The sequence below is a fragment of the Echeneis naucrates genome, chromosome 19 (genome assembly GCF_900963305.1).
Source record: "Echeneis naucrates chromosome 19, fEcheNa1.1, whole genome shotgun sequence".
Taxonomy (NCBI): domain Eukaryota; kingdom Metazoa; phylum Chordata; class Actinopteri; order Carangiformes; family Echeneidae; genus Echeneis; species Echeneis naucrates.
Genome location: NC_042529.1, coordinates 9,654,818 through 9,709,122, shown reverse-complemented (window position 1 = coordinate 9,709,122; position 54,305 = coordinate 9,654,818). Strand labels below are relative to the sequence as shown.

At 40.0% G+C, this 54,305-nt stretch overlaps 7 protein-coding genes across 12 annotated transcripts; 2 read left to right on the top strand and 5 right to left on the bottom strand.

The window, feature by feature from the left end:
- Window positions 1-1,343: 1,343 nt before the first annotated feature.
- Window positions 1,344-15,739, bottom strand: LOC115059722 (actin-binding LIM protein 1-like). Its single transcript, XM_029527377.1, has 21 exons — window positions 15,473-15,739; window positions 11,840-11,969; window positions 10,654-10,837; window positions 10,443-10,552; window positions 9,258-9,384; window positions 8,964-9,057; window positions 8,666-8,753; window positions 8,454-8,512; window positions 8,197-8,253; window positions 7,578-7,655; window positions 6,570-6,740; window positions 5,937-5,966; window positions 5,665-5,794; window positions 5,437-5,520; window positions 4,587-4,634; window positions 3,934-3,998; window positions 3,690-3,735; window positions 3,570-3,577; window positions 3,263-3,337; window positions 2,701-2,781; window positions 1,344-2,541 (listed from the first exon to the last, which is right to left on the bottom strand). Exons 1-21 carry the CDS (start codon window positions 15,737-15,739, stop codon window positions 2,428-2,430), a joined length of 2,046 nt encoding a protein of 681 aa, XP_029383237.1. The 3' UTR covers window positions 1,344-2,427.
- Window positions 15,740-17,348: 1,609 nt separating this feature from the next.
- Window positions 17,349-21,627, bottom strand: mfsd1l (major facilitator superfamily domain containing 1-like). The gene is made up of 13 exons (XM_029527955.1): window positions 21,461-21,627; window positions 20,847-20,947; window positions 20,627-20,736; window positions 20,481-20,536; window positions 20,232-20,375; window positions 19,987-20,145; window positions 19,768-19,883; window positions 19,462-19,562; window positions 19,106-19,217; window positions 18,846-18,983; window positions 18,493-18,632; window positions 18,294-18,405; window positions 17,349-18,183 (listed from the first exon to the last, which is right to left on the bottom strand). The coding sequence occupies exons 1-13, from the start codon at window positions 21,480-21,482 to the stop codon at window positions 18,043-18,045; spliced, it is 1,452 nt and encodes a 483-aa protein (XP_029383815.1). The 5' UTR covers window positions 21,483-21,627; the 3' UTR covers window positions 17,349-18,042.
- A 986-nt stretch (window positions 21,628-22,613) lies between these two features.
- On the top strand, window positions 22,614-25,262 carry eme2 (essential meiotic structure-specific endonuclease subunit 2). Of its 3 annotated transcripts, none has more exons than XM_029527266.1 (8): window positions 22,614-23,041; window positions 23,187-23,308; window positions 23,529-23,621; window positions 23,717-23,841; window positions 24,009-24,066; window positions 24,193-24,308; window positions 24,444-24,633; window positions 24,724-25,260. In XM_029527266.1, exons 1-8 carry the CDS (start codon window positions 22,663-22,665, stop codon window positions 24,877-24,879), a joined length of 1,239 nt encoding a protein of 412 aa, XP_029383126.1. In that variant the 5' UTR covers window positions 22,614-22,662; the 3' UTR covers window positions 24,880-25,260. The 3 variants fall into 3 exon arrangements, with proteins under 3 accessions (XP_029383126.1, XP_029383125.1, XP_029383127.1); XM_029527265.1 differs by having other exon boundaries at window positions 23,526-23,621; XM_029527267.1 differs by lacking the exons at window positions 24,009-24,066; window positions 24,193-24,308 and having other exon boundaries at window positions 23,526-23,621; window positions 24,724-25,262.
- On the bottom strand, window positions 25,177-30,149 carry spsb3b (splA/ryanodine receptor domain and SOCS box containing 3b). The gene is made up of 7 exons (XM_029527269.1): window positions 30,028-30,149; window positions 28,202-28,334; window positions 27,372-27,552; window positions 26,667-26,854; window positions 26,494-26,596; window positions 26,251-26,376; window positions 25,177-26,146 (listed from the first exon to the last, which is right to left on the bottom strand). The coding sequence occupies exons 2-7, from the start codon at window positions 28,325-28,327 to the stop codon at window positions 25,644-25,646; spliced, it is 1,227 nt and encodes a 408-aa protein (XP_029383129.1). The 5' UTR covers window positions 28,328-28,334; window positions 30,028-30,149; the 3' UTR covers window positions 25,177-25,643.
- nubp2 (nucleotide binding protein 2 (MinD homolog, E. coli)) lies at window positions 26,746-33,928 on the top strand. 2 transcript variants are annotated; one of them, XM_029527270.1, is made up of 7 exons: window positions 30,574-30,645; window positions 31,071-31,186; window positions 31,358-31,556; window positions 31,709-31,863; window positions 32,141-32,251; window positions 32,427-32,496; window positions 33,074-33,928. In XM_029527270.1, the coding sequence occupies exons 1-7, from the start codon at window positions 30,630-30,632 to the stop codon at window positions 33,211-33,213; spliced, it is 807 nt and encodes a 268-aa protein (XP_029383130.1). In that variant the 5' UTR covers window positions 30,574-30,629; the 3' UTR covers window positions 33,214-33,928. The 2 variants fall into 2 exon arrangements, with proteins under 2 accessions (XP_029383131.1, XP_029383130.1); XM_029527271.1 differs by lacking the exons at window positions 30,574-30,645; window positions 31,071-31,186 and adding an exon at window positions 26,746-26,754.
- atp6v0cb (ATPase H+ transporting V0 subunit cb) lies at window positions 33,608-40,895 on the bottom strand. Its single transcript, XM_029527272.1, has 3 exons — window positions 40,618-40,895; window positions 35,893-36,076; window positions 33,608-35,089 (listed from the first exon to the last, which is right to left on the bottom strand). The coding sequence occupies exons 1-3, from the start codon at window positions 40,688-40,690 to the stop codon at window positions 34,885-34,887; spliced, it is 462 nt and encodes a 153-aa protein (XP_029383132.1). The 5' UTR covers window positions 40,691-40,895; the 3' UTR covers window positions 33,608-34,884.
- Window positions 40,896-43,917: 3,022 nt separating this feature from the next.
- Window positions 43,918-52,363, bottom strand: tbc1d24 (TBC1 domain family, member 24). 3 transcript variants are annotated; one of them, XM_029527723.1, is made up of 8 exons: window positions 52,314-52,363; window positions 48,199-49,309; window positions 47,685-47,690; window positions 47,303-47,461; window positions 46,902-46,965; window positions 46,472-46,567; window positions 45,454-45,700; window positions 43,918-45,196 (listed from the first exon to the last, which is right to left on the bottom strand). In XM_029527723.1, exons 2-8 carry the CDS (start codon window positions 49,194-49,196, stop codon window positions 45,042-45,044), a joined length of 1,725 nt encoding a protein of 574 aa, XP_029383583.1. In that variant the 5' UTR covers window positions 49,197-49,309; window positions 52,314-52,363; the 3' UTR covers window positions 43,918-45,041. The 3 variants fall into 3 exon arrangements, with proteins under 3 accessions (XP_029383583.1, XP_029383584.1, XP_029383585.1); XM_029527724.1 differs by lacking the exon at window positions 52,314-52,363 and adding an exon at window positions 52,116-52,275; XM_029527725.1 differs by lacking the exon at window positions 47,685-47,690.
- Window positions 52,364-54,305: the final 1,942 nt, after the last annotated feature.

The following is a 54,305-nucleotide window of genomic DNA, read 5'->3' as shown; positions in this document are numbered from 1 at the left end:
ACTTTGAGCTCAAGGGACAAGCGACGAGTTTATTCATCACATTTATTCAGGCATACCTCCATTTACTGTCGAGGTTATTTCCCTTGAACTGATGCCTTTTTTCTTTCTGTGTGTGCGACTGAGATAATGTCCAAAGTCAATAGCTCGTTAAGTAAAGAAATAACTGGTTTTTAGATCAGGATGATTGAGCACTAAAGCACATTGACCCTCTTAACTCTCATAAAATACACATGCAAAACTAATCCGTATAACGTAACCCACTAGACAAAAACATGAACTAATGAAAGAGTAGAAAACATATAGAGTAGGGCAGCAAAAGGACCACAGAACATTTAATTCTAAAGGTGTCAGATTTCTATAGTGTATATATTTATATGATAACAGAAAATATTGTTTCATAGTTTTACTTTCAGCCCTCTGATGGACTGGTGACCTGTCCAGGATGTAATCTGCACTCCCCCAATAAGCAGTAGTTGAGTAAGAGAGTTTTACTTTAAGAACAACAAATAAGTAAAAAACAGACACAAAGCATGGATGTGATAGAAGCTGTGTTTTTTTCCTTCTAGTACTACTATGTTTATACTTTTATTGCTTCTCTAGAACAAATACCAGTAAAGAAAAATAGGTCTGCTCAAAATGCAAAAGAGCATGGCAAGTGTTCATTTTTAAACTACACCTGTTCTGGTGTTATGATTTCAGGCTCCAGAGCACCATCTGTTGGTGTTAAATTTCTACTGGCAAGGCCCAGAATGGGTCAAACAAGATATCAAATGAGAATGCACAAACGATAGAAAGCAGGTGGGGTTAAGTTCAGAATATTCTGCAATTCTTCAAACATTCTGCCCATTTTACATATGAAAATATGAGTAGTTCTGCAATACTCTGTGATTATAAAATGTTACCGGTTGTCTTAGGATATGTTTTCCACCATAACAGATATTTTATCTTATAGGATGACAGGAAACTGACAATGAGTTCATTCGAGACTCTGATTGAAATTTGCATACTTAAGAATGCAACTACCAAGCTTTTTCTGTCAAGCAGAAATTGTCAGATCACTGACGTCTGTTACCATACACGCGTTCTTTGAAGTCTCCATGAAAGTGAACCACTGTCACATTTCAAGTGGATGATATAGAAACTGAGATACACCAAAAACTTGACATTATGTGCAACAATACAGTCTCAAAACACACTAGCCTACACAACTAGTCTCATCCACCCTATCAATAAAAGACACTTAATTACTCCAGTTTGAACACGTGCAAGATTTTAATGAGGGTGCTTGCGGTGGTGTTCTCAAACAGAAACATAGAGTTCACAACAGTCGAATCAGGGTAAAATATACAACAAAAATATATTAATTATTCTTGATTAATTTAATTGTCTAACAAAGCATATTTCATTGATAATCTATTGACACAGAAGTAAAGTTCTCTATTCATTTTTGTGCTTAAATATTATTTGTGAAAACAGGGGACAGCAAAATATACATACAAAAATATGATATAGCATTATAACAGTGAAAACATCCAAACATGCTTCTTTTATCAGATTTACATGACACATCCATCTCATGTACCCAGTCATTACAGTATGAATCAGGTATCATGGGAAACTGATTCATATTGCACTAATGACTAGAAAGGGGCTTTGATTAGACAAAAAAAAACATGCTAGACATAAACATGACTGACTTTAAACACTATAAGCGCCCTGAGTATTCTCAAGCGCTGTTCAATTTTCTTAGTTTCAGATTACAACTATGAACATGTTTCATCTTGTATGTCTGTGCTGTTAATGTTTTATGGACATAACCATACCTTACACGTCATCTTGTAGTTGCCATTTACAGATTTTTAGCAATAATTAAGCCATCAGTTATGCTCAAAAACATGCCATGGGCCATTTAGAATATTTACACAATATACTCTGTGAGTATTTCAGTAATCTGCTGCCATCATCAGTCCATTGAAAAAGTACAGATCAAACACTTTTTAGGCAACTAAGATCACAGAGTACAGATGAGATTACAAAAAAAGACGCATTGCTTATTGATATACTTTCTGCCAAGTTACATAAATATCACACTATTTCCTCCATTTATGAAGAATGGGCAAAAATATATTCAGTTGAATCGTTCAATATGAACTTAATTCCTGGGGAAACAGGGTTGACATAAGAAAGACAAATAATGACTATTTCAGAAGCCAAGATTACTGAGTTCTCATATTCATTTCTGTTTTGAGGTTTCAGAACTTGAGGCATTGTTCATTATAGGCTTACAAAGACTAACTGTTGTGGCCCTGGAAAAAAATGTGGTTTGTGCTGTTCCTAGAAAGAGTTCTAGTTTTGCGCCAAATGCAAATGATTAAAAATATAAATTGACATGTACTGCATATTAACAATTAACGAAAACATCGACATTTAGAAGAGATTAGCGTTCTTCTTCATGTCATTACGTTTCCACAGTGGAAGCTTGTCAAATTCCTTAATTTCCATGCCAAAGATCTCAAAGAATGAATCTGGGGAAAGGTGGCACTGAAAAGGAGAGAAAAAAGAATAAACATATTATGTTAATTCTCTGTAGGTATACACAGTTTCTAACATGCATGTGAAAGGTCTTAATTATATTGAACTAAAATTTAATATACTACTTAAAAAAGACACACAAGAATACTATTCTTTACTTAAATGTACCTCAAGTCTTGTTCTGTCAACATCCTTTGGAAGCTTCACTTGCCCTCTGTTAGTGACTGCGAGCATTTCATATGGGTACACCTTCCCCAAACGAAGATAGTGCTTTATAAGTTAATAATCCGATACACTGAAACACAACCTTTAAGATACGAGACTCTAAGATGGAGTTAGAACATAACATCATGTACTGTGAAAGTATACTCCTGTTGTAACAATGCAGCATAGTTAAAATGGATATTTGAAGTCTATACAATAAGTGTTTCAGCTCCAACAGATAAAACACTGTGAAGGTTAAGTGATGATGAAGTTTTCCTTAAAGCCTCAGCACACTCAGCACTATTCTGCAGCTATTAATCTAGCAAGCTTGAGCTCAAGATTGCAAACATGAAATCTATTCAACACTCTACTGGACTGGACTGAAGTATTATTTGTATTGATTATCGTTGCTCTTACATTTATACTTTCAAGGTTTATACTGTATGTCCAGAACATTCAAAGAAGTCTTTTCTCATACATTGTTTAGTGGAGTATTAATAAACAAGAATATACAAATAATACTTGCTTTTGGTTCCAATAAATTAGGCATGGACACCCCTCTGTCCATTCTTGTTAATGGGTGTAGACCATCACGGTTGGGCTTTAGAATGAAACACATGCAATGAGAAAATGTCTTGGCATGATTAATCACCTCAAAGCTAAAAGTCAAAAGGCTAGACTACTGTCAGTAAAGGCTATTTAAAAGATGTGCAGTTAAAGAGTCAGTTATGTAATAGGCGCAACTCTAAATTTAAGTTACATATACAGATATGAGACAGACAGGAAACATGAGGAGGGATTCAAGACCACATAAAACTCCAATCAGCACATACCTTGAGATCTGAAAGGCAAGGGAGAAGGACAACAAAACCAACATGTGATTAATCTTCATTCACTGATTTAATAGTGCCAAGATCCATAAAAAATTATGGATGGATACATGGCCTACATACCTCTGAATCTATCACCATTGTAGTTGGACAAATCAGCTGAGCGAAGCTTATTGAGAAGCAGACACATTAAAGCGCTTATTCAATTACCTTAATAGCTAAACTCAGATACAGCAATACAACTATGTATGTAGTTCAGCCTTTAAATCCAATGCTTGCATTAATAATATAAACAACACTGTTAGCAGAGTGGACAGAAGACACCAGATTTTTGCTTTATAAATGTTTAAAAAGAAGTTGCTCTTACTGGATGGAGTCCATTGAGGCCATATGCAGGCAAAGAGGATGTTTGGGATGTGGAGGGATTTGGATCTATGTTACAGCGAATAAGCAGTTAGATTAATTTTTCCTATGAGATGAGTCAAACTCTACTTTGCCCAAGTTAGATGAGACTCATGGAGACTCAATTCCAAACAAGTTCTTTTGTTGCCTTACTGCTATGCAAAACAGACTCCTCTGTACCTTTTTTTAATCTACATATTCTATAAAACAGTAATTCAGAACTGTTGACCTTATAGGTGAGGTCCCTGGAGGGATCTAATCAGGCTTCTTTTCTGCCTGACTGTTAAGTTGAACGATAACTGACAGTAGCCTTTGTTAAATACGCGTTTAAAACATTTGCTGTCATCTGACAAAACAAAAAGAGGAATTTACCATCTGTATACACGCAACAATAACTGAAGCACAACATAAACTCATTCATTTTCCCTCAGAAGAGTCTCTGCAGACCATGTTTTACATTAAGTATTGGGCCATGAGAATAAATCAGTGCTATAAAAAGTAGGAGACTACAAATAAATACAAAACTGACATAGCCAATCTTACTGCTAACAACTTCAAGCTGCCTTCATATGAAGTTTTAAAGGTGAAAACTGAAAACTGACATAGTCAAAACTGTACCTTGCTGTTTGTAGATTGGAGGCCTCCTGTACATGTGAAAACCTACATCTGCAGAAAGAAAAGAATAAAGGGAATTTATCCTAAAATACACACAAGCACACACACATATACATATATATATATATATAAGACAAAGTAAGTAATAATTCCAATGTCTTTTTCCCCTTTAAAACATTTTAAAGAAACATTCTCCAGGAGCATCTTAATATAATAACTTAGAATATCCTGGTTTCTTTACTTTATAGATCCAGACACAATGGACACAATTAACTGGCAGACTAGAACTAAACTGCAATCACTACAAAAACCATTTGAGTGATCTTCAGTTCCCACCAACACAGCCAGCAAATTCCATAACTTTCTACAGCTCAGACAGATAAGATAGGGGGAAAAAAATCACAGCAATTCTATGAATAGGAATGGCTGCAGAGTAACATCTGATTGAGGTTTGGTACAGAAACAGTAAATGTATTAATAATATTCCATCAATATAAGCAGAGAAAATGAAAAAAAAAAAACAGGAAATAATTAAAAAGATAGTCACAGTTTTTTCAGTCAGTAGCACAAACTGCTGTGTCATCTCCTCAAATACAGCGGAGGTATGAAAAGTTCACATTCTGCGAACTTTGACCACTAGATGGCTCAATTCTAGATGCGTAATTCTAAATCACACATTTGCTATCCATCTCTCTATGTGTTAAAAATCTCAGTGCTAATGTCAGTTGTCGGAATCTTGATTCTCCCATTGCGCTCACAATAAAGTGCAAAGTGGTGAGATGCATGTAAGCGTTGGATAGGAAATACAAAGCAGAAGGTTTGCAGGAAAGGATGGGGATGGGTGGGGTCTTACCTTTGGTGTGGGGGAGAAAGTGGTGACATTGAGGGGTGGTGGAGTCATGGTTGCCAGAGAATAAAGAAGGAGAAAGCATCAACCCTGTTTGTTATCCCAAGAGGAAGATGGAGGAAGAGAGGAAGTAAGGAGAGGTGGTGCAACAGAGGGGGAAAGTGAGCAGAGGATTCACCTCTCTACAGGGAGAAGTAAAGATGAAGATCATTGCTGTCAGAGGCCTCCTCTCACCTGGCCTGTGGAAGTGTTGGGGTGATCTGGGCACAGTGGCATTGTAGCTACGGCGACTGTACATCGCATGAACTCCAAAAGATCCATGGCTTGGAGATTTTGGTATGGACTTTCTCATTTCAAAACTCTCCTTGAAAATAGACCAAACAAGAGACAGGTGGTTAAAAAAACATGATGTAAAATGCACTTCAAATAAAAATGTTATTCGGGTGAAATGCATCTGGTTTTAGATAGGCTCTTATCTGTGTGACCTGACTATGTAAAGTGTTTACCTCTGTGGTTTCAGATTCATTTCCTGTTGACTGAATCATGAAAACAGAAGATAAAAATAAATAAATGTACGTAAATGACTCATATATCAGTATACATTTTGGAAGTTCAGGTAGAGACCCTTTATCTTCAAACTAGTCAGATATAAAAAAATAAATAAAATAAAATGAAATGAGCACAATATGATTAAGTTTTGATAATCAGCAAGCCTGGAAGCTGAGTGATAATTAATGTCGGATCAGCGACACAAAAAGCAGCAACTCACACAAACAACTATCAAGCACATTGCTAAAAAAATGCTTTAGTCAAATGTCAATGTCAGCAGGAAGCATTATTCATATACCTGCTATGATTTAAATATGAAAATATTTTCTTACTGTAAACAATATTATTGTACAATATTGCCACCAAAAAAAAAAAAAAATCACATTGGTCAATTTTGTACAACAAATCTGAATCCATTTCAGGCCAAACACAATAAAGTAAAAGAACAACTAAAAGCAAAAAAAAATAAATAAATTAAATTAACTTGGTTTGACAGAAAAATCAAACCAAGAAACCAAGAATAAAATCAAGCAAAACAATGACACACAAACATGTCACTGGACGTGACTGCGAGCATTGAATGAAGTTACCTCCGCAGGGTTTTGCCTGTCCTGTCTGTTGCCTTTGTTGTCCAAAGCAGAGGAGTTCTTGCTCACAGTCTTATAGGATATCATATCAGGATGCTCTACATCATATATAGCCTTGACTCTGGGAATTGCTGCTAAATCTCGGTAATCAATGATCTCATTATCTACTTTTGCCTGGGACCAGGACAGGGGTGAGAGGGAGAAGACAGAATATGGGAGAAGGAATGATGGAGGGATTAAACAGCACATGTCAGGACAGGTGAAAGGTCACTAGTTGCTTATTACATCACTTGAGGGAGGAATGAAACTTACATTTCACAACACCATGTTGTTCTGACTTTGGCAGGTGAAGTGAACAGATTGCATCGTTTTGTAAATTAATGATCAATTGTAATCTGCTTTATGATTGAAATCAGTTTCTTTTGTTTTGTTTTTAATATTAAGGGCATTTGTTATGAGTTTATTTTGAAGCAATTCGTTCTGAGTTCACGCCACTGAATAAAAACAACAGGGTGTGGCTCATGGGAGTAGAAACAAAAGGATACTCAGGCTGTTTTTCTATTTAAATTCAATCTGAATCAACAATGCATTCAAATTGATTAAGCAGATAAAACTAAACTCCTGTTCAATATGTGGTTGATTTTCTCCTTCTATGTATAAAGGAACAGAGCAACTTTTAAGTAGCAGAGGCTCCTCATCATTCAACCACAATTGAAATCACATTTTTCCTCTCACAAGCAAGATGAAACTAGTTCCAACCAGTCAAGGTAAATTAGGAAAAATATTTTACTGACAAATGAAATTGCTTTTAAGATTCTTCAAATGCTTTTATCCACATTGGATATTTCCTTAGATGTATTCAACTACAGTCAGAAAGAATTATCTTGCGAGAGAGACACTTTGTCCATGTGACTCCCCTGTATAAATAAAGGGATAAATGAAATGTAAATCAGCCCACGGTGAACCTTGCACCATGGAAGATGCTGAACAGATGTTGTCACCAGAACTTACACAGATAGTTCGTCCAGGACTTCCTGGAGTGCACGAGCCAGGTCTGGAACAGGAGCTCTCAGATGAAGATCGAGTGGCCTAAGAATTATAAAAAAAAAACAACAAAACAAAACAAAAAAACATCCATGTTAGTTTGATTTATGGGATGTCTTAAATGAGAAACAATCCCCTCTTCTTCATCTTAAAAACTAGTATGCAGACAGCGTTTAACCTCGTCACTCAACATCTCTTTACATGCACGCACAGTTTGGTGCTTTATATCTGAGCCCGTTTTGCATTTGCCCGTGTTGAGCAGTGCGGAGCTGGTCCAATAGAGGACACATGCATTGTTCTGTGTTGTGACTGATTCTTAATATTGTACTGTACAGGCTGTAACAGATTGCAAGATCAGACACGAACACAGCCAAACATGCAGCACAATAAAACGTAACAGTAATGGTGACTGAGCATATGGTGTACCAGTGCTCTACAGATGAAATGCTCTTTTTAATCATTTTTGGGTGCAAAAAAGCTAAGTGTTCATTTAGCATGTGAAACAAGCATGTGTGGTTAATCCCAAACTCTGACACTACAGCCTCTGGGACACCATCAGCACACACAGCAGAGCAGCAACATTAACCTTAAGTTCATGTGGGGGGAAAAAGAAATCAAGACAGGGTGTTTTTGGTCTGTTGACCTAGGAAAGAAGAGAACGTGTAAAAGCATGACATTGTACAGCTAAAAGTCTTACAGGGATATCACACTCATCCTTTTTGGACCAGTGGTCACTACAGCTGGATATTAACATCTTATTTCAAGAGGGTTGTATGAAATGCATTCCAACAAACTATATCTCACACAGAAATGAAGTTGAATGTTACGTCTAAGAGGACTTACTCTGTAACTCTCCTCATTTCTGCTCTTGTCTCTGCAGTCCGGGTGCCAGATTGTGGATCCTGTCAACAGTTAGCAATTAGCTCCCACACAGCTGATATAGTGACATTGGAGCTCCAAATATTTCACTGTTCTTAGCAGATAAGGCTTTGAATGTGTTCATCCTTGCAAGATTCCATTTTCTTGCCAATAATTGATTATTTCGTTCAACTGACCTTGCAGATACATTTCCTCTCCTTCTGTGAATGTTTTGTCACATCTGCAGCATCTTGCACAACTCGGATGATAATGCTTGTCCCCTGCCTGGAGAATATGAGGAAGGTTAACTAAAAAATACTAAAAATACTGTCGGTATGCATAAATTGCACAAAATATCCATGTTCAGAAGTCACTTTAAAATCACAATAATCTGCAGACAGGCAAGTATCTTAGGTTTTCGTTGTCACAGTTTGGATACTTGTGCTGAATGAGAAGTGCACAGGACCATGACTTCAGTGAGTCCGCCTGTCTCACCTGAAGGACTTTCCCTGTTATAAACCTCTGACATGCTTCACACTGTACCCCAAACTGAATCTGGTAGTCTCTCTCACAGTAGGGAACGCCATCTCTGGAAGATAAAACACCGAATATTAAAAGAGATATTTTCACATTATGTGTCTTTTTGTGTGAGCTGGCCTACTAATCTCTGAAACCCTTGAAACTGCCTTTGACTGTAATCTTGACATCACCGTGCATTTGCAAACGTAGAGGCAGGTCGGCAGAGGATCAGGAATAAGATAAGGAATGAATGAGGAGATTTGCATTTACTTGCTGATGTATTCGCCGCTCAGCACTTTCCTGCAGGCCTTGCACTTGAAGCAGCCAAGGTGCCACTGCCCACCAAGGGCTAAGAGAGCCTGGCCATTCTTTATGTCTCTACCACAGCCAGTGCAGTCTGAAAACACACATACACACACTGAGAGTATGTACTGCATTTTTTTTTTTTTCACAATACACACAGACTTTAGCCACCAAACAGATTTAATCAGATCTCAACTGGCCAATCACATTGTTGCTGTCAAATTGATCTTTGTTCTTCTTCATCACTTTGACTTCACTAACACCAGACTGGGGAGGTTTCCTATACTGTACTTCACGGATATCATGATATGATGATGGAGTCCCATGGCCGAAGACTTGTTCTGCGCAATAAAGGTTATTCTGTTGACTCAGAATGAAAACTTCCCTGATTATTTTATATATTATTATTTATTTTAGTGATATTGTATGTTTGATCAATTAAATTATTTCCTCTCATTATTTATTTCTGGTATACACATGTACAAACTGAAAAAATGGGAGTAAAAGTCAGATATCACTGAACAACAACGCTTTGGACCATCTGTCTCTGTATTCCTGCAGATATTCTGTCGAGTCCTGCAGATAGATCCTCTTAAACCACGGGCTTTGTGAGTCTGGATCCTCTATTGATCCCTGCTTTATCTGTAGCTGGTAGGTGGATCAAGGACAGGTTGAAATAGAGAGCTGAGTTCTACTGAGTCACTGGCTTGGCAGAGTCCCAGCAGAATGGCCAGATTTGTAATGTAATGTTAACTCAGTGCTGTGGGAGTCATGCAGTCTACCTGGAGGAGGTCAGAGAGGTATTAGCAGCACTGTGAGCCTGCACTCCTGACAGTGTGCAGGCATGAAAAGAACCTTTACAAGTAATCTCTTAGGTGAAAGTCAAACTTGACGCCTGTCAGATCTCACAGTGCTAAGGATCTTTGATGTTCACATCGTTGCCCAATGAAAAGGAAAACTGTCATGGACGACTCCAGAAGACTTTTTATCTGTATTTCTAATGAATTGGGTTAGCATCATCACAGGCTGATGGATCAGGTGTCCACATGTGTAGAGATCAAAATCTCTGATCTAGTTCTGTATCTTCTATTGGTGATTGGTCTCGTTTTTATTTTCATATACATGATGCAGATCAGGAAAGTTTGGACTCACTATTGGAGTATTTGATGTCGCTGGGAGTAGGAGACGCAGGTTGAGCACAGCGCTGACACAGGCAGTCTTTTCCACTGAAGGTCACACAGTCCCCAGCAGGGAAAGGCTGCCTGATCCACAGAGAAAGGAACAGAAACCACTCTAAAACACATTTGCATAACTTTAACTAAAAAGTAAAATACAGTAATACAGTAATTGTTTCCATAATTACTTGCAAATAGTGCACACAAAGCATCTTGGGTGATAGGTCTTCCCCAGGACTGTAACAACTTCCCCCTCCACAAATTCCCCACAGTTGTTGCAGAGCGTGCCGTGAAGCCTCTGGAAGTCTACTGGACAGAGGTAGTCGCCATTCCTCATGAAGAAGCCACTCTGAGCCAAGTCACAGCCGCACACTGCACAAACACACACACACGTTCATGTGTATTCATGATACTACTATAATCTGGATCGTCACTTTTAATTGCAGACATTTTGAAGCATCTTTCAGATGAGTTTTGTTTTTTTCTTCTCATGTGACACACCTGCTGCTTTCACAACAACAGTTACGTAATCCATCAAAGGGATGAGATCAATGCTAATTAAGCTGTCTGACCTTATGATTTTGCCAGGCTTGCAAAAGGGTTGTCAGTCTGTGTGTGTGAACTGATCATCCATGGAGGCATCTTTGTCTCGCTCTTTAGAGTAACTTGATACGACTGCTTTGATTGAACTGAGATGTCAAGGACAGACTTCTGCTGCTCTATTCCTGTCTTGCTGTCAGTCTCACAATGGACATGAGATTTATTTAATATCCTATTTTTAAATCTGAATAAAGCAAGCACAAAATGCTTGGGCTTTCCTAAACTGAGGCTGTTTTTAGTTTGACTTGAGCGCCCTAACAAATGAAACAAGTCTGTGAAACCACGGACCTTTTGGATCCACAGGTCTTTCCAACTTTAAAATATTGAATTCTTCTCTGCTCTGAGAGTCTCTTTGTCCTCTCTGTGCTGTAAACAGCATCACAATGCAATGAAAGGCCAATAACATGAGAAGCTTGTCAGTGTCAATTAGTGGGCACAATAGTCTGTTCAGGAAATGTGTTTTCCATGAGGCAGAGTTACTCTGGTGAATGATGGTCTGACAGTCTAGGAGGTTCTCACAATAGTCCATTGTGCATTTTGAATATTGTGTAATAACTTGAATCTGACAGCTCCTGTGGAATAATTAATAAATCAAGAACAAATCCTGCTCAACTTGAACGTTAACTAATGAGAATAAGCTGTTTTAGTAGACACATAGGATGTCTACACCTGATGTAGCCTGGTGTATGAAGTCTATTCTGAAAGAGATGTGAATGCGAGACCCACCAAAAGTGCATAAGCACCTGCTCACACGACAATACTGATGGTACTCACCTTTGCAGGTGAAACACTTAATGTGGAAGTGATTGCTCTGGACTCGCAGAACTTCTCCTTTGCATTGCCCCCCACACCTGAAGCACTGGATGACCCGTTTCCCTGCTGGAGAACATGGGTGGCAGCCATCCTGAGTGAGGAGCACTACAGCAGCAGGAGAGGGGAGACAATCAGCAGAGTCTACACCGATACATTGGGCATTTAAGCTGCAAATATCATCCTCATGGCAGCATTAATGGGGAAGCCAAGTAGATCACCAAGTCTTTAAGATTCAGCAGGCCAGAAAATCCTGAAAAAAATTTGGTTAGTTGAAGTATTTTATTCTGGACCAAAGAGTAAACATCTATTTCCCTGCCTAGAAAGTTCAAATACAGCAGTCGCTGAGAATTTGGCATTCAGTGCTTACATAACTGAATATAATGTAAAATAATGTATCGTTCTGGCACACACACACCCACAGGTACATATAGTCAAGGCGTTACAGTAACCTGCAGAGACTCAAAGTGATTTTTGCTTCACAAACAGAGATAGACTCTAACAAATTAACCATTATTTGTCTAAAAGCACTATCAGTGTGTGTGTCTGCTCCTGTTTGGTGAACCATGCGTGATACGGAAGTCTTTCTGGAGACGAGAACTCCAGCTCATTCCTTCTCCTTCTGCCTCTTTCACGAAGCAGCGGCTGCCAGTACAATCTAATCACAGCCCACTTGAAAGGTCCTGAATGAGATTAGCAGAGGAGAGAGAGGAAAGAATGTGGCATGTTGAGAGTCTCTCCAGCGTGGGGACACCCAGCATAAGAACAGATAAGCGCACAAAAACAAGCTTATATTCACTCATGAGGCCAATAAAAGCTGGACATAAAGCTTTTACATAAACAAAGACTTCCACATTAGTAAACATTTGAAGAGGAAATGTTTTCTGATCTACTCTGGTTACCCAATTCAGCCTCATGAACACTAAGAACATTGAGTGAATCTGGTATGTGGTCCCAGGTCTGCCACCACTAAAGTAGAGACTTGTTGCTATAGTGACAAACTAAATGACACCACTGAGGGGTTAGGGTGGTGAAGGTTAATGTAATGTTCACTGAAAAAGCAGCATGCAGCTACATTATGCAGTCCCACGGCAATGATAACCTTCAGCAATGTGCCACCTAGCTCAATGCAAAATGTGATCTACAACATAAGAGCTACAGCTGTAAATCAGACTGCTTCACAAAGGCTTGTGGCTGCATCACAGAAAGCACGGACACATTACAAATTCCTACTTTCTGTCCTAATGTGTGAAATAAACAATTGACACGGACGGAAAAATGCTCTCTGTTTGCTGAGAGGTAAAATTCACACTAAGATTGGAATACACAGACATCATGCGCATATTATTCAATCACATAAAACCTTCTTAATGTTAGTGTTACCTTTGCCACACAACTAAATCAAAGTGGAAATGTAGCCCGCCCCCCTGGCCCTGGGCTCCAGGCATTACAGGAAACTCAACCAAACTGACCTTTGTCCTAAAACAGCTCAGACCTTTGTTAATGATAGAGCTGGGGTGCCAACTCAGATTCTTTTATCCATTATTCGTGGAGGAATGCACAGAAATACAGTTTTTACTTTAACCTGGCTAACGGAGAAGCACTGGCTGTAATTAGTTTCTGCTGTTACTCTGTATATCATCGACAACCTTTATAGGATTTCAGCAACTGTTTTGTGAGAGACAGATCTGTGGAGTCTTCAGAAGGAAAGGCCAAAATGTCTGCTAGTCTTTCTTGATATTTTCCAGGATGTGAAGCTGATATGGTGTCAAGTATTAGCAAATGGTGGATATAGAAGGACAGCAAATGGAGAGAAACCTGATATGGACAACTAATCACACAACCTGCTATCTCCAGCTATGATAATCTTTGTGTGTGTCGTGAGCGAGCAAGAATCTACATTGAATGTATTTTTAGATAACCGATTTTTGACCGAGCTGCTTTACTTTGATCTAAAACTATTTTTATTCCTGTTTTTGGGCTAGGCTACTCTTTTTAGTGGTGCTAAATGATTGTTTTTCTTCTCTGATTATTTACTTTAAAAGTCATCACTTCATGAGATTTTCATGTGCCTACATATCAGCCATTGAGAATATCATTTAAAGTGGTCCTGCATGGCGTTACATTCACTGCTTGGAAAATGATCTATTCAGAATAAAAAGTGCTAACATTACAGGAAAAAAAACAAAACAAAACTGACTTCGACATGGAAAATCAATGCAAACGTTCATTCAGTCGTTTCCTCGGGAAAACAGACTCCGTGTGAGAGAATGTGTTTTGTTCCTTTATGCTACACCTGAGAGCAGTTTCTTCCTGGATACTGTCAAATCGATTAACTCAATGATCAAGGCAAACAACTTAATTCTGAGGTACTGCTAAAATCACGTGCCGATCTAACCAAGCACAATGCTCCACGATAAGCTGGAATGGCTGCTCTTGCCCATGACAGTTTTTATCTAATCTCAAAATAAGAGATTCAAACATAAAAAGGATAAAATATTTTACTTGTTTTCAGAATTTATAGATAAGAGCAGTTACACAGCCAAATGTCTTCAAAAATTATAAGAATCTATAATCAAAAAATTATTTTCAATAATACTGTAAAGAAGAAAATATTTTTTTAATATAAAACCATTGTGGCCCAGTTTGCATGAGCATAAAGCAGCCAGAGTCATAACTACATGTAAATGTTTAAAACAATCAAATTGTACCTTTGTGTAATCCTAGGTGGCAAAGACAAAGGACAAATTCAAACACACAAAATATCTATAAAAAAAATTGCAATAAAAATATGTTACATTTTACAGGAACTATTGTTGTGGCCAATAAACAAATAATAGATGAAGTTTACCTGGCCCGACAGAAATTACTAAGAAAATAACAAAACAATTACATAAAACCAAACACAACATGTTGCCCACAGCACGCAAACGTAGTTAAAATCAAAAGTCTACCTTTTTCTTTCATGACAGTTGGTTTTTGCACTTTGTGGTCAGGACAGCGAGCAGATGAAAGTGAGGAGAGGAACTAACTGGACTGCTGGACCAGAGGAAAAGGGGGTGGTCCAAATCACAGAGGGCACGAGTGATTGTGTGTGTGTGTGTGTGTGTGTGTGTGTGTGTGTGTGAGTGCGTTTTCTCTGAGAGGACAGTAGGAGTGGCATGAAAACATTCTTTCATTAGTAAATCATTAGCTATTTATCAGAGATGTTGCTATTTGGATTAAAGCTGAGAAAAGCTGTTCAAAAAAAGCAGGCTTTATTATGATAGTTTGACTTTTCTTCAGCTTATTGTGATCACGTTTAAATAACAAACTACGCCATCCATAGCCAGCTGAGAAACTGTCGCTTTAGTCATAGTATCTGTTGAATTCATACGTCTTGAAGTTTTTGGAGGGAGAAAAGGGTTTGTTAAGCTGCAGCCAGAATGTTGAATATCTTGTCCTGGTGATGTAATCGATATATAATAACTTCCCTGTCGGGAATCAATCAATTTTTGACATAAGGGGCAACAAACACATTTCTTTTTTCCAAATCGCCTTACATATGTCATGTCATGTCAAGAAATAATGGAGTCAGCTCATCTATTACAACCAGACAGGCAAATGTTCATTACCTGACATCTCTGCAGGTGTACCGGCCAACTTTTCACACAGGATGTAGTCTTCTGGGTTGATGAAAGGCAGCTGCTCCATCATTGACTGTTTAGGAATAAGGTATAGGACCTCTGCAATCTCACCATCTTCAATTATTGACATACGCCGGACAGAGTTCTTCCTCTTGACCCGGTCCAGAACAACCATTTCATTGCTGTGACTGGAGCCGCAGATCCTGCCCAGGCTGCTGAGGGTGAGAAGACTTGACATGCTCGTGGTGTCCAGACTGTCAGCCAAACAGGGGAGGCTGCAGATCGACTCCAAGTGAGAAACCATAAAGCAAAAACATCAAGATGTGAAAGCCTTTTGGTGGATGTCAGGTGTTACGCTGCTTTCTAAGACTTTGTGACTGACTCAGCTTGTGTGTGTGTGCTGTCAATGAGGCATTCAAAGACTAACTCCTACCACACACGTCTTAAGAAGCTTAGGTGAGGTGTATTTTTAGGGTTTATCTTCACTGTAAAAAGAGGAAGCTCTATCAGGTGACCTTCTTCCCTCCATTCCTCTGACTTTGATTTGATTATGTCATTACATCAGATGCATTTCTTCAGTGGGATACACTTTTAAGATTATGAGCAGTACTGCAGTATTGTGTCATCAATTTGTTATTTCTATCATCCATCTACCTTTGATTGGATTACAACCAAATACAAGCACCAGATGGACACAAAATAATTCATCTTCAAAAACCTCTCATAACCTTGGTATAATCTACTGTGTTACTCAGTACAGTGTATTGGCTGCTTAGCTTTGGAACCGGTACCTCTCCACTTTTAATCTTGCAGACATTTGGGGACAGTAGGTTGGCACCATGAGCCTGGATCTGTAGAGCACCTGTACTAATGGATTTGAGGAGAGCAATATTATTCAAGACCAGACTACTGGAAACTACACAGATTTACAGTATATTGTTTCTAGTTAAAATTCAATTAAAAGCACATGCTTGAAACTCAACCAGGAAACAGCTTCTATCGGGTGAAAAATAAAAGCTTTACCCCCAGGAAAATATAAATAGTTGAGCCGAAATGACCGACATTTCTGAACAACTGTGTTCTTTTCAATGTAAACGTAGAGGGCTTTTAGTTTGGGTTTGTGCTTCTGAATTACACTTAATAGAGGCTCATGTTTTAGTATTAGAAATAAGAAATACATACTAGGCTGTTCCAAGTCACCACTGTGATAATATTTATATTACAGAGAAATAGGCCTAAAATGGAAAATCTGTACCATCTTGTTCTCATATTCATCTGTTATTAGTTTAATGGAAGCTTTGGACTTGCAGCTGTCGACAGCATGTGATTTGTAAAACTGTAGCTATGGCTACCTACCACAAACATCCGAAATAACATACAGAAAGGCTTTAGATATGTAAACTTTACTGAGGAACCACACAAGTAAAATAAATTTGATGACTAATGAAAAAAAAAAAACCATTCAGGAAAGCCGAACTGAGAATCAAAGAGACACTACTGCTGTAGATGGAGTCTTCACAAAGCCACACTGGCTACACAAATGCGTGATGAGCTCCATCTACTGACTATAATGCTTCACAAATTTTGTTGTGAATTCAAAAGGAATTTTCAGTGGTCACTTTTACATGCATAGTAAATAATGCCACATTAACAGATCATATTCTTAGTTCTAATATGTTAACTGAGTGTGATTTGTTGTTGAAAAATAATGTAAACATTTAGTTTAAAGAATGTTAATTTCATAGCGGCTGTAGAATGTCTGTTCGTGTATCAACATGCAACATGAAAATCCCAATAAAAAAAAAAAATAATAAAAAAAAAAGAACAATATTTTATTTTGGGATATTTTATGCAGCATTGATAAAATTCCCTTGTTCAGAAACAGACATTCCTTGGTGACATGCACTTTTTTTTTTTTTTTTTATAGCAAGCCTTTTATTAAATTACTTCTATAGATCATGAAGTTCAAGGAATACATGGAATGAAAGTTTTAATATATTGAATCATAATATATGGAATGAAGTTCCACCGTATTTCCTCTAACAGTGGCCGGGGGCTTTTATCTCAACAGCAGACTGTATCAGGTTTTTATTAGAAGGAATGCTAATATCAGAGAAGAGGCCTTTATTTCATGGATTCTCTGCGGCATACTGCAGCAGTTTCTCTTTACACCCCACAGTTAATAGTTTACTAACATAACAGAGGCAGGTTTTTTTCCCGGGGGGGGGGGTTTATTAGAGGGACCCTTTGTTTGTGCAAATTGTTGATGGAACTCAGTGTCTATTATAATGGAAGCTACTATTCCTCTATTAGAGGAAATACAATATTCAAACTTCATTCCATATATTGGAACTTTCATTCAATATATTCCAACTTTTATTCCATATATTCTATAAACTTTATAAAAAGGCTTGCCATGAAGTAAATATGTGTAAAAAGATACTATTTGGGTCTAAAAAGGCATTTCGAAATCAACCATCCACTGGAACAACCAGGGATCTCGTATTGCTACAAAAATTTACCAGGAAGATAGAGAATTGTTCATGAGTTGATTGAGCGAGATGGGCCAGTGCCATCACCATCGTCATCATTTTGCTCCTCCTCTCCCTGGTTGAGGGGTTCTGTGTCGGAGTCTCTCTCAGCCTGCTCTGACCTCTTGGTCATTTTGTTCAGGGTCCCGCCCTGTAATAAACCAAATATTCACTGAACACATTGGAACAATTAAGTCTGTGGACAAAAGACACACAAAATGGATAAAAATGGTACACAGGAAAATATGTGGGATATATGACCTGTCTGTGGTCAACAATGTTGAGTAGCACTGAGGTGACGATGCAGCTGATGGTGTTGGCCAACATGAAGATCATCATCCTCTGCCAGCGCCACAAGGGAATCTTTGTTTCACTGACCATTACATAGAGGAAATAGTGCAGGTAAGTCAAGATTCATAAATCAACACATGGACCATAAAAGTTTTGCAGCGCTACCTACCTGGACTTGGTGCCTAAAATCTGCCCAACCACCAGGTTGGATATTCCAATCCCAATCATCTGTACGGAGGTGGCCAGGCCCATGGCTGTTCCCAGGGTTGCCTGAGGTACCACAAGGGGAATAGATGGCCACATGCTAGCCTGGGATACAGCACAGAAAGGAAAGTCAGACACAACAACATAATGGCAAATCCAATGATAACGTACTGCAAATAATTTTCAATGTCTGATCCCTTTTTTGTTTGATTTCCATTGTAACGAAGATTTAAATTTACAACATATGAGATCAACACTGACAACTAACAAAAGAAAAATGATAAATGTTCTCAGTCTGCCTGTTTGAGTCAAACTCACAGCAGCAAAGGAGTAGGTGACTCCCAGCCATATGGTGGAGACCAGAGGAGGGACAAAGGTGAAGGCCAGGAGGCCAAAAACAGGCAGCGTGAGGACTGCACAGGCCACTGCGAAAATGCCCCGCAGTCCCACATAATCCTAGAATGCACACACACAATAATGTCACTTTTTACACCAGTTCACCTTCTTATTTCACTGTTCACTGTTCACTGTATAAAAAATGGTGAAACAGGTAACTGCACCAGGTGTGAGATACTTACTATGAGAATGCCCACGCTGGCTGAGAGGACCAGTGAGCTGTCATAAACTGCCCCAGCGATATAGGCTGCCTCCTTCTGGCTGTAATCACTGTACTTATCCTGAATGAATTTACTGGACAGGAAGAACACAGCATAGGTGACTATGTTAAAAAAAAAAAAAAGCAGGCATCATTTTATACACCATGGAACAATCAACATATCAATTTGCTGATGTCCAAATCCAATATATTATTTGTTTACAAAACAAGGTCTATGAGGATCCCTCCAAATAGTTCATTATAAAAGTTCATTTATAATCCTGGCCTTTAGGAAACCAAATTCAAATATATACAGAAGTTGTGTGTTGAAGACTCTACCTGGCATCTGCAATAAACGGGAAGATGCCGTTGTAGAAGAACATGATGGTGAGAACCAGAAGCCAGTATCTCAATGACAGGAGCTTCACATCCTGAATCCTCTAGACATACACACAGAAAAAAAGTCATTTAGTCCATACAATCACTGCAGGATGTACAGCATTGGTCAGCACGCCACTCGACCAGCTCGCAACCCACAAATGTTTCATATTATAGCCTTAGTAACACTATGGTTTGAACCAGAAAAGTTAAGATACTTCAAGATAATATTGGAATTAGGTTATTTTTAAAATATATTGCTCATACCACTTTGCGAGATTCTGCTTGGATAGCCCCATCAAGACCCAGCTGCCTCATTCCAACCTTGTCCAGAGCACTGACTATGATGGCAGATGTAAAGCCCAGAACACATAAAAGTGCACCTGGAAAACAAAACATCACATAAAATAAATCATGAGAATGACCAGCTATCTTTAACCTTATGCTACTATTAAGTCATGCGATAATTCTGGAGCTTTTACATACCACCCCAAAGTGTCCATTGCATGCCATATTTTTCTTCAAACTTCTGTGTGAGGAAGAAGTTGAGGACTGAACCCAGGCGTGAGAAAGCAAGTGTGAGCCCAAAGGCCAAAGCTAGCTCCTTCCCTTTAAACCAGAAGGCCGTGATGCGGTTCTGAACAACTAACAAGAATGGCGAGTGTGAGAGTTTAGGAACGTTCCTCGGAGTCAATATTGCAAAGAGCTTTGATTTTGTAAAGTGAGCTTACTGGTCAGAGATCCGTTGCCTGATCCAAACAACAGTCGACCTGTGAGCATTAGTGGCAGCAAATAAGGAGTTCCTTTAAAGTGTGAACCCAGTGCAAATAAGGACGAGCCCAAAACACACAGGAAAGAAAACAGAAATACTCCAACTGCAAAAAACAAAACAGAAGAGGCAGAAATTGAAAAAGCCTTTCAGAAAAATGTTGCTTTTTACAACAGATTTCCAAATCAAGTAAACTAACATAAATACTCACAGCGGTTTCCTAATTTGTCAATAAGGAAACCTGCAAGAATCACCACAGCTGCATTTCTGTTGACAAGAGGGGAAAAATGTCACGAAGCTGCTCTCTGATAAGCCATTTATCAGTACATGTACGCTTCACTCAATGTGTTTACGTACGTCCAGGCATAGATGGCATAGAGAAGATTATACTCCTGCGGGCTCATCCCCAGTCCCTCCACACAGTCCACTGTGCCATTGATCACAGTCGTGTTCGCACATGTCAGGTTCTGTCAGGTTAACACCAAAGCAGCCGTTTAAGTTAGCAGCTCACCACAAACTGGGATGAGAGGTCATTTGATACTGATGAAGATGTGCTGCCCTGACTCTTTCCACTTACCCCTTGGAACTGGTCCTGCAGGACACTGGGGATGTCAAAGCAGAAGTAGGAGCCAAATGTCAGGAGACAGTTGAAGAAGAGCACCACAAAGCGATAATATGCTGTGAAGATAAAGAATGAGATGTCTACTGTAACTTCCCTCCACATTCACTTTGAGTGTGCACAGGAGAGGACATGTATCGACAAGGGGAGATGAACACTGTGTTTCACCGTGCAGTGGCACATTTAGTCATCTGGATTAGTTAAAGGAATTTTATTCAGCTCAGAAAAGGTAAAAAAAAAAATCAGCAGCAATAATCAAATGGAATAAAAATGAGACGTGATCAGAGAGGCACTTTCAGTCTGCTGGCTGGCTTTCCTTTGTGAACCTTTGATTAGTTTCGTGTTCCCCTCAGTGCAGTTAGCTGACAGGCTAAACACAAAACATTATAAGAACGAGAGTCATTCAGAAAAACCCAGTCTGTGATAACTTCCCCTTAGTCACATGAAAACAGAGTAAAATGCTGAGTCTGTCTTTCGGTGACCCCGTTTTTCATGGAAGTGGTCGGAGGTGCTGGCTCGGCAGCTAACCGACATTAGGAGACTTTAGTCAGTCACTTCTCAGCCAGACGTACCTTTCTCCGCTGGCTGCGCCATACTGAGGAAAAAAGGACGTCGGCTATAAAGACAAAAGCCACCAAATCACATCCTCCGGTGTCTACATGAGTATCCGAGTCAGCAGAGAGCGGCTGGTCCTGTCCAGCTCCAGGCCCGGAGTCCGCAGACCAGCCCGGCTCTTTAAGCCACAGGGATCGATCTGAGTCAGAGAGGAGGACCTACCGGGAGATTGGAGATCTGCGCACACAGCATGGCCTTGAAAAACTTTATTTATAAAACTGTAACCTGTAAACAAACAAAAATATTACAACATTATTATCCACAACTAAAGCAATAGCCCTTTCGAGGTCGTCTCATGGTTTTTTAGGATAAAAAAATACACAGTCACTTACAAATATAAAGAGATCAAGTTATGCTTTTGGTGTGTATGTTAGTACACAGTGAGAACAAAAAATAAATGTGAAAAATAAATAAACCATGAACCAAACAAATTACTGGGTGATAAAAAAAAACATTGCATGGTAAAGTTGTTTTGCAATCGTTGCTTATCCAGTTAACATTGAAAGCAATATCCCTAAAATCTATCACATAAATCTCTTATCAGGAGAAATAGTAGACGTGTTGTTGTATTATCATAGATTCCTCCGTCTACATTTAATACAAGTACAATAAAATACAAATCTTTCTATATATTCTGTATATATTCTATATATTCCGATTTGGCCAATGGCAATAAGCTAATTTGAGTTTTATTCAGAGAGCCAGCCTACACTGATCAATATTTACACATTTATCTTCACAGATTAAATCTGGTGTGACCGACGTTAGGTTACAGTTTACATTGTAAAATTAGTCTGTGCTCCCTAATTTCTGAATGCCACACAACACACGAAGTAACACTAAATCTTAAAGTCCACAGTAGGTTGCATCGTGTTGACCGTGTTTCCTGGTATTTCCATCAATAAACCAACAGTTGTGTCGACTGGTCTATAGTCCACCTGCTGACAACTGTGTCTCTCTCTGCTTTTAATTAAATACACAAAATCCACTAAATGTTATTGTATGGTGTGAGGATCATTCTTTGTTTGGACTTCTTGTATGGTAGATATGAATAAATGAAACGCGTTTTAGACTTCTTGTCCCTAAGCGGGCACCGTCCGATGCTCCGTGTGGCTTTAACAAACTGTGTTGTCGTTATTTAACCATGCTGTGAGCTGAGATGTCTGTGCTCCGCAGAGCTAAAACATGGGAAATATCCGACTCTGAGGAAGAAAACGAGAAAAAGTCAGATATCAGCAGCAGTCAAACATCAACAGCAGTCAGCACAGACAGCAGAGAGCAGCCCAGTTCTCCGACTAAGCGTGAGTCCGGACCGGTTTCTGCTTTGGCTCCTCCGCGGCCGGACGGCTCCGGCACACCGAGTCCTGCGAGAAAACGCCGCAGCAGGGAGGAGGTGGAGGCGGACAGGGAGAAGGCCAGGGAGAGGCAGAGAGCCGCCAGGGCCCAGGAGAAGGAGGAGAGGAGGCAGGCTGCCGAGAAACTGAGGAGTCTCCGGCCGGACAGCTGCCTCAGGAGTCTGACTGTGTGCGTCGATCCAGGTGAGCAGGCTCCCCTACCTGTGCTGCCTTCAGGGGCCGCCGGACAGGGACAGCAGTCTGAGCCAGTTATCTGTCAGCATTCAAGTGTGATTACGATACTGGGTTGAAATGGTGGATATGTCAAAGGCAGCGTGTTTCTCTCCAGCCCTTCTGCAGCAGGATGGCTCCGACATCTTGCTCGACACTCTGGCTGCCTTTGAGTGGAGGTTTAGTATTGAGAGCCAGCAGCTTCCCCACAGCATCACCTGGACCAGAGACTTACCTCAGGTAAGTATGTGATGCTGTAAATAAGAACAATATCATATATTAAATAATTATAGTCCTAACATTCCTCTTAACTGTCCCCCTTTTTTCAATCTCTCTTGATTTTGTTCTGGTGGGTGCAGATGTGAATGCGTTTTGTACATTGTGAAGTAAAACGTCTGGACTATTTCTTTGGATGTGTGCTTCTTGATTTTTCCTGCAGTCGTAGTTTTGTCTTTAGCAGGGAGAGGAAGACATGAGTTCTGTGGAGGAGGAGCAAGTGCTGCTGGTGCTGTGTCTGACTGACTTCATGGACATGGTGATCTCTGTGAAGACAGTAAGAAAATGCTATTAGCAGTCTACATGAAGGAGTCTGTTGAGTTGTTGTGATTCTGTTACATGGTGTAGTGCTGTATTTTGTTGACACCACAGATGCTGGACAGTGAAGAGGAGGAGACTGAGGTTGGGTCTTTCTTCGGTCCTCTTTTGGAGTATCTCAACCGTGATGCCAAGAAAGTTGTTACTCTGTTAGTGACGGACGCTCAGCCAGATTACAGGTCAGATATCCATCTGTGACCACGGCTGATGTTAGACAGAGAGATGGATGCTAAAGAACCGATGTGCTTTTTATTCAGTGTGTCATTCTGTGTATTCTAGTGTGGGATCAAACTTGTTAACTCTAATGTAAATAATAGTTGACTTGTTGGTTTTTATTAACCAACAGGGCTAATACTTGTGGTGTTCAATACAAACTGGGGATGGATAATCTGGATATTGAGGAGGTTTGCATACTTTTAATCATTTTTCAGGCCTTAACTGTGAAAAACTATTTCATTTAAAAAAAACAAACTACGGTGATTTTTGCAGAAAATTAGGGATTTCTCTGATATGGTCTCTGCTCCTTTCAGGTTCTTGTTTATTTACAGCTCTGCAAGAATATTTCTCTTGTCTTCCTGACTGGGTGGCAGGAGGTCACTGACCATGTGTGTGCTGTCACAAAGGCCTTATCAAAACGCCCTTTCAAGTACACACTTATTCAAGTTGTTAAGTGAACAGAAAATCAAACTTTCCCTCCTCTAATTATTATTGGCATAATCAACCAACATATGAGCTCAATAACCTTAACACTATGATGAGATGTCCTTCAATGTCCTTACAGACTCCTGACTGAGCGAACAGAACTGCCCTTCTGTGTGGACGGCTCGTGGGCCAGCGGGTCTCGGGTAGAGAGGGATGGCTCCGGGCTGATCCAGGTCTGGAGCAAACAGATCCAGCAGCTGAACAGAGTTAGCCCTGCTGTGGCCTCCACTGTAACTGCTGCATATGCATCCCCCCATCTGCTGCTGCAGGTACACCTGAGTGCTTTTCAACATGATCATGTTGAACTAGTTTATATGTAAATATAGAAAAAACTTTTTTTTTTTTTTTTTTTTTAAAAGGCGTACCAGAGTTTAGGGTCTGAGGAGGAGAAAAGGGGGCTCCTGGCTTGTCTCATCGTGAAAAGTGGAGGCAAAGAGAGACGTATAGGACCAGAGATATCAGCCAGAATTTACCGCTGCTTCACGTCCCAGAACCCCCAGCTGGTCCTGGACTAGTCCACTTGAGAATAAGATAAATGGATATCATTGAGTCACCGATTGGCTGCTATTACAGAAATGTTGATGTTTACAAGCTAAATACATGTCTTTGATATCATGTTCGCCTTCCAGTTGAATGCTATTTATATTTATCTGAACCTCTGCAGATTCAAAGACAAGATAACAATGCCATGCATTAAAAAAAAAAACAGATTTGTATGATTAAATATTTGAATATAAGATGTGTGATATTTGAATGTGTATGAACCAATATATAGAAATACCTGCAACAAAGCTTTATTAATATGGCTGAGTAAGAAAGTTCATAAACAAAGCATAATTGTACACAGTAAAAACAGAGTAGCAAATCCTGTTATAGTATGAACACAACCAATAATGACATTATGATTACAAAACACATTTACAAAAAGTCCAAAGTATCAAAAAGTAACTTCATTCCCCTGGCTCCATCTCTGAGTCTTATTTGGCCTTCCAAAGCCAATGACTGGCATAGTATAATAAAATGAAAAAAGTTAAGAGTACTATGAATGGCTCTTATGATAGCAATGGGCTAAAATGAGAATTACCCAGATGTCGACTGCATTAAATGTCTCACAGACTACAGGCTCACTTCATTCCTCCCATTCATTGACAAACTTGTCTGATTTACACAACATTGCTAGAAAAAAGAAGCAATAATCTACTCAAATATTGGTTAAAGGACAAGTTTGGCAATGGTTGAATAGCTGTGTGCTAAATACTTAAAAACCATGTTTAGATTACTATGTCCAGCGGCATCTTTTGCATTGGTACTCCTCCGGCTCAGAGCAGCAGCTATCGTAGTCGCTGCTGGGAGGAGTTGGAGGGTAGTGGCAAGTGCAAGGTTGAGTTTGAGGTGATGTCTGACAGGGGCACTGGTATGAGGCGGTGTCAGGAAATGGACTTGTGCAGGTACTCAGGCTGGGAATGGGGCTTGGAGGAAGGCTCATCTCATCATAGCAGTCCTCAGGCGAGCTGCTGTACTGCTCTGAGGGTTCGGCACTGCCTTTGAGGGTGAAGACCCAGCCCAGCTGTGTGTGGAGGAGAGTGCGCAAGCCCGGGGGCAACTTCAAAGCACTGAGCACATCTGGGCAGCAGGGCAATGTTTGACGGAGCTGGGCACAGCAGAGGTACTGCAGGGAGGTGGGTGTGTAGCAGGCACGGATCACTTTCATACTGCTTTTGGCTGCTGTGGAGCACACCATGGGGTATAATTTCTTGTTCAGCAGCCTTGTGGCAGCAACACCTGTTATAGCAAAAGAGGTGACAGGATGAAAGCATTGAAATATTAAAATATTGTTTCTTTACAAAGCTTCCAAACCCTGTTTTAATTTCAGGAGAAACACGCACCTATACAGTGTCGATTCTTGTAGAAGGTCAGGGTACCATGCCAGGTGTCCAGGTGCACTCCAATAATCGAGCCTTGCCCAAATCGAGAAGAGAACTTCACTTTGTTTCCTTTGTGCTGGAAGAGACCTTCAAGGATGTGTAGATAAGAAAAGTGAATTATTAAATTTTTGTCAGATTATTTCGGATAGCAAAGCTTCTATCAGGTTTCAGAGACTCCTTTTTGTAAAGCCTCTACTCTCTAACCTGTGTAGGAGAGCCCCCAACTGTCTTCATCATGGCCCAACAGGCTGCCAAAGCTGTACTTGAACCTCTCCATGTGTACCTCTGAAGTTCCAATTCCCACCATCTATGCAAACCAAAGAAAACCTCAGAAAACAGCGCCTCCCTTGAGAGTGAATCGGGGAACTCATACCTACCATATCAGTTCCATAAACAGGAGAGGTCATCTTGATTTCCCAGAAGTGTTGGCCGTCTGCCATCTCCTTGGTGCCACGAATGGCAGCTGTACCACAGCTGTAGTCTGAATGAAAGCTCACCTTCCTGTTGTCACAGCTGAGAAAGGCGCCAGAGGATTTGAAGTGCTCATCCCAAACCCACTCAAAACCTGAAAACACAACAAATTTGTGCTACACTGACCAGCTCTGATTTCATCATTTGTAATTCAACGCGCTCAGGCATTCATGGTTGCCAGAAAATGAACAACGGTGACGTTAAGTCTGATATGTCTTAACAACTGGTTCGATGCAACTACCTTTACTTTTTTTTTCATTTTTTGTTTTACATTCCTTCATGATAAATTTTGGGACTTTTCATCAGGAAGTTTTACAGATCAAAATTTCAATCAGCTCATATTATTGGTTCATTTCTAGCCAACTACAGAACAAATGAATTGTATGTATTTGGCACTAATTATAAAATACGAGCTCTCTCTGCTCAGTATTGTGAGAATGTTAGCATGTTGACATTATATATAAGATCAGCACCATGAAACTACAAGAGTGGCTATAGAGACTTTCAACCTGTTTGCATCTCTCTTCCTTCATTTATTGAATACATGACTAGTCAGTGGACCCCTGCTGTGTTCATAAGGTGTATTACTATATTCATCAGCTTTTGCTCACCCTGATCTTCCTCCCCACAAAGGCAGTCACTGGTCGGAGTGAATCCAGGACTGAGCTCCTGCTGTCGGTCACACTGGCAGAAAGACTCTCCAATCACCGGTACTGTGCAGGGCAAGGCCACCACCTCGGAAACAGTCTGAGAGCTCTCCAGGTAATCCACATCAGACTCCAAATCGCTGATCTGGTCAACACGCATAGTACAAACGGCATCTCTTAAGTCCATAGACGTGGCCATGCTCAAGAAATGTTGGCTTGGTATCACAGGAAGGAACAAGATCCAGGATTATACTTAATGTTTTAAAAGCTGTGATGGCTACTGTGATGCCTGTTGGTTAGCAGCAAACGCAGTAGCGGCTAGAGAGAGCCAACTAAGAGTAAAAGGTCGCTAACCCTGGATAGAAAACTCACAGCCTTGCAGTTTTGCAACACTACCATTCAAAGAGCCAAATGAGAACCACCACTCATATGACGTGTTTGAAAACCTTTTCAATAAAAGCTGTTCATGGTTCCAATTGGTGAGAGAAGTCATGTGTGCAAGTGCATAAAATTAGACCACTTCCAAAAATACTTAGCCTCCTGTCCTTCCCTTTGGAGACCTAACCCTGTGTTACACACAACCAGTCTGGACAGGAAAAGTCCTGGTGGAAAACTACTGGAACTCAGGTAGCCATGTGATCTTTTACACATGGTTGTGGCTTCTCTTTGACTTTCTGCAGACAAAAATGCTCTTAAAAAAAAAAAAAAAAAAAACCAAAACTTTTTTTCTATTGCTCTAGTCATGTCTAACCTGTGTTCATCATTTACTCCAGCCTATAAGCCCAGTGTGTCACCTGTGTTGTCTGGCCTTCCTTCTCCTCTTCGTCCAATGTCTGGATCACTGCCATTGCATCTGTCTCCTGTCGTATTTCACTCCAGGCCAAATGCAGAGCACGGCCATTTCTGCCTCTTCTCAGCATGGCAGCACTGTGGAGAGCAGACCCAACGCCGTATGACTAGCTGCTATCTGTGCAATAGAAGTCATAATTTCTATTCCAATTTACTACACATTCTTTGATCTTTGATTTGTTTTGATGATGCCAGAATAATTTGTAACACATTCACAAGCCTATTCAATTAAATATTTTTCAGATCTAGCAGACTACATTCAAGCAAAGAGAGAGAAAAAAGACATTTCCCTTACATTTTATTTCAATTTTATCAAAGATTGAGAACTTCCTGAGAATTCACAAAATTCACTTGATTCAACCAATGATTGCGAAATTTGATACCAGAAATAAGCTAAATCAAACAATAGTGACAAAAATTACAGGGTGCAATGTCTCCTTCAACAAAGAAGTTTGAATTTCCTGTCTCAAGAGGACTGAGCTTCTGGACAACATGAACTAGGTTAAAAACTGTATATAGGAAACATTTGTCTTTTTAAGGGAAAAAATGTTAAAAAAAAAAAAAATCTCCAGACTGATCTCTGTGTGGTGGCTTGGCTATTTCTATCAGTCCCATATGCTACAGTTGGCAGCAGGAAGTGTTTCCATGCACTTGCTCAACCTTTATACCTAGCACTGTGCTCTGCCACTGTGGCAGCACTTTAGCTAACCTCATCAGCACATACACACAGATAAGGTCATCTAACCTGGTGAATGCATTGTAGATGAGTGTAGATCATTGAATAAACTTGTGTTCAACTGTCCTAATATTAACTGTGACAAATTACTGTAGAGAAAAGGTGGTTCCATCAAGACACAGTACTAAACACTCACAGCACATTTAATTTATTATTAACATTATTAAATTTCTGTCTCTATTCAGTCTGTATTTATAGGGTATATGGCATCACATAGCATATTTCAGAAACTTCACACTTCTGTTTGGCTTTTATGGCCCAGAAAAGCAAGCACATCTCACATGCATGTTTGCTTTTGAAAAAGTAAACTTGTTGAACTATTTTTACACTTTTACAGCTTAAAAAAAATAAATAAATAAAATAAAATAAATCAATAAATCAATCACTCCAATACAGCGTTTAATTTTTTGTGAAAAGGTGAAGGACATTGAAGATTACCAAGTATTATTTAAGGACACTCTGCAATTGTTCTAGATTTATTGTATGACACAAAACCTATAGTTGATGCTTCAACCTGCAGTAGTTCTTTATTTCCTCAACAGTGATAGCATGTCCTGGTTAATGCCGGCACAGGACACAGCAGCTGGTAGCTGCTTTGCAAGCAGGTGCAGGAGATAAATACCAATAACTTAAATGAGTTAGTCTGGAGCTAGTCTCACTTTAATTGGGCTTTACCCCAGATACTGTTAATGCATCATCAGGACGACCCAGTCAGGACAAATTACAGTGCCAATATTTCAACTGCGCTGACATGAGTGTGTAGAGACATGAATCCGTTATGTTTAGGGCACTAAAATACAGAGCTGGTGTTAAATGTATTCACTCTCTGTGTCCAGTTTCTTTTCTCATGCAATACAATCTTAGCCTTTCAATTAGTGCAGTCAGACCGTCTGCATTTCTCACAATAAAACTATGTGAATGATATCAGATGAGTAACCTAAAAGCTGTTTGTAAATTGATCAAATGTCGCACACCTGCCCAGTATCTATCTTGTGGCTACGTTAACTTAAAAGTCAGAGGCAGCCATGCTCTTACCTCACAGTGGTCTTCCTGTGCACCGTGTTGGTGAGACAGCTGCAGTTTGCTCTCTGGCCCACTTCGAAGTGACCCAGACGTAAACATTACTTCTCCCCGCCCTCACGGTGTGCTAATTGGACGGGACCTGTGTGAGGGAGGGACTTGTATTAATTCACCTAGTTACCTTTGACTAAGTAAGGCAACAGCCTGTGGAGCAGTCATGATGGCCTAACACATGATGTGTTGTGTGGGTTTCAAACTAATAAAATACTTGGAGAGTGATAGGATTTCTCCTTTCACAGTCATATTAAAATACTATAAAAGATACAAACTACTGTGCTGCTATCGTTTTTATGCTGCGGTTTGACTTTTTATTGAAGTTCTTACTGCAAACCTTAAAAATACGTATAAAGTGTTGAGGAAAATACGCTTGATTTGCTGATTATGAAAGTCTGTCTAGCATCGTGAACCAGCCATGATTTCCAGCCAGCCTATTCATTCGCTTTACTGAAGAGGCGGGACTTACGTGGAAGGAGCACTGTATGATTGGACAGAGGGAGCGTGACGACAGGCGGAAGTCAACTCTGAGCTGCGTGCATGGTGATCCTCAAATCCAAAATATGGACCAAAGTAATGGTATGTAGGATTTCAAAAATATGAGGAGGGCTCTGTAACTACTGTTCCTGGTCCATTTCATACATTATACGTGTATGTTCATGCTAAGAAATAGCAGCCGACGTAGTCAATGCAGAAGCTAATTTCTAGTTAGCTTCTGCTAACTAGAAATTAGCTTAGTAGATTTCATCATCTGCTAATATATTTGTTCACCGCAGACTGAACGCTCTTCTTCATGTCAGATGAGTTGCTGTGTGTAAGAAGAGGCAGTTCCATAGAAAGAAACGCTGTCTCTTTAACCTATTTTACTGTTGAAGTGGAAACGTGACACCTGGTCCTTAGCTGCGACATTTCACCCTGAGCCATGTTTCAGAAAGCTGACGCTTCGGGGTCCCCCCGTCATAGTTTGGTGTGTCTGACCCTTACTGTGTTTCCTCTGAAATGAGACGGGAGCCTGGCCCAGGTCCGGCATGTTGTGCTGGTGCTGTCAGGGAAGGGAGGAGTGGGGAAGAGCACCATCACCACAGAGTTGGCTCTGGCTCTCAGGCATGCAGGCAAGAAGGTGAGCAGCTGTGTGTGCGCTCATATGTTGTAATGCTATTCTCATGCATGACGTTGCCTGTGTGTGCTAAATTGTCCACATATAGTTCAGTATAAAGCAATCACTGTCAGTATAACATCCAGAATCACACACTAACCCTGTTTCACGTGACAACATTACTGTGCTCATCAGGTTGGGATCCTGGATGTCGACCTGTGTGGCCCCAGTATCCCGCGGATGCTGAGTGTGGGCAGGCCTGACGTGCACCAGTGTGACTCAGGATGGGTGCCAGTCTACACTGACGCCCAGAAGAGCCTTGCCCTCATGTCCATAGGCTTCCTTATGGAGGATCCAGATGAAGCAGTGGTGTGGAGGGGGCCCAAAAAAACAGGTCTGTAATGTTATTCAATAAGTTCTATACTTATATATTTACACATCACATCATTTTTTCATCAAAACATTTCCTGCATGTCTCAACGGAAACTGCACTCTGCTCTTGGGCTCATCTTCATTTGCTCCATCTCTGGATGTCTGGTCCTACAGCTTTAATCGCCCAGTTTGTGTCAGACGTCGCCTGGGGAGAGCTGGATGTGCTGCTGGTGGACACGCCACCTGGGACATCAGACGAACATCTGGCTGTGCTGGAGAATCTTAAGAAACACAGAGTGGATGGAGCTGTTCTGGTCACCACACCGCAGGTACGCAGTATACTGACACACCCGACTGTAGATAAAGTGTACGGATGGCACAGTAATGAGTGGTTTCTGCTGACAGATGAACTCATAAACCTGGCTTTGATGTTTACCTTTTTGGCCATGTGCTATACATTTTGTTCAGCATGTGTGTTTGTAACGGAGTAAAAAGGGAAAAACTAAACTATGAGTGGCAATATGATCATATTCAAATGCTGATTTATTTTTAATTGGATGACATTAGCTAATATAAAAAAAAAGTCTGGTCTTGTGTATGTTACAGGCTGTATCTACTGGGGATGTGCGGAGAGAGATTACCTTTTGCAAGAAGACAGGTGTACGAATCCTGGGCATTATTGAGAACATGAGTGGCTTTGTTTGTCCACACTGTTCTGTGAGTAAACTTTCATATTGTTTGGGAAATCATCATCTTAAATACCAGTTAAGTAACGTCTATAAATATTATAAATATTATGGGCTTTGATATTGCCCAAAAAATGTAACTTTCTATAAAGGTCCTGTGTTGCTTGACTGTATCAATTTTAATCAACAATAATGTTTTTTTTTAGGAATGCAGTAATATATTCTCTCGAGGCGGTGGTGAAGAATTGGCCAAACTGACTGGATCAGAATTCCTTGGTGAGAGATGATTGAATTACTTGTAATGTAAGCTTGCAGCCACCAGATGTCACAGCTCAGTCCGTATACTCCTCGCTGTTCACACACCGCTGCTAAAATGGTCGATCCAGATTGGAGTGCAGTAGCAGGTTTAAAGTATCAAAATGGAGATAATGAAACACATATAATCAATACGTTTTAGTTAAATGAATGGACAGTTTAATGGCTTTTCCTCAGTGGTTATCGGAATTGAGTGCAGATCAGTGCAATGAGTAATGATGCAGCTAATTCAGTCTAAACTGTGGCACTGAGAAGCCAGCCAAGTCTGGCATTGCTGCAACGTTTTCACCAGCAAAGGAAATGGCATTGTGGCAGTCAGCTTTTGAAGGGGGGTTTTTACAGTATTTGATGATGCAACACCCCTGAACACTCACTTGGTTTTCACTATGATCATTAAACAGGATGCACTGGTTCCAGGCATAAATGTAGCTGTGAATAATTTCTTAGCAGTGACAGATCAGGTGCGAGACACTGAGACAGCTGTGTCGTTATTAACTTGTTGAAGTGAAAGTTAACATTACTGTCCTCTCCATTTCAGGCTCCGTGCCCTTGGATCCTCAGCTCAGCAGATGCATAGAGGAGGGAGAAGACTTCACACAGTTATTTTCTGAAAGCACCACCTTCAGTGCCATCAGCAGTATTTCACAGACTCTGCTCAGCAGTCTCCAAACAGCCTGAGCCACAGCAAATTTTCAGGCTCATATTTTAGCACATTGGCTGTGAAATGCACACTATAATGTGAAACTGTTAATCACTGAAAATGTCCTGATTGCTGTTGCATTTTCTCTTTTAGAGTTGATCATTTCAAACCAAATACTTCCATCTTTATTGAACATTATTGTCAAGATAGGTCTCTCATTGCTGCAGCTCCTGACATATTAATCACTGGAGACTGAATCAAACCAGAAGAGGGGAACAGTGTTAACACTGAAATGTAGGTAATCTTTGCTTTACAGCAGGATAGATTTTTACTTTTCTAATAAAAATGCATGCTGTCTCCACACTTCATGAATGAGTCACAGCAAGATGATCAGAACTAGAAAAAATATTCGGTCTTTGGAAAAGAGTCAAATCTAAGTTGGAATCTTCTTTAATTCGATTGTGAAAACATTCACATCGACACATCAGGGTAACTTCAATACCAGTGGTAATACAGGATTGTAGATTGGCGCTTCAGTAAAAGCATCAGCAGCAGTTCCACTTTCAGAAAACACTCCAGATCAAATCGGACCTGCTCTTGCAAGAAACTAGGCCAAACTAGGCAGACTCATCTCGCTGGTTTCAGCTGCACGCTACAAACAAAACCAAGTCTTTTTGTTTGTTTGTTTTGGTGGCGGGTGGGGGCTGTACATGAAAATACTTTTTTGATCTGGATTAAATCTTCTGAAACTAGCCTGCTCTTCAGCTTCGTATCCAACAGCAACAAAACACCTACACCCATGCAGGATCTTAATGGCTGGAATGTGGAAGGGTGAAGTACAGCCACAGATGAGGTGAATAAGATGGAGTGGAGATGAATTTTGGAAATTACACTTGTGAGACCCAACATGGGGCACACACCTTTAATGCAAACAGCAGTACTACAGGAAAAACACTGAAGTTTGAGAATGTTTCCGTAATGATTAGAATACAGCTACACACAAAAACTCCCACTCCACCAGCAACATACTAAAGGCAATCTTAATTATTAAACCAAGAATTACATCCAGAGGAATTCCAACCACTTATCACAATTAACCCACAGTGCATTAAATCTATCTATATATATATATATATTTATATGTATATATATATTTATATGTATAATATATCCTGGGGAATTAAAGACTTTTGCTGCATTAAACAGTTCAATGAACAATTTTTTATAAATAAAATCAGTGGAAAAAAAATCTTATGTCCATACACATCTCTTTACAAATAGATCCTCAAGATTAATGCAGAAATTGTGTCATCTCCCAGGTTGATATGGGAGGAGAAAAAGCTGTGTGGCCCTTTGGTCAGCTCTCTTAAGACCAGAGGCCAAGCTGCCTCAGCTGGCCTCAAGGCCTGAAATAAGTGGAGGGAAAAAAGGAATTGTCATCATACAGTTGTTTTGAAACACACACACACCCACACACAAGACAAACAAATCACTACGTTGCGCATTTACAAGTTGACTATCAAATTGGGACGACTGTACACATTTCTTGAGATAAGACCATATTTACGGAGCCATTTTAATTAATTTTTTCCCCGCCTTCACTTCTTTCATCTTGTGTGGCAGAAATTTTACAATTTTTTTCCCCAGTTTACACTTTTCCTCCAGCAGCAACATTAAGGACAGATCTTGTAGTGGAGATATTTGGGTGCTTATTTCGTGGAGAGAATGAGGGCAACAATGAGCCCATAGAGACCCAACACCTCAGCAAAAATCAAGATGAGGATCATGCCCACAAAAAGCCTTGGTTGTTGAGCTGTGCCTCTCACACCTGCGTCGCCCACGATGCCAATTGCAAAGCCTGCTGCCAACCCACTGAGGCCCACGCTCAGTCCAGCTCCCAGATGAAGGAAACTCCTGCAGATACAGTCAAGTGTTAACCAAAATATGTTGATTACTCTGATCTGAATGGATAATTCAGAGATTATTTTAACTAGACGTACAAAAGTCAGAGCTACTTTGATATGAGACAGTGAGCAAATAGGTTTTACATAAAGATCCACGTGTTAAAATCTGTTTAAAATCAGTGTCTCACCACAGTAATCATTCTGCCACTTTTAAATCACAACAATCACTGTGGCTACTGATTATCAATATTTTAAAATGGTCCAACTATATATATTTTTTTTTTCACCCCAATGTGAAGTCACAGTTAACACAATGTGGACAATTATGGGCTGATATGCTCATGTTCAATATGTTAAATTGAACATCAGTAAAATCTTACTTCAAGACCATTTCTATCGCATTTTAATTATACAGTCCTAAAGCTATGAGGAGTCATGACTGCTTTGGGAGAATGAGCTGTTTGCACTACCAGAGGAAGTGCAAACAGATGACAGTTAACATGGGGGCATCCCAAGCATGTGCAGCGATATGATAAGACAGCCAGTGTGCAGAATGAACAACCCAGTGACTATATTGTCAGTGTTCACAGTGATGACGAAACAGAATAGTTTATGATTAATGGATGTGGTGGATAGCGGAGTTACATCTACGTTATGGCAATACAAAGGAAACTTTTAGGCAATTATGGCATCATGGCTTCTGCCAAGCATGTGACTAAATGCAAAAATTATCTTAGAGCTTTTTTGAAAATAACTAGACAAATTCTGCACAATACATTAAGTAAACACATGGCCAGTGCCAGCTGAACTCACTTGTAGAGGGTAACCTTCTCTGAGATGTTGTTGGCAATCAGCACTGCTACTACCAGGCCATAGATAGCTATGATACCCGCCATGACCACAGGGATGATTGACTTCATGATGAGCTCCGGCCTCATCACGGACATGGCGGCAATTCCTGTTCCGCTCTTAGCTGTGCCATAGGCTGCTCCCAAGGCTGGTGGAAAAGAGAGAGCAAAAGAAAACTTCAATTAATGAGTAAAGAGTGCAGGTTAAAATGGGCTCAAGGGCTGAGAGAAGAGAACAGGGTCACAGCTGCAGAAGTACTGAAATAAGAGACTGCGCAATAACACCAATAAGCACTTTCTGTTCCTCTTAGAAATACACAATGGCTCCATTTGGGGAATTTGCTTGTGTTTTAATGGAAATGACAGGTAGTGTTCTCTTGTGCTGATGAAGTAACAACACTACAAAAAAAATCTGCCATGTCACCATTTGTGTCTCTATTTCAGCCCATGTAATTTCTGAATTTAATCTGATACAGGGTTGTAATTACTCTCTGAATGAAAAGGGCCTCATTAGGTTTAAGCACGCTGGGAACTGCTGACATCACAAGCAAAGGATACCACATCTCAAGAACTGCCATTAAGAATCTGTACCAAAGGAGAGCAGCAGTGCACCTACAGATGACTTGGGCTTTGTGCAATCTCCAGTCCTCACTAGTCTCTAGCTAATATTGCAGCCATAATAATCACCCTGCTCTAACATTAGAAGTTATACTTAAAGCAAATATACTACAGCAACTAGACAGTTTGCACAACAACAATTAAAATGCATCTAGGTGAGATGAGGAAATATTAAAGATGTCATACATATGTAAGGAAAAAAGCGTCATGAATCAGGCAGGCTGGTTTGACTATATTTCAACTAGATTTGCTTGTGCTGTGGATGGGAGAAATAGAAAGCATTGAGATGACACCGACCACAGAATAGCATCTACCGGTCTGTGCATACTTGAACGGGTCATTTTAGAATTGAAGATGTTTGATGATAGATTAGTCTCTGAAGTAACAAATAGATCTAGTCATTCCGACATCATTTCTGAACAGATGTAAAAATGGCTAATTGGCAAAAGATTTTGTGTAGCATGGCAACAAACAGATTATCATTCCATTTGCTGAAGGACTGTAAAGTATACTTTTCTCATAGCCAACGTACTTAAAATAATTAAATGTGAAAGTCATTTTGGAAGCCAGCCTTGTGCATACAGCCTGAAGTGCCCTGTGTTTTCTCAGTTTTTGAGAAATGTGTTGAGGAAGCCCTGGGCTAGTTATGGTTAATTCCAAGTCTAGCTGTGAGGCTTTCTGGTAAATCAGTGTAGAGGCAGAAGGAGGATTCAGGCCAGCCCCATCTACAATTACTTGTGTTGATTTATCATTAAACTGATGCCATCAGTATGAGGCTAATTAGTCTGAGTATAACTGGGTACTATTTTAATGAACACAAAGTCTTCATTTTGCCTGTATTAATGTGCCACCCTCCACGTACGATGCAATGCACTATATAGTGTATCATAAACACACAACTTACCTGCAAACAGGTAGAAATAAAACACTGACCAAGATAGCAGAACCAAAAACAAACACTGATTTAGCTGCAAAACACTTTTTACACATTCAAGCATCTATCATTAATGAGTTACCATCAGTAAGGTTATTGTCTGGCTCCATTTTTTCTCCTTATGTTTGGATTAACTGAAGCATGGCAGGTGAGGGATAGAGAAAATGGTATCCTCAAACACTGCCATTCCGCTCTGATGATTCAGGGTCTGATGCTGTGGCAGGGTGGCATCTGCAGTGGTGGACGCACAACCTCTGGGTTTTAATCCTAATCGCCTCATCTTAGGTAAAGAGCTTTTCTTTTTTTTTCTCCCTGCAGGATATTTGATGTATGGGATGCCCTTGTGATGTCAGAGTGGATGGTGCCTTCAGCTAGGGATGATCAAGCATGCAAAATGCCCATGAGGCTTACCCCTCTTTAATGATGGATGAACAGGGAAGTACTGGTTTTAAGGAAGCAAGTGATGAATGGGGAAGCTGCGTGTATGATATTTTTCCAGATTTAAAAGACAGCATCTTGGCTGGATTGGAAAATACGAGGCTGCATTAAGAAATTAACAAACTGACTGACTAATCCATTGCATCTATATTGGAAGGGAGCTCTCGAGCACATACACTACACCAATTATATCTCTATCTCACTTTATAATGAATGAATGAACTATCTGTTAAGAACATACACAAACACCACGCCTGCACTGAATTTTTCAGTAGCACACTGCACACTTTATTAGTTATGTTAATTAAAAGCGTGTCTTTTATATCCCAACTGGTCCTGCAGAGAGAAGACAAAATGTGGGGCATTGCTTTAGATATTACCTTAAGGAGGGGGGAAAGGGAACAACACAGCACAGCTATTGTGGGAGTGGTGGTACTTATCCCATGAGTAACACTACCTTGTGAGCGTCACCTGTTCTTGGCCAGGCATCTATAAAGATTGCCTTCACAGCAGTCAAACTACTGAAACAATGCAACGTCACCTGACACAAGAAGATCACAGCTACTTTACAGTCTGTCCCACATAATAGTCCAATTACTTTAATTCAATATTTTTCCCCTCTCAGTAAAAAAAATAAATAAAAATAAAAAAAAATCATTCCATCAATTTCTCATCTAATAGTCTACAGCCTGGCTGTTGGATTGTCCCAAAACGTTACAGAATGATGGGCAATGGCAATTTCAAATTTTAGCTTGGGAAGGAAACTGTGACATTACAGGAGCACAAGCTAAAAATTCCTATCACTAAATACACAATAGTGTAAGCTGAAGTCTGAATTATCAAGTGTTCCTATTCATCTCAACACCACCATCACATCCCTTCTTTGTGCCGACATGATCCCTTCACTATGAGCTAATTCCCCAGCTGTCGCTCCTTCCTCACCACAGACCAGTGCTACTACACGAGCACACTGCCCCTGCCTACAATAGTATTAAAAATAATATAATTGGATAATGGGGGGTGAAATCTCCAGCTCAATTACCTGAATTCTTTAAGAGTGAGAAGAATGTTTTAACACATCTTTACAATAAAACAAGTATGTAAAGTCTAAATTCCTAACAAGACAAATGGAAACATGAGTACAGAATCCAAGCTCACATTATGTCTTCTTTGTAACCGGATTTCAAGATACATCACTTACTAAAGATGTCCGTTAGTGGAAACCTGTGTGCTAATCACCAACAGAAACAACATAGTTCAAAATGCATGGAACTATGCAGGATGAAGCACCTTTGTATCGTGGTCAATTACTAGCTTGTTGAATTCCCATTGGAGTTGCATCCATCTTACTAGTGAGCCAAACGTAGGCTTCACTGTGCTGCACCGTACTACTGCTGTATTAAGTACTTTGTTTTCTTCTATACTTGGCTGATTCAGATTTCATTTTTGCTTAATTTCAATTGTATAACCTTTAATCTGCAGATATCTATAGCTGTTTCTTTTTCGTTGGATCACCAGCAGCAAAACAAAGCCATTTTATAGTTTCTGATAATTATATACAAAAGGAAATAACTACAAAAAGCTACCATAAAACAAGTATAACTGAATATAAAACCAGCAAGTTTCAAAGTTCACTTGCTGTGCTTCTTCCCATTTATCATCCAGAGCCAGTGGTATAAAAACAGGTGTAAAAGCCTTTATCACTCAGAATGTGTCATTTTTCTTAGCTTAGCTTTTGCATTTGTTTTAATTTTCCTCTGGCTCAGAAGCCAGATGGCAATTTCAAGTCAGACGTCTCATCATGTGATAATCATGTGACCTCGTGTCATTCTTTATAGCAATAAGGAAGTTAACCAGCTGATCCCGGTTTCTAATGATCACTTTAGTTACAAGTAAACCTAATTTTTTGTTTTAATGGTCTACCATTTATATCGATGTCGCATCATCAATTTGACAGATGGCACATAGTTTCAGGACAGAAAATTATTAACGCAGAACGGCTTCACTTCCAGTACTGAGTGTCACTGAGTAAATGTCTCAACATTTAAACTTCCCTGGTTAATTCTGCACACAGTCGTGGGACATTTTGCAAAAAAGGCGAGAATCGACTCATTTTATCCCCTGCCAAATACAGTCAGCTAGCAAGGAGCTGACTGTGTGATGGAAAACATTAGGACACTAAGACTTAAAATGGATGTCAAACAAGGTAGACCGTTTTAATGTCAAGATCCAGTTATTTGATCAGGCTGAGTGAGTTTTGTCATTGTATTCAGGTGAAACAACGAGCCTGTGTATCCGACCTAAGATCACGTCAAAGCTAACTTATGTAGTCGTCATCAGCTAGCTAGCTAGTCTTGACTTTGCTGCCTGTCGTCGGGGCAGAAATGCTATCAGCTATAACCGTATTAGCTGAACACTAATCATTAAATGTTGGTATATTGCTTAAAAACACAGTTATTGGCTTCACCAGCCGAGCCCTAATAATTTACAGCGAAAGATAGGCACTGCGACGTTAACCTTAGCAAGCAAAGCTAGCGGATGAGGGTTGCGGTCAGCTTCAACGCTAATCGTCAACGTGATTGACAAATCGTTACAGTCCGTTGAGAATAATGTAAATGTCAAAGAGGGATTAGCCACAAAAGACATATGGGGACATTTGTGAAACGGCATTAAAATGAAAGGTTTCGCTTTGATAGTTACCGCTGAACACCATAGCCGCAGAGGCTCCCATCACTGCGAAGAACGGAGAGTATTCGGGGCTTTCGGCAGACATTCTTCCTTATACAGTATAAAAATAAACTAAATATACAAAATCAGTTACTAATGACGGATCAAAAATCGCACTTCACGAAACCTATTGAAGGCCACAGTCTTGAAACCCAAAGCCCGAATACGCCAGGAACCGTCTGACAAATCTAACTAGCAATGTGAACGGGGCAGTCACGACTCTTCTGATAAATACCCGGCGCAGCAGCACAAAATGGCGAAGCGGAAAATATCACCTGACCTGTCGTACGGATAAAACCTATCAACGACTGGGTGTGTGCGTGTGGGGGGGGGGCGTTAAAACAAAGTTCATTGTTGAAACACGCTGCCAAACTACACATCTCGAAAACAAAAGAGCACTTATTTTAAAAGCAGAATAACCCACACAGTAGGAAGAAAGTTTTTTTTGGTGTTTGTTCATTTCTCATTTTATTTGAAGGTCACCCCTACTGGGCATCACTTTGGTGTGGTCCGCTGCAGGCTCTCCCTTTGATAGCTACGTATTCAGCCTTCAGAGCAGGACGATGAAAGGCTGGGGAGAGCAGCAGGGTGTGGAGGCTGTGCTAAGCCCTGAAAAAATGACAATACATTTCAGGTGCACAACTGTAAATAAATAAATAATATATATACAATGATAAAATCAGACTGTTAATTATTGTAAATTATTATTAAACCCATTGCTCTGTCTTGCACCAGGACTCCACCATGCAGCAGAGGGTGCTTCACAGTGCTTCACAGTGCTTCACGGTCAGCTGTGACATGCAGCAGTGTGGAGCGTGACAGTGAGAGAATCTGAGTGTACTGAGTGTGTGTATGGAGGGGGGAGGGAACAAAGAATCCCCCATCCTGCTGTACAGCTCCCAGCAAGTGCGCAGGGTCGGGGATCCAGAAAGAGGAGGAGTGGGGGGGGTTTAGGAAAGCACAGGAGAGGAGAAGTGCATGCATGAGTCAGAGAAGAGAGAGCCTATGCAGTCCCCAGGCCTCCTCCTCCTCCTTTTCCTCTTGCTCCTCCATCCTTCCCTCCATCCTGCTCTCCCTGCAATGCCTAGTCAGTCTAGTCAGCATACCAGAAGGAAGGACCCCCTCCCCCCCAAGACTGTAAAGGCTCGAGTTGTGACGCAATTTCTGTATGAGCTTTGCAGACCTCCTTCCTTTAGCCAACAGTCTGTGTGTGTTGATGACAAAAAGATCACAAATGAACCTAGTTTTCTTGTTTGCTTCTGACAGAACACATACTGATTCTATATTCCATATATATATATATATATATATTAGAAAATGGATGTAGTATTTTGTTGTGATGTTGGGATACATGCTCAATAGTCATTTGTTAACCAGCCCTATTTGCCACTATGCATTAATATGATAACTTATTCTCCTACACATTGTTGTTTGCTGTTTGTTTTGGGTGGATCGCTACAATGCTTAAGTGGATGTTCTTGCACTTGAGCAGCATGAATCCATGAGTTTTGAGAGAGTACGAGTACACCCAAACCGTATTCTGATGGCTGATCTTTAAGGAACATGATTCGGTCAGTGCACAACTGAGGGTGTCCCTACAGAGCAGCATATTTTAGAAACCATATAATGTAAATCGAACAAGTGGCCAAGGTGCATCTTCATGTTCTTTCACTGGTTGTGATACTGTGACATATGACGAGACCAGGACACAGTTCTACATAATGTTTCACATAGTGAAACTGTAAAAGATTTGACCAGGCTTTAAATAAAGCTTCTCCCAGGTTTGGCATTTTTCCCATACAGACCAATTTTACCATGTAACTGAAAACATAACTGTCTTTCATTCTTACTTACTACAGGGAACTTTTCAGTTTTTAGCCATTACGAAATCTTAACATTGGAAATGGAAAACCTTCATACCTCATTAATAATGCATTTTTGTTGTCCTATAATGCCAACAGCCTGAAAAAAAAGAACATCGTTCAGATGGACAGTTATACCGACCACAGGGCAGTTTCATGACGTGTATTCAGTAACACTGAGTCGGTATTGGAAGCAGGGACTGTTCTCCCTCATTTAAATATCCAGTCAGTGATTGAAAACAATTTTTCTTGGGATCTCCTCAGACATTGTGTTAATCTGGTCCACAGCCCCTTGCTGTCCGACAGGTGGGGGCTGGCCGAGGAAGGACCCATCTCAGTGTAGGGTTAAACACTTAAGCATCTTACTCTGGGAGGCTGGAAAGCATGGTTTTCAGGCGATATCCCAGACCAACACCCAAAGGAGCAGCTAAATATAGATGTGCATGTGTGATTAGCAGAGTGTGAATCCTGAATGAACAGCTTTGGCAAGATGGAGTCAATGCCACTTACTGTAAACCAGGAATTTCACCAGCACTTTGCTGTCAAACAAACTGTTCTTCAGATGCACTAGACTGAGCCACACCTACTGGAAATAAATTGGCCTTGCATTTTAACAGCTTTAATGTACTGACATTGATTGAGATGAGATGCATTTATATTGGTGTTTAATGAAACATTTGACCAAATGGCCATAGGACATCAGTTATGTTCAGCTGCCAAATTTGTATTGTTGAAATACTTCTACTTCCTTCACTGAACGGAGGTGTGTACTACAGCTGACTACTGGAAGTAAACAGCTTTTAAAGTTATATTTGTGAGAAAACTTGACTCATTTCTGCCACAAATTTTCCAGTCATGCCGCTCACTGTCAGCTTCCACAAAGGAGAGACATCCATCCACAAGACATTCAGACAAAAATAGTCTGTGTCTATTAAAGATGTGTGTATGAGTAATTACATATTCACCCTGTGTTTCTAACCCAGTCCTATCTGATGTTACATGACATTTGTGACATTATCATTTCACATATCAACTCCCATTTGTTGTTAAACTGTATCAGTAACATGCAACTATTGCTTTTAACATAAAATCTTTTAAAATGCAATCAAAAATTTACAGTTCCTTGAGAGGTGTACAGATTTTCCTGACATGATTGTCACTATAATGATAATTTATTTCTGATGTAAATAGAACAGTTAATTTGGTTTACCATATACCATGTAAGTACTTGGAGAAGATGGGGATTCGGGGGTGGGATTCATGGTCACCTGACTTAAAAAGGCATCTGGCACACCTCTGCAACAAGCTGAAGAAATGCAGGCTTCCATTAGCAAGGAGAGAGACATGATAGATGTAGAAGAAAAAAAAAGTAAGACAATAAAACAAATTTTGCTTGACTGAAAGTATATTGCTGTATTTTCACATGTAGAATACATTTTCAGTTACTCAGTTGATGTGTCACTAAAGCAGATATTTGAACATTCAGAGACAAATAGGTCATATAATCCAGACAATACTTAGGCCAACAGGGCACAATTTTGGACTTCATTTATTACAGTTTTCACTAAGGAAAGGACGGAAGTATCAGGAAATATAGTCAAAATCAGAAAAGGATGAGCAAACTGCATTAATCACCATCAATCTCCATTACTTGTAAACCAAAATACATTGACATTTTACTTCTGTTATAAAAAAAGGTTTGTTCTATTATTCACATGAATATCATCTACTTCACATAGCAAACACTGACACGCATTCAAAAGAAAGCTTTCACAAATGGTGCAAAATGGCAACACTCAAATTCATTACTGACACTCACAAACATGTAGCACATACATTGTCCCAAATCTCCCATATGTTTACAATAAATCGAAAAAAACAAACAAACAAAAAAAGCAGGAGCCTGCAGCAAGACTTGGCCACACATCTGGTTAATCTGGTGCAATCATTTTCAACATCTAAAAACACATATCACCAAGTGAATACTTGACTTCACAGACTGAATTGCAAACTTGGTAACAAGTAGAGTTTGAGGAATGCAGATATAGCTATAAAGTATATTTGGCAGACTGAATTGAACCACAGAACATAAAGTACCGAATTTCCATTCAAAAATTGTAATTTTGTCACTTAGCATGAGCATGAATACCTCACAGCCGACATAAAAAACAAAAAAACCCTCTTAATGAATTATCAAGGGTTAATCCTGAACGTGATATTAGCTGCACATCAGCATAATAAGAACACCATAATGCAAATCTGTACATACAAAAATAAACACAAAACACAAAAATAACTCCCAATTTCTGTTCAAATGATGAAATTTGGATTAATTGCATTAATAAATAAAAATTTATAGGACGGATCTGTTTGCATATCTGGTTTTCTACCTTAATCACCACCTTGGACTTTTTGATCATGACTGGGCTTAATGTTTTAGTGTTAAAATTTGTTCAATATTTACCTACGTGTCTGCATAGTCCGTACAGATCATACAGACACATGAATGTGTTGTGTGTGTTCATGTGTACGGCATTATGAGGTCATAGCATCCTGAAAACCCCATACTTCCAGCAGTGAAACCTGGAAACTCTCTGCACACAGTGGCGGGTTGTCAAAGGTAGCGCACCTGCCTGTGCGCCCATGGTTCAGTTCTGAGTCAATGTAAAGAGCGTTGCCTTCACCACCCCCTGATCAAACATAAGAGTACAAAGTTTGTTCGAGTTACAAGAAACTGAGAACAAACACTGCTTTTCCACACTGCATGCAAATCTTAAATATAGCAGAGGGCTAAAAATAAATTTTGTTAAATAAATGGATTGAAGATGTTTTGGCAAAAAAATGAAAAATCACCTCAAAATGTAACTCAATGCAAGTCTAACTATCAACATTCAAACAGAAAAGAAAGTGGAAAAGTGCAAAATAAACAATATAATAAACCACTCACCCACGATGATGGAGTCAAAGTTTCCAGCCATGAACATTGAAGTATTCTTAGAGTTAAGGTTGAAATGGCGAGCAGAGAGGAAGGGTGACAGCTCCCCAGCAGATTTCTCTGGCTGCTGTAAGCTATTGCTGTCTGAGTTTTGACCCTCAGTGGAGGCAGTGTCATCATGACCCTGGCTCTTGATGGAAGAGGCCAGCTCAGGGTGGTGGATCACCACCCACTCATAGCGCTCCATCTCTGGCTTCAACTAACAAAGGAAAACTGAATAGTTACCACTACTGTGAGGCAGTCATCAATTGAACATCACAGATCGCTCCCTTGCTCTCACCCTAAGCTGCACATCTGACAGACAGTCCCTATTGGCTTGTCTCTTATGTGTGTCAGGTGTATCAGATGAAGGCCTAGCCAGATACTACTGGATTACGTTACAGGACGTGCCAATCTGTGTGTGTTTAAGTATCAGTTTGTGAGATGACTGTGTTTTCCTGTATCCTGGCTGAGACTGCTCACAGCTGTGCATTACATAGAAAGCCAAGTAAATAATTCATACAGAGGGCATTGGAGATCAAGACCTCTTTGCTATTTCTAGCACAGGTGTTATTAAAACTACAGCTTGGTACTGCAACATCACAAGTATTAATCGTGATGTGTGCTTGCTTTTTTGCTGAGGAAGACAAAGCATTATCTGTCTGGTGAACAGCGGCCTAGAAGGCAGGTTTTTCAAATAGGATCCTTAGACAGCAAGTGGGACACAGACATGAGAAACAAATAAAAAAAAAGTAGATGCTACCACCTGGTGGCAATAAAGAGGTACTGCTCAGATTTTTAAAAAATCTCCTATTTGATTTCTACAAAGCACTGAAGTCAAGTCACCTCAAAAATACATAGATATATTTCAAAATGGTTGCTACTGACAAGCCTCTTTTCAGTAACCCAAAAAAAAAAAATAAAAAATAAAAAAATCAGTCAGGGGAAAAAAGAAGAAGAAGAAAAGAATAAGGAAAAACAAAAACCTCACCCGGAAGACAAAGCATTCCCCTGTACCAAAGAAACTCAATTTGTTGCCTCCTCTCTTCCGCTCCTCCCAATCTGTGGAGAGGAAGGCTCCACAAACCTGTAGAAAAACATAATAGGAGAAAAGAAAAGAAGAAGCCTGAAAGTCAGAGACTACTAGGAGTAGCAGACAGGAGTGATTACTGTTGTCTTTTAACAAGTCAAAATATTTCTGTCCTAATTGAAACAGAAGGCCTACAAATTTGGTAGACCCAATATGTATAACACAGGAGTTGGCTTTCTGTGACAATCAGGCAGAAAATGCTGAAGATGACAAAAATAATTATTGAGCTGAGCTGCAACAGTCTGAGAAAAAAATCTTAGTGCTCTAATTGATAATAATTTGCATCCTTGAAACTGAAAGTTTGTTGTCTGTGTTTATCTGTGCTACATACATCACCATCTGTGGTCCGGACAAGGAGCAGAGTGGGTTCGTAGCCCTCACAATGGGAATAGAATCTGCAATAAAATATACAAGTTTATTCATTCAGTCAATTCATTCTCACTAAATTAAAACATGATACTAAAACGTAAAACCTCAGCAACATTCATCTTCTGTGATACTGTTGGATTCATATGTGTAGAATGAGGCAGCAAACAAAACTCTCTCCAGCTTAACCTGTTCCACAGTGTCTGAAGGCCACAAATGTAAACCCCCCACCGCACACACCAAAAAAAAAAAAAAAAAGACTCACTACAATCTGAAACCCCAAACCTGTTAATTTGTTAACTTAAAAACCAAACCAAACCAAACAAACAAACAAAAAACAAAAAACACACAACTGTCTTGGTCTACCTGTTCAGGCTGCAACCATGGGTGGAGGTGGTGAAGAGTAGCTGTGGTTGGCACAGAGCAAATCGCTCAGGTATCCACGACCAGATGTCCCGCATCTCCTTGGCACTGACAATCTCAGAGGAGAAGGTGTCAGGGTTGAGTGCCAGCTGCACGTTCCGCCTGGAGATGTTCCAAATATAGGCAGAGATGAGGAGGTAGTGGGAGGCAGATCATACAGCTGGTGAAGTATGAGCCTTTAAAAACACTTGTGGATTTTTGATTCTAGGGGCCAATCACTTGATATATAACAATGGTGTATGAAAACCAAAGTGCAATTTTAACAAATCTGAGAGTAAATGACAAAATGATAAAGAGTTGCAAAGAAGCGTTAAGGGAAACCCACCTAGGACTGTAAAAGAACCAATGCAGAGAACACAGGAGTGGAGTGCAGATGAGACAGAAGATGGGAGTGGTGGACGGAAAAGTATGGCACAAACCAGACAAAAAGGAAGCAAGACGCTGTGAGACAAGGATGTAAACCCCAGAGCATGCCAGAGAGACACGCTTAAAGGAACACAACATTTTTAAGAATGAAGCAAATTAAATTGCCTAATCAGTTCATCTACTGTTGCCTATTACATTTGAAGTGATGTATATTTATGACAAACTCAGTAAAAAAACCCTACTTTGGCCTATTTCAACGTGACATTCCATTCTGTGCATGCCACTCTGATTTAATTTGAAGTCAAGGCACTGATGTCTGTGATTTATATGCGTATAGCTGCAAGGTACTGTACACAAGTGATTGATTAATAAAGTCCCCACTGATGAAGTAGCTTTGCTAAGAAAGCTCTCTAGACTCAGCCCTGGCTTCTGATTAAAAATTCACTAGATAAAAATATTATTATTGACTTTACCGTTTCTGTTTGACAGTGATTCCCTTTTGCTGCAAGGACTTTTCATTTGTGAGCTGCAGCAGAGTAATCTCCTTACGGCTGAAGAGACGGATGGAGAAGGCCTTCTCCAGCAGCTTGTCGGGGGTGACGGTGGACGCAATGTCCTTGACGAAAGCCTGTATGTCCGCCTTGACTTTGCCTGAATCCTGCTGCTGCTGCTGCTGCTGGCTGCCCTGGCCACCCTGAACTCCTGCTTTATGTTTGCGATAGAACTTGAGCAAGGCTATTGCCACACGGTAGAGAATCTTGTAACCCTCTACTAAGTAGACATCCAGGACCCTGACCACATGGCTGAAAGGCAGGTCACCAAGCACCCAGCGCTGCCAGTCTGCATAGACGTCTAGCACATCTTGAGCTGTGGCTACAATCAATTTGTGGGCAGCTGTGCAGTATTTGTTGGCCAGGTCACCAAAAGTCATGCAGCCAGATTCATATGCCAGGAAGGTCTGGTCCAGCAGTCGCTTGCCTGGTTCGTTGCAGGCCAGCATGCGGCTGACATGTTCAAAACACTGAGCTTCGTCTATGCTGAAGTGTAGGAGCAAAGAAGTGACAGCTGGGAGGGACGGGCAGTGGGAGATATCTGGAAACTGTCCAGCCAAGCAGTTGATAATCTGATGGGCTGAGGCTACTGCCTCTGCCTTCAGACAGTACTGTGGCACAGGACTTCCATCCACAAACTCTGGCAGTGGGATGTGGGAGGAGGGCTTCTTAGTGGCTGCATTTCCCATAATATCACGATATACTTCTGCATCTGGTGTTACTGTACGACAGGGAATGGCCTTGATGAGCTGCTGGTATACTTGTGCCCGTACTTTGTGGTTTTTGGCCCAGTAACCCTGCCGAGCCATCTGTTTGAACTCTTTCAGGTCTTTACAGTCGACCTTGGTGGGCCCGCTGCTCTTCGCCAGTTCTCCCATCTGGTTCCAGTCCACAAAGCTGCCATACTCTTCCTCAGCCATGGTGTTGGAAAATTGTTGGACTGCCTGATTAGGACACGCTGGGGTCTTATAATCCTTCTGTCGTCCACACAGCAGATCACTGGCCAATTTCTCTTAACTGCCCATGTCAGTTACTGAAAAAGAAAAAGGAAAAAGAACAAAATTAATGTGAATCTTAAAGACAAAAACATTGTTTCAAAGTAGGAGCTTCAATTGAGTTAAAATGTTTTACAACATAAATCAGCAACCACACTAATGAAGCACAGTGAAGTAGTAGGGTGCCCTGGCCTATAAATCATATTCTACAGACTTGAACGAACATGCTTGTTCGGTACAGTCCCCAGCCAAAAATCACATCATCAAATTTCTTTTATGAACATGGGTGAAATGCAAAAATTACCAATCCCACTATTATCATGACTCAGTCACAGTCACTATATCATAGATGTGTCATACTCATGTTGCTATTATTTTGGTAGATATATTATATTTGGAAATGTTGCAAATTCAATTAGATTTTCATTACTTATGCAGAGCCAAAGATAAATATCTTTTGGTAACTATAAAATCTCTTAAATCTATAAAGCCCGGTTCTTGATTAATTTCTACAAACCTAATTGTAGAGTTTTCTCCCTCTTAGACATAATGTAAAGATCTGGAATAAGAAAACATCTTTATATATCTGTTAAATATTAAAATAGCCACAGTAAAATTGAACTGTAAAGCATCATGAGTCAATTTTCACTAATGAGATTCATGCTCTGTTCTTCAGATGGAAAAAGATGTATTGACCATTCATCTGATACAGCTGATACAAAAAGAAATCAAGTCAATCTGCTGCTTGAATGGAATACTGTGGATGCCAATCTTATTGATGCCATATGATAGCTAAAAACAAAAAAAAAAAAAAAAAAAAAAAAAAAAAAAAAATCCTGAGATGGCCTTCAATGTCTAAATATATTAAATCAGCAAACAAAAGTTTGATATTAAAGCTGTTAAACTGGAAACTCTAGTGGTGAAGGAAATAACAGCAAAGGGGAATTAGAAGAAAAAAGCCATCAGCAGTGTAATTTAAAAAGCAGCTACTTTACAGTCATCACATAACTTTACCCACAATATACATGTCCAAAGATCCTTTGCAATACACAGTATACTAATGATGGTTTTTGCACACTCATCAAATTTCACCATCACACTGCATTTCAACAAGTCACAAGGAGATGCATGTCCAAAGATCAGTTGCAACATACTGAAAATGACAGTGATGAAATCTTCAGATAAATTAACACACACTTCAAGCAAGTCACATGGAAAACTGCATGCCTTTATGGTGAATCTATGGTGAGATATCAATATATCAATATACATGTTTACATAAATGTTCACTTTACTCCTTCCTTGGGATGTACTCAAACCCACATAAAATATCTAACTGGCTGAAGGCCACCCTGAAATCCCAGTACATTAAATAAGTTCTTTGAATCAGTCAAGACGAGTTTACTGCACAAATTAACAAAAGTCTGCAAAACCAAGGCCATGTGACCCACAATTTTCCAAACCCGTATGTGCAGATAAAGTCACTTAAAACACATGCACCATTGAGTTGAACATGCTGGTGCTCATACCACAGTGCTGATCATTTAAACCGGGTCCACTTACATCACAATGACAACATAACTCAGTATGCTACACAGCAAGGCTTACTGGAGATTTGTGGATGTCTGTAGGACCTCTAAAATAGTCACATACCTACTGACATAGTTGAACCTACTTAAATAAATAAACAATACACTATGGGCTACTGTCTTAATCGAGGTCCATACAAAAATTCAGGTGATTTCTTTTAAATGCCTTAAATGTCACTGTTTAGGAAATAAACAGTCTTAAACAGGTATTTAGCCCGACAGAGAAATTACAGTTATCCTCGTTCACATGGTTCATTCCACTCCCATTTCAGAATTACATCTCATTACTTTTAAATTGTACTTTATAGGTCCATTTCCTGACGATCTTTAGACCAAGAGCTCTCAATGACTGTCATTATAGTATTTGCCATGAAATAACTGAATAATATTGTGATGAGTGTGCCTGGAAACTGAACACAGAACACAGCTCTACACACTTTCTAGAGCCCATTAATCATTACAGCAGTCTCAGTTATGGTGGCCTTTTACTTACAACAATTTAATACATTTGTGGCACATTAGCAATGGACGGCCTTCTCAACAATGACAGGAAATGAATAATATTAAAACCTGATCACTGGATTAATAAAACATCCAGAACATGAAGCTGACACTGCTTTAAAAAGCAAAACATGATTGTTACATTGATTATAAAATATAAGCATGACTTTTTGCATTTGTGCAACATTTCTACAAAACATTTTGCTTTGGGTTACCTAATTGCACAATTATTATTATTATTGAGTCTCAAATTTTAAAGGCACTGTGGAGGAAGCTGTCTGAAAGCAGCCTTAAAGGAAAGATTAGCAGTCCAGCTGGGTTAGCAGAGGTTTCTGCAGATGAGCATGTAAAAACCGGAGCTCACCTTCCAGCGTCTCCCTCCGTTAACGTCAGAGTATGCAGCTGTGCCAACACACCGGAGACAGCGTCAAAATGCACCGAGAGAGACACCCAGGCTGCATGTTTAAACATATCACTGTCAGCTAGCATGCAGCTAACCGTGCACACGAGTATTCAACAATGCTGCCGGACTAAATATGATACACCCTTTTCCATTCACAGTTGCCAAGTTAGCATTGCTAGCTTTAGCTAACCGCAAGCTGGTGCTGACAGGACTTGTCAGGCTCAGCAGCTAACAAGAGCACGAAACTAGCTGCAAGACAATCAGGAACCCATGCAAACGCCGAACAACACCAAATTACCCGGGTAAAATACTCAGGCTAACGCTGCTGCCGCTAGCATGAATGTTACCAACCACAAATTGCATTTAGTCCGTACGCTGTCTTGGGAGTTTGTTGGTGTGGCGAGATTTTCATCTTGAATTTAAAGAAAAGTGGCTGATTTAAAAGACGACGTCGGCCAAAGGAATAAGAATGACCTCTACTGCACAAGTCCGAAGGCTGCTAAGCAAATGACAGCTAAATGTGGCCAAATAAACAAGCAGCAGTCGTACCTGGGGTTGAGGAGTCTTGAGACGAGGAGTAGCATTCATATTAAGTTGCCTGGAGCATGCGCAGTGGCTCCAGCTCCGGTCGCAGTGAGCTCAGGTGGACTCAGTAAATACACAAACAGGCCGCTGTCTCACTAACACACCGTTCGGAGAGAAACCAACCAAATGTTGTGGCCAATACACACAGGCACAAATATCCCTATACTTCAGCAGTGAAATGTAAAATTAGAACTCCTTACAGTTGTTAAGACCACCAAAATTATGGTAATATATTCAGCACAAGAGAGTAACCAAAAAAAAAAAAAAAAAGCCCTCATTCCTTCTATGACTTACTTGAAGAAGTCAGGTTTCACTGCTGTGAACTTGAAGCTGTGGCAGAGTGATGTGAGAATCCGATCTGCCTTGCAGATTTTCAGACTTGCTTTGTCAAATGAGCAGTGGCCCTGGGACAGGACAGGAAGATCCACAGCTAGGGCAACAAACCACGTCTTTGTCCAGTACTTAAAGCATCCACAAAAAGTCAACTGATAGTTATTACTGATAATTTAATTGAGGAATCGTCATTGCTTTCCAGAGGAAGGATAAAACATTTTATTGGGCTTGCCTTGTTCCCCTTCTGTATGGGTGATGTTTTTAGCTTCCTCCTCTTTTATTGTGGCTTTGCTAGTTCTGTAACAGCAAGAGGGAAAAATGATGATGTAAGACGATGATCAGTTATGACATCTGAATCTCTAACTATTACTGTAAAATAGTTTATTGTATGTAACAGTTTCCTCTAATCCCTGTCTAATCCGAACTGAACCACTTTGTTAAACTTGGTAGGCTGTTTACTGTACAAGAAGCACCATTTAACAATTTCTGGTTATGAGCAGATGTGTGAGTGGAGTGAGTTCCCAAAATACCACAAGAGTAATCCATCCACATCCAAACAATTAACATACTTTCACCCATTATTAATGTTCGGCATGCAATTAAATGAGTTTGCTTCACTTGAAGATCAGTTCCACTTATAATGTCCATGACCTATGCCTAATTTAATTTAAAAAGTTTCTGCTGATCAATTTTGCACTAAAGGGTATAGATAGCAAACAAGCAGCCATGTCAAATGAGATAGGCAGTGCATCCTAACACTGCATATGGATCATTACAATGGTTCCATATATCACAGTGATGCATAATCTGAAACATTTTGATCAGCACAGCGGGACAGTTTGTGTTTATGTGCTGTGTTGATTTTGAAATTTTTTTGAATCTTATTTTACTTGAGTGTGATTAAGAAAGGAGTTGACCAAAAATGAGAAGTGAATATTAAAGACTGTGTGTATGTCCATATGTGAGTGTGTGTGTGTGAGAGAGACAGATGGGTATAAAGCCAGTAAGCCTTTAGGTCCTAGCTTATGGAGGTCTGTGCTCATCAAATCCTTCCGCTCCCACACACTGTGTGACATCAGTTTAGTGACCAACCACACTGCAGCCTCCAGGTTCCTCCCACTCCACCTGATCTCACATGCACACACAGGCACACACACGCACAGAGACCTAGACATAGACTTGTTTATATACACTGATTCTGTACATACGCGTAAGTAAGACAGTGTGTGTTGCACAACAGAAGCAGGACATGAAGCGCTGAATTATGCTGAACAGTAAGCCCCTTGTTCATCTGTCAATCAAAATGTGAAGCTACCAGATGGGAATATGTGCATGCACGAACACTGATCTGCATTAATGTTGATATCATGACATGACAGGAAGATCGTCATGTAGCATTCAAAGGATGTCTTGGTCAGTGTTTGTTTCATACAAATGATGTGGTGTTCTTACTGGAAAACCTTTGCTTTTCAAGTCTATCTCAGCTGAAGAACCAGTGCTGTCAGCCAATCAGGGTTGAGTGTTGCGGAAACCTACAAACAGTTTAAATCAAAAGCTAGCTGCCACCATGGCCTTTGAAGGAAAATTGGTACATTCCCTGTTTATCTGTGATTGAGCCGGATA

Excerpts from the sequence above, each read along its gene's own strand:
- eme2 (XM_029527265.1), top strand. The coding sequence starts at position 22,663 with ATGTCTGTGCTCCGCAGAGCTAAAACATGGGAAATATCCGACTCTGAG. Across the intron at positions 23,622-23,716 it reads TGGTGATCTCTGTGAAGACA|ATGCTGGACAGTGAAGAGGA; the intron begins GTAAGAAAATGC and ends TTGACACCACAG. Across the intron at positions 24,309-24,443 it reads TTATCAAAACGCCCTTTCAA|ACTCCTGACTGAGCGAACAG; the intron begins GTACACACTTAT and ends ATGTCCTTACAG.
- mfsd1l (XM_029527955.1), bottom strand. The coding sequence starts at position 21,482 with ATGGCGCAGCCAGCGGAGAAAG. Across the intron at positions 20,537-20,626 it reads TATGCCATCTATGCCTGGAC|AAATGCAGCTGTGGTGATTC; the intron begins GTACGTAAACAC and ends TCTTGTCAACAG. Across the intron at positions 18,406-18,492 it reads ATTTTAGGCACCAAGTCCAG|TGAAACAAAGATTCCCTTGT; the intron begins GTAGGTAGCGCT and ends TGTAATGGTCAG.
- atp6v0cb (XM_029527272.1), bottom strand. The coding sequence starts at position 40,690 with ATGTCTGCCGAAAGCCCCGAATACTCTCCGTTCTTCGCAGTGATGGGA. Across the intron at positions 36,077-40,617 it reads TGCGGCTATGGTGTTCAGCG|CCTTGGGAGCAGCCTATGGC; the intron begins GTAACTATCAAA and ends CTTTTCCACCAG. Across the intron at positions 35,090-35,892 it reads GAGAAGGTTACCCTCTACAA|GAGTTTCCTTCATCTGGGAG; the intron begins GTGAGTTCAGCT and ends CTGTATCTGCAG.
- spsb3b (XM_029527269.1), bottom strand. The coding sequence starts at position 28,327 with ATGCTGAGAAGAGGCAGAAATGGCCGTGCTCTGCATTTGGCCTGGAGT. Across the intron at positions 27,553-28,201 it reads AGGAAGGCCAGACAACACAG|ATCAGCGATTTGGAGTCTGA; the intron begins GTGACACACTGG and ends CGTGTTGACCAG. Across the intron at positions 26,377-26,493 it reads TTGGGGGCTCTCCTACACAG|GTCTCTTCCAGCACAAAGGA; the intron begins GTTAGAGAGTAG and ends ACATCCTTGAAG.
- tbc1d24 (XM_029527723.1), bottom strand. The coding sequence starts at position 49,196 with ATGGCTGAGGAAGAGTATGGCAGCTTTGTGGACTGGAACCAGATGGGA. Across the intron at positions 46,568-46,901 it reads TCCGGACCACAGATGGTGAT|GTTTGTGGAGCCTTCCTCTC; the intron begins GTATGTAGCACA and ends GTTTTTCTACAG. Across the intron at positions 45,701-46,471 it reads GGGAATGCTTTGTCTTCCGG|TTGAAGCCAGAGATGGAGCG; the intron begins GTGAGGTTTTTG and ends TTCCTTTGTTAG.
- LOC115059722 (XM_029527377.1), bottom strand. The coding sequence starts at position 15,739 with ATGTCAAGTCTTCTCACCCTCAGCAGCCTGGGCAGGATCTGCGGCTCC. Across the intron at positions 8,254-8,453 it reads GAAATGAGGAGAGTTACAGA|GTCAACAGACCAAAAACACC; the intron begins GTAAGTCCTCTT and ends CTTCTTTCCTAG. Across the intron at positions 5,795-5,936 it reads ATGAATCTGAAACCACAGAG|GAGAGTTTTGAAATGAGAAA; the intron begins GTAAACACTTTA and ends TCTATTTTCAAG.
- nubp2 (XM_029527270.1), top strand. Across the intron at positions 31,864-32,140 it reads TTCTGGTCACCACACCGCAG|GCTGTATCTACTGGGGATGT; the intron begins GTACGCAGTATA and ends TGTATGTTACAG. Across the intron at positions 32,252-32,426 it reads TTGTTTGTCCACACTGTTCT|GAATGCAGTAATATATTCTC; the intron begins GTGAGTAAACTT and ends GTTTTTTTTTAG.